At 55.7% G+C, this 70,861-nt stretch overlaps 1 protein-coding gene across 1 annotated transcript; it reads right to left on the minus strand.

Annotated features, from left to right (window-relative positions):
- Positions 1-41,042: 41,042 nt before the first annotated feature.
- Positions 41,043-43,794, minus strand: LOC143349100 (uncharacterized). The gene is made up of 2 exons (XM_076780055.1): positions 43,560-43,794; positions 41,043-42,259 (listed from the first exon to the last, which is right to left on the minus strand). Exons 1-2 carry the CDS (start codon positions 43,792-43,794, stop codon positions 41,043-41,045), a joined length of 1,452 nt encoding a protein of 483 aa, XP_076636170.1.
- Between the last annotated feature and the right edge of the window lie 27,067 nt (positions 43,795-70,861).

Raw genomic sequence — 70,861 nt, forward strand, 5'->3', positions numbered from 1 at the left:
TGCGTGCGTACTTTCATACTTATTGATTGCTTCCTTACAAGCCTGCTGCTTGCTTACTAGCTTCCTGCTTTCTTACTAGTATACCGCCCTACTATATAACTTATACTAGCTAACTTGTTGCTTACTAGCTTACTGATAGCCTACTCGCTAACTGCTTGCTTACTAACCTGCTGCTAGCTTACTCTCTTACTGGTTGCTTACTAGCTTACTTCTTGCTTACTAGTATACTGCTTTCTTACATGCGAACCGCTTCCATACTAGTCTGCTGCTTGCTTACAAGCCAATTGCATTCTTGCCCGATTACTGCATGCCTGCCAGATTACTGCTTACTTACTAGCTTAGAGCTTGCTTACTAGAATACTGCTTCCTTACAAGCTCCCTGCTCGCCTACTAGCCCATTGCTGGCTTTCAAGATTACTGCTTGCTTACTAGTCAGCTGCTCGCTTACTAGCTTACTGGTTGCTTACTAACTTACTGCTTGCTTACTAGCTCACTACTGCCTCACTAGCTAACTGCTTGATTACTAGCATACTGCTTGCTCACTTGTTTACAGCTGGCTTACTAGCACACTGCATCCTCACCAGGTTACTGCTTGCATACTAGCTTACAGGTTGCTTACGCCCATACTGCTTCCTTACTAGCTTTCTCCTCGCTTACTAGCTTGCTGCTTGCTTTCTAGCTTACTGCTTGCTTGCTATCATACAACTTTATTACTAACTTACTGCTTCCCTTCTAGCCTATTGCATACTTCCATATTGCTTTCTTACCAGCTTACTGCATATTAACAAGCTTACAGCTTGATTACTTCCTTACCGCCTACTTACTTTTTTTTTTTTTTTTTTTTTTTAGTCGTGGGGAAAATCTTCGAAAGACTCCCTCCCACCTCTTTGGGGAGAGGCGGGAGGGTTGTGTGGGATTCCCCGCGCCCGTAGAATGACGGGCGCGGGACCTACCCACTAAAAACCCCACGGTGACCCTTCCGCACGATTTGGGAGGATACCGGGAATCGCTCGAAGCATTCTTCCGGTATCCTCCCCGTGCCCGCGCTTTGCGCCCATCCCCGGAGGGGACAAACGGACCCCCGGTAGACACACCGTCTCATAGCGGCAGGACGGTGTCACTCCATCCCGCCGCCATCCGTCCCGGGGCCGCATTTAGTGGCGGGCTGCGAGCCCCAACTCGCAACCGCCTGCGACCCCGTTTCTACCCCTCGGCGGCTGGGAGCTGATGGCCGCTCCAGGCCACCGAGGGTGCCTCCCCGTGGGCCGGACCCACCCGGTCCGACCCATCGCCGCCTGGCGGGAGGAGGCTCCCCTCAGGGCCCCCCTCCCAGCCAGGGTCATCCGCCGCGCAAAGGCTGCCGCCCGCCGGGAGCTCAGAGGGCGGAACGCCCGTCTGCAGCTCCTGCTGGAGGAGGAGCGACAGGGGAGGAGGAGGGCAGAGGCGCTGTGGAACAGCGCGGCCCTCCCTCCCATCCTCCCTCCTCCTCCACCGCCGCGTCCCTCGGCGGAGGTAAATAAGCGGAGTGCGGCGGCAGTGGTGCGGGGCACCGCGGGCCCCTCCACCCGCACTCCGCCCGTGAAGAAGTCCCCGTCCTCCTCAGAAGACGATCTTCTGAGGAGAATTGGGGACATGATTGATGGCAAGCTGGCCGCCTTCCGGGAGGAGCTCCTCGCCGGAAGAGCGGTCAGCAGGAAGGCGGTGCCTCCCCGACCTGTTCCGGTACAGTCGGGGAAGGCAAAGAAGGGCGGAGTGAAGGCTCCGCCCAGCGTTGCGGCACCAGGGCCCCGGGTCGCGACCCCCAAGGGGGGTGGTGTACCCGTGGTCGCGGTGGTCGCGTCTTCCACAGCACCCTCCCAAGGGGGGGTGGCGTGGAGTGAGGTGGTGGGGCGGAAGGCGAAGCGGGCGGCGAGGAAGGCCTCGCAACCGCAGCTTCCGCCTCCGCCGCCGGCGGCCGAGGTAAAGGCCGCGAAGGTCGGGAAGGCACGACCAGGTCGTCCCCCAAAAACGGCAGCGGTGACGCTGACCGTTGCGCAGGGGGGCGACCTGACCCTCGCGGAGGCGATGCGGCTCGCCAGGGAGAATATCTCCCTGGACGAGCTGGGCATCGCCTCCGTGAGGGCGAAGAGGGCCGTGACCGGGGGTCTCTTGCTGGAGATCCCCGGTGCAGAAAGCGGCGCGAAGGCGGATCGTCTCGCCCAGAGGCTCCGGGAGCAGCTGGGCGAGCGAGGTGTCCGGGTCGCCCGGCCCACGAAGCGCACGGAGATGCGCGTTTGTGGGCTAGACGACTCGGTCAGCGCACAGGATGTGTCCCGTGCCCTTGCGAGGGCGGGGGACTGTCCTGTGGAGGACCTGCGGATCGGAGAGATCCGCAGGTCGCCCTCCGGCCTCGGGTCGGTGTGGGCCCGGTGCCCCCTCTCCGCCGCCCGTAAGGTGGCGGAATCCGGGAGGGTGTTGGTGGGGTGGGTTTCGGCGCGAGTGGAAATCCTCGCGCCGCGCCCGCTCCAGTGTCACCGCTGCCTCGAATTGGGGCACGTGAGGCAGTGGTGCACCTCGCCGGTGGACCGCAGCGGTCAGTGTTACCGCTGCGGTGCCAAAGAGCACCGTGCGAGCCAGTGCTCGGCGGCCCCCCACTGCCCGCTGTGTGCGGACATGGGGAGGCCAGCCGATCACAGGGTGGGGAGCAAGAAGTGCTCCCCCCCCTCCCGGAAGGAGAGGAAGAGGCGGGCTGCACCGGCTCCGGTGCCGAGGGCGGTGGCATCGTCCTCCATGGAGGTGGACGGTGCTACGGGGACGGACGGCCGGGAGGAGGCTGGCGCGGCCATTAATTAATGCCGCCCCGCCTCCTCCTCCAGGCCAACCTCAACCACTGCCGCGCGGCACAGGACTTGATGTCCCAAGTCCTCGCGGAGTGGGGGGTTGGCCTGGCGGTCGCCGCCGAGCCGTACCGCGTCCCTGATCACCCTCATTGGGTGGGCGACGCGGACGGCTTGGTGGCGACGGTATGGGGAGGGGGCGACGGGTCCCCACCGTTCTCCTTGTTGGAGCGCGGTCGGGGATTCGTCGCCGTGGACTGGGAGGGAGTCGCTGTGGTGGGGTGCTACATTTCGCCCCGTAGCGGTCACGCTGCGTTCGAGCTGTACTTGGCCGAGGTCGCGGCATGCGTGCAGCGCTACGCGGCCCGGCCGGTGCTGGTCCTGGGGGATTTTAATGCCAAGTCGGTGGCTTGGGGATCCCCCAGGACCTCCGTTCGCGGCGGGATCCTGGGCGATTGGGCGGCGGGGCTCGACCTCCGGGTATTGAACCGGGGGTCGGAGCACACATGCGTGCGGCGATATGGGGGGTCCATCGTGGATGTTGGATTCGCGACCCCCAACGCCGTGCGCAAGGTGTCGGGTTGGCACGTGGTCGCGGGGGCAGAGACACTCTCCGATCACCGGTACATTCGGATGGAGATCTCTGCCGCCGCGAGTGCATCCCGACACGGCCGCCTGCGTGGCACCCCACCACGCCGCTGGGCGCTCCGGCGCCTGGACAAGCACGCCCTGATGGCAGCTGCCCTCGCTGCAACTTGGCCGCAGGGAGCGGCCGAGTTGCCAAGCATAGAGGAGGAGGTCGCCCGGCTCGGAGCATTGGTCGCGGGTATTTGCGACGCGGCGATGCCTCGGGTCGGGCGGGCTTCTCCTCGCCGGGCGGTGTACTGGTGGTCGGACGCGATCGCGGAGTTGCGAGTCGCGACTGTCCGCGCCCGACGCCAGTACACCCGCGCGCGCCGTCGTCAACGTACAGGCGACGGCGTGGCGCGAGCGAGGGCAGCTGATGACCTGTATGGAGCATACCGCGTGGCGCGGGTTGCTCTGCAGGTCGCCATCAAACGGGCCAAGACCCAGGCATGGAAGGAGCTCCTCCAGACCCTTGATGACGATCCATGGGGGCGCCCATATAAGGTGGTGCTGAATAAGCTCCGCCCGTGGGCGCCCCTCGTCACCGAGGGTCTTGACCCCCGGCTGCTGGAGGACGTGGTCAATACACTCTTCCCAATTGGGGAGAGGGGACCGCGTCCTCCGGCGGCGGCGGCTGTCCCAGTGGAGTGGACGGCCGAGCTGGGGGTCACGCAGGAGGAGCTGGCAGCGGCCATCAGACGGCTCGGGGTTCGTAACACGGCTCCGGGTCCGGATGGTGTGCCCGGCCGGGTTTGGGTCTTGACCCAGGGCGTCCTTGGGGCCGACCTCAGGCGGTTGTTCGACCGCTGCCTGAGGGACGGGCGATTCCCCCCCAGTTGGAAGGTGGCGAGGATGGTCCTCCTCCGGAAGGAGGGTCGGCCCGCGGAGTCTCCCTCCGCATACCGGCCCATTTGTCTCCTCGACGAGGTGGGCAAGCTCTTCGAGCGTGTGATTGCTGCCCGCCTCGTCGAGCACCTGTCGCGGGGTGATCCTGGTCTGGCCGACTGCCAGTTCGGTTTCCGGGGGGGCCGATCGACTATCGACGCGATAGGTCGTGTGAGGGCCCTCTCGGAGGCGGCCGTCTCCCGGGGAGGGGTGGCATTGGCAATATCCTTGGATATTGCCAATGCCTTTAACACCCTCCCCTGGGAAGAGATAAGGAGGGGGGTGGAATATCATCGAGTCCCCCCTTGTCTCAGGGCGGTCGTCGGGGATTATCTCCGCGGCAGGTGGATCGAGTATCCGGGCCGGGATGGTGATATGCGGAGGGAGGTGTACTGCGGTGTTCCGCAGGGGTCGGTCCTCGGGCCACTCCTGTGGAACATCGCGTACGACTCGGTGTTGCGGGCCGGCCTCCCCGACGGCGTCAGCACGGTGTGTTATGCGGATGACACACTGGTGCTGGCCGTCGGGGCGCACTGGGGGAGGGCCATGCGTCGCGCGGAGGAGGGGTCGCAACGCGTCGTCGACCGGATCAGGGGGATGGGGATGACGGTGGCGGTCCATAAGACCGAGGTGATTGCGTTTCATTCACCTCGGCAGGATCCGCCACCCCCTCTGATTCGGGTGGGTGGGGCTGACATCGAGGTGAAGCCCCAGATCAGGTATCTGGGGCTGATCCTCGATAGCCACTGGCGTTTCGAGAAGCATTTCCGCTGCCTGGTCCCCCGGTTGGAAAGGATGGTTGCGGCTCTGGGCCGGATCCTGCCCAACCTGGGGGGCCCGGCGGGTCGAGTTCGTCGCCTCTATGTGGCAATGGTCCAGTCGGTGGCCCTATACGGGGCCCCCGTCTGGGCGGACGACCTGGCTGCCTCCCGGCGCAGCATGACTATGCTGCGTCGGGTGCAGAGGCGCATGGCGCTCAGGGTCGTCCGCGGGTATCGGACCATGTCACATGAGGCGGCGACGGTTCTAGCGGGGATGCCGCCCATGGACCTGCTCGCGCGGTCGCACGCGGTGATGTACCGGCACCGCGTCGACCGTCGCGCGGGGGTGGGGGCGGTCCCGGGCGGGCAGGAACCTGCTTGGGGCGATTTGAAGCGCCAGGCCCGGCAGTCCGTGTTGCTCGCGTGGCAGGAGCGGCTGGCTCTGCCAACCGCGGGGCACCGGACTGTCGGGGCTGTTCGGCCACTCCTGAAGGAGTGGCTGGACAGAGGCCATGGCAGCCTCACCTACCGGCTGGCACAGGTATTTTCCGGGCATGGCAGCTTCGGAAGATACCTCTGCCGGATAGGGAAGGAGCCGACGGCGCGTTGCTGCCACTGCGACGCTGAGCAGGACACGGCGGATCATACCCTGGAGGTATGCCCCGCGTGGGAGGGGGAGCGCCGTGTCCTGGTCGCCGTCGTCGGGCGGGATGTCTCGCTGCCGGGCGTGGTGCGCGCCATGCTCGGCAGCGAGGAGAAGTGGAGGGCCGTGGCCTCCTTCTGCGAGAACGTAATGTTGCAGAAGGAGGCCGCGGGGAGGGAGCGCGAGCTTCAGCGGCGCGCTGAAGCTCGCGCTCGTGCGGTGGCCCGAGGTCGTCGCCCGGTCGCGAGGCGTCGCGGGCGGCCGCCTCGGCGTGGCGGATGACCTAGGCTGGGAGGGGGGTCCTGAGGGGACCCTCCTCCCGCCAGGTGGCGCCGGGTCGGACCGGTTGGGGGTAGGAGTGCCTCCCCCTATCGGTCCGACGCAAGGGGAGGCACCCTCGGCGGTCTGGTGCGGCCATGAACGCCCGGCCGCCGAGGGGTGGAAACGGGGTCGCGGGCGGTTGCGAGTTGGGGCTCGCAGTCGCCACTAAACGCGGCCCCGGGACGGATAGCGGCGGGATGGAGTGGCCCCGTCCCGCCGCTATGAGGCAGTGTGTCTACTGGGGGGACCGATTGTCCCCCCGGGGGATGGGCGCGAAAGCGCGGGCACGGGGAGGATACCGGAAGAATGCTTCGAGCGATTCCCGGTATCCTCCCAAAGCGTGCCGAAGGGTCACCGTGGGGTTTTTAGTGGGTAGGTCCCGCGCCTGTCGTTGTACGGGCGCGGGGAATCCCACACACCCCTCCCACCTCTCTCCAAGGAGGTGGGAGGGAGTCTTTCGAAGATTTTCCCCACGACAAAAAAAAAAAAAAAAAAAAAAAAAAAAAAAAAAAAAAAGGCTGCCGCCGCGACGCCCTCGCGCCACCATACGAACGCGAGCCTCAGCGCGCCGCTGAAGCTCGCGCTCCCTTACCGCGGCCTCCTTCTGCAACATTACGTTCTCGCAGAAGGAGGCCACGGCCCTCCACTTCTCCTCGCTGCCGAGCATGGCGCGCACCACGCCCGGCAGCGAGACATCCCGCCCGATGACGCTGACCAGGTCACGGCGCTCCCCCTCCCACGCAGGGCACACCTCGAGGTTATGTTCAGCCGTGTCCTGCTCAGCGTCACAATGGCAGCAGCGCGCCGTCGGCTCCTGCCACGCGAGCAGCACGAACTGCCGGGCCTGGCGCTTCAAATCGCCCCAAGCAGATTCCTGCACTCCCGGGACTGCCCCCACCCCCGCGCGACGGTCGACGCGGTGACGATACAGCACCGCGTGCGACCGCACGAGGAGGTCCATGGCCGGCATCCCCGCAAGAACCGTCGCCGCCTCATGCGACACGGTGCGGTACCCACGGACGTCCCCCAGCGCCATCCGTCTCTGCACCCGACGCAGCATCGTCATGCTGCGCCATGAGGCCGCCAGGTCGTCCGCCCAGACGGGGGCCCCGTAAAGGTCTACCGACTGCACCATTGCCACATAGAGCCGGCGAACTCGGCCCGCCGGGCCTCCCAGATTGGGTAGGATGTGGCCTAAAGCCGCGACCATCCTCTCCAACCGGGGGGCCAGGCAGCGAAAATGCTCCTCGAAGCGCTAGTGGCTATCGAGGATTAACCACAGACACCTCATGTGGGGCTTCACCTCGATATCAGCCTCACCCACCTGCATAAGGGAGGGGGGAGGTGGCAGATCCTGCCGAGGTAAACGGAACGCTATCACCTCGGTCTTATGAATCGCCACCTTCATCCCCATCTCCCTGATCCGGCCGACGACGCGCTGCGCCCTCAGCTCCGCGAGGCGCTTGGCCCTCCCCCAGTGCGCCCCGACGGCCAGCACCAGTGTGTCATCTGCATAACACACGGCGCTGACGCCTTCTGGGAGTTCGGCCCTCAACACCTTATCGTGCGCGACGTGCCACAGGAGTGGCCCGAGGACCGACCCCTGGGGAACACCGCAGTACACCTCCCTCCGCATATCTCCATCCCGGCCCGGATAATCGATTCACCTCCAGCGGAGATAATCCCCGACGACTGCCCTGAGATAAGGTGGGACCCGATGATCTTCGAGACCCATCCTTATCTCTTCCCAGGGAAGGGTGTTAAAAGCGTTGGCAATATCCAAGGATACTGCCAAAGCCACCCCTCCCCAGGAGACGGCCGACTCCGAGAGGGCCCTGACGCGACCTATCGCGTCGATCGTCGATCGACCCTCCCGGAAACCGTACTGGCAGTCGGCCAGGCCGGGGGCACCCCGCGACAGGTGCTCGACGAGGCGGGCAGCAATCACGTGCTCGAAGAGCTTGCACATCTCGTCGAAGAGATAGATGGGCCGGTATGCGGAGGGAGATTCTGCGGGCCAACCCGCCTTCCGGAGGAGGAACATCCTCGCCACTTTCCAACTAGGGGGGAATCGCCCGTCCCTCAGGCATCGGTCAAACAACCGCCAGAGGTCGGCCCCAAGGACGCACAGGGTCAAAACCCAAACCCGGCCGGGCACACCATCCGGCCCCGGGGACGTCTTACGCGCCCCGTGCCGTTTGATGGCCGTGGCCAGCTCCCACTGCGTGACCTCCAGCACGGCTACCCACTCAATTTGGACGCCGACGCCGCGGGAGGACGTGATCCTCCCTCCCCAATTGGAAAGAGAATATTGACCACGTCCTCCAGCAGCCGGGGATCAAGACCCTCGGTGACGGGCGGCACCCGCGGGCGGAGCTTATTTAGCACCACCTTATACGGGCGCCCCCAAGGATCGTCATCGAGGATCTGGAGGGGCTCCTTCCATGCCCGACGTGCAGAGCAACACGACCCGTACGGTATGACTTATACAGGTCATCTGCCCTCGCTCGCGCCACGCCATCGTCTCTTTGTAGACGACGGCGCGCGCGTGTGTACTGGCGTCGGGTGCGCACACACGCGACGCTTAATTCTGCGATCGCGGCCGACCACCAGTACACCGCCCGGCGAGGAGAAGCCCGCCCGGCACGGAGCATCGTTGCGTCGCAAATATTTGCGACTAATCCCCCTGCGGCCAAGTTGCAGCAAGAGCAGCTGCCATCATAGCGTCCTTGCTCAGACGCCGAAGCGCCCAGCGGCGCGGTGGGGCGCCAACCAGCCGGTGGAGTCGGGATGTACATCCGGGGGCAGAGACATCCATCCGAATATACCGGTGGTTCGGGAGTGTCTCTACCCCCCCCCCCCCAACCATCTGTCATCCCGACACCATGAACATGGCGTTGGGGGTCCCGAATCCAACAACCACGATGGACCCCACATATCGCCGCACGCACGTGTGCTCCGACTCCCGGTTCAGTAACCGAAGGTCGAACCCGGCCGCCCAGTCGCCCAGGATCCCGCCGCGATCAGAGGCTCTGGGGAATCCCCACGCCACCGACTTGGCGTTAAAATCCCCCAGGACCATCACCGGCCGGGCCGCGCAGCGCTGTGCGTATGCCGCGACCTCGGCCAGGTACTTTTTTTTTTTTTTTTTTTTTTTTTTTGTCGTGGGGAAAATCTTCGAAAGACTCCCTCCCACCTCCTTGGGGAGAGGTGGGAGGGGTGTGTGGGATTCCCCGCGCCCGTGCAACGACAGGCGCGGGACCTACCCACTAAAAACCCCACGGTGACCCTTCGGCACGCTTTGGGAGGATACCGGGAATCGCTCGAAGCATTCTTCCGGTATCCTCCCCGTGCCCGCGCTTTCGCGCCCATCCCCCGGGGGGACAATCGGTCCCCCCAGTAGACACACTGCCTCATAGCGGCGGGACGGGGCCACTCCATCCCGCCGCTATCCGTCCCGGGGCCGCGTTTAGTGGCGGCTGCGAGCCCCAACTCGCAACCGCCCGCGACCCCGTTTCCACCCCTCGGCGGCCGGGCGTTCATGGCCGCACCAGACCGCCGAGGGTGCCTCCCCTTGCGTCGGACCGGTAGGGGGAGGCACTCCTACCCCCAACCGGTCCGACCCGGCGCCGCCTGGCGGGAGGAGGGTCCCCTCAGGACCCCCCTCCCAGCCTAGGTCATCCGCCACGCCGAGGCGGCCGCCCGCGACGCCTCGCGACCGGGCGACGACCTCGGGCCACCGCACGAGCGCGAGCTTCAGCGCGCCGCTGAAGCTCGCGCTCCCTCCCCGCGGCCTCCTTCTGCAACATTACGTTCTCGCAGAAGGAGGCCACGGCCCTCCACTTCTCCTCGCTGCCGAGCATGGCGCGCACCACGCCCGGCAGCGAGACATCCCGCCCGACGACGCCGACCAGGACACGGCGCTCCCCCTCCCACGCGGGGCATACCTCCAGGGTATGATCCGCCGTGTCCTGCTCAGCGTCGCAGTGGCAGCAACGCGCCGTCGGCTCCTTCCCTATCCGGCACAGGTATCTTCCGAAGCTACCATGCCCGGAAAATACCTGTGCCAGCCGGTAGGTGAGGCTGCCATGGCCTCTGTTCAGCCACTCCTTCAGGAGTGGCCGAACAGCCCCGACAGTCCGGTGCCCCGCGGTTGGCAGAGCCAGCCGCTCCTGCCACGCGAGCAACACGGACTGCCGGGCCTGGCGCTTCAAATCGCCCCAAGCAGGTTCCTGCCCGCCCGGGACCGCCCCCACCCCCGCGCGACGGTCGACGCGGTGCCGGTACATCACCGCGTGCGACCGCGCGAGCAGGTACCTCGGCCAGGTACTGCTCGAACGCGGCGTGACTGCTGCGGGGCGAGATGTAGCACCCCACCACGGCGACTCCCCCTCAGTCCACGGCGACAAATCCCCGACCGTGCTCCAGGATGGAGGCAGGCGGGGCCCCGTCGCCTCCTACCCATACCGCTGCCACCAAGCCATCCGCGTCCCCCACCCAATGAGGGTGCTTAAAGACGCGGTGCAGCTCGGCGGCGACCGCCAGGCCAACTCCCCACTCCGCGAGGACTTGGGACATCATGTCCTATGCCGCGCGGCAGTGGTTGAGGTTGGCCTGGAGGAGGAGACGGGGCAACATTACTTAGCGGCCGCCACAGCCTCCTCCGGGCTGTCCGTCCTCGTGGCAACGTCCACCTCCATTGTGGACGATGCCACCGACCGCGGTGCCTGAACCGGAGAGGGCCGATTCCCCCTCTTCTTCCGGGAGGGGGGAGAGCACTTTTTTCTTCCCACCCTATGATCGGCCGGCCTCCCCAAGTCCGCACATAGCGGGCATTGGGGGGCCGCCGAGCACTGGCTGGTCCGGTGGTCTTTCGCCCCGCAGCGGGTAACATTGACAGCTGCGGCCCACTGGCCAGATGCACCACTACCTTATGTGCCCCAGCTCGAGGCAGCGGTGACACTGGAGTGGGCGCGGCCCGAGTATCTCCACTCGCGCCGAAACCCAGCCCACCAACACCCTCCCGGATTCCGCCACCTAGCGGGCAGCGAAGAGAGGGCGCCGGGCCCACACAGACCCCAGGTTGGAAGGAGACCTGCGGATCTGCACGACCCACATGTCTCCTTCGGGGCAGTCCCCCGCCCTCGCTAGGGCACGAGACACATCCTGCGCTGTGACCGAATCGTCCAGTCCACAAACGCGCATCTCCGTGCGCTTCGTGGGCTTGGCGACCCGGGCAACCCGCTCGCACAGCTGCTCTCGGAGGCTGAGGGCGAGTCGGTCCGCCTACTCCCAGCCCTCCGGCCCGGGCATCTCCAGCAGGAGGACCCCGGTCGCGGCCCTCTTCTTCCTTACTGGCCTGCTGCTTGCTTTCTAGCCCACTGCTAGCTAACTCGTTTCCTGCTTTCTTACTAGCTCACTACTTGCCTACTAGCTTACTGCTTGCTTACTAGCTCCCTGCTCGCATACTAGCTCACTGCTTGCTTACCAGCTTACTGCTTGCTTACTAGCTTCCTCCTCTCTTACTAGCTCACTGCTAGCATCCTAGATTACTGCTTGCTTGCAAGCTAATTGCTTTCTTGCCAGCTTACTGCTTGCTTGCTAGCATACTGCTCTCTTACAAGCCCACTGCTTGTTTACTAGCTTACTGCTTGCCTACTAGCATTATGCTTTCTTACTAGCACACTGCTTGCTTACGATGTTACTGCATGGTTACTGGCATACTGCTTGCTTACTAGCATGCTGCTTGCATTCCAGCTTACTGCTTGCTTACTAGCATACTGCTTTCTTGCTAGATCACTGCTTGCCTACTAGCTTACTGCTAGCTTACTAGCTTAGTGCTTGCTTACTTGTCTGCTCCATGCTTTCTAGCCTACTGCGTGCTTTCTAGCATATTGCTTCCATACTAGCTTCCTGCTTGCTTACTAGCTTACTGGTTCCTTAGTTGCTTACTGCTAGCTTACTAGCATTCTGCTCTCTTACTATGACCATGCACGCTTACTAGCCTGTGGCTTGCTTACTGGCATAATGCTTCCTTTCATCCTCGCTGCTCGCTCACCAGCTCACTGCTTGCTCACCAGCTTACTGCTTGCACGCATGCTTATAGCCCGCTTACCAGCTTTCAACTTGCTTACAAGCTTACTGGTTGTTTGCTAGCTTACTGCTTGCATACTAGCACACTGCTTCCTTACTAGCTTCCTCCACGTTTACTAGCACACTGCTTTCATACTAGTTAATTGCTTTCTTGTTAGCTGGCAGCTTGCTTACTGGCTTACTGGTTACCTAATAGCTTACTACTTGCTTACTAGCTAACTGCTTTCCTACCAACTTACTGCATGCTTACTAGTTTCCTGCTTGTTTACTATCTAACTGGGTGCTTACTAGCTAACTGCATGCTCACTAGGATCCTGCTCCCTTTTCAGGTCCCTGCTCGCGTACTAGCTCACTGCTTGCCTACCAGCTTACTGCTTGCTCACATTCTTACTGCTTGATTACTAGCCTACTGCTTGCTTATAAGCTTTCTGCTTGCTTACTGGCATACTGCATTCTTACTAGCTAACTGCTTTCACACTGGCTTCCTTCTTTCATACTGGTACCCTGCTTGCTTACTAGCTAACTGCTTCCTTCCTAGGCTAGCTAGCTCACTCGCCTACTACATGCTTACTAGCATGCTGCTTGCTTTCTATCTTACTGCTTGCTTGTTTTTACTAACTTACTACTACCTTAAAAGCATACTGCTTCCTTACTAGCTTCCTGCTCGCTTTCTAGCTCAGTGCATCATTACTAACTTCCTGCTTGCTTACTAGCACACTGCTTTGTTACCCGCTAATTGCATTCTTACTTGGCGGGCACATGCTTCCTAGCTCACTTTTTGCTTACTAGCATACTGCTTGCCTACTAGCATACAGCTTGCTTACTAGCTTACTGCTTGCTTACTAGCATACTACTTTCTTACTAGTTAACTGCTTTCTGACTAGGCTGCTGCTTGCTTACAAGCTTGCTGCTTGCTTACTTGCTTACTGCATGTTTACTAGCTCACTGCTTCCTTACCAGTTTACAGCTTGCTTTCCAGCTTACTGCCTGCTAACTAGCGTACTGCTTCCTTACTAGCTTCGCCCTCGCTTACTAGCTCACTGCTTGCTTACTAGCTTACTGGTAGCTTACTTGCTTACTGCTTGCTTACTAGCATACAGCTTTTTTACTAGTTAACTGTTTCTGGATAGCCAGCTGCTTCCTCACAAGCTGACTGCTTGCTTACTAGCTTACTGCTTACTTACTTGCTTACTGATTACTTAGTGCCTAACAGCTTCCTTACTACATTCTTGCTTTCTTCGTAAGTTACTGCTTTCCTACTGCCTTACTGCTCTTTTACTATCCGAATACTACCCTACTCGTTTCCTGCTTGCTTACTATGTAACTGCTTTGTTAGTAACTTACTGCTTTGTCACTAGCTTACTGCTTGCTTTCTAGCTCACCGCTTGCTTACTGGCTTACTACTTCCTTACTTGCTTCTTCCGCGCTTACTAACTCACTGCTTTCTTACTAGCTTACTGCATGCTTACTAGCATACTGCTTCCATACTAGCTTCCCCCTCGCTTACAGGCGAGGGAAAGACAGGCGTTTTGCAGAGGATGAAGTGTCGACGCCCGCACTTCGTGTTCAAAAGACGTCCCTGCACTACGCAAAGAAAAAGAAACGCTCCAAGAAGGATATCGAGGAGCTGAAAAAACGAACGCGGTGTGGAGTCTGCAAAGGAAAAGGCCACTGGGCACGTGAATGTCCAAAAAATCAAGCTGGAAAATCATCGGACAGTTCAGCGAGAAATGCGCTAGCGTTGGTGTGTGACATTGTTGCAACATATAAATGCACCAGTGAAAGTGACAGTGCCGTGTGGATTGCGGATTCGGGTACCGGAATGCATATGACTTTCCGCAAAGACTATTCTTCGGCATTGCAGCCGAATTCAAATTGGTCATACGGTTAAAGTAGCGGATGATCGCATCATCTTAGCGGCTGGCATCGGAACAATTAAAATCCAAGAAGTGCTTGAGGGTGTGCTATACAAACGCGAATTACAAGATGTGCTCTATGTACCTGAACTAAAGTGTAGATTGTTTCCTATAGGCTCAGTGAACAGAAAACGGTACTCTTTTCATTCGTTTGAAAACAAATGTGAAGTTCGCGATAGTAAAGGAAAACTCGCCGCACATGGAATACCGCACGGAAAACTATTTAAAATGTGTTTCAAAGAGAAAGTGCCCATTGACTGTAAAGCGCTGAAATTAGCAGATGGCCAGGAAAAATTAAAACTTTTGCATGAGCGAATGGGACACGTAAATGAGCGCACAAAAAACACACGTGTGAACAACTCGGCATCCATGGAATTGAAAAGGACAATTTGACAAAGTTTTTTTGTGAAGGATACATTATGGGCAAGCAGTCCCGAAGGCCGCATCCAAGCATCGGGATTGAAGACAATTACGGGCCAGGGGAGAAAATTCATATCGATGTCTGTGGCCCTGTAAACATAAACTCACCGAACAACACACGGTTCTTTTTACTGTTTAAGGACGAGAGTACCAGCTATCGGAAGGTATACTTCATGAGCCATAAATCAAAAGTATTCAGCAAATTTAAGGAGTTCGAGGCATTCCTATCGATGCAGACAGGAACGAAAATCAAAGTCCTGCGCTCGGACAATGGGACAGAGTACACCTGCAGCCAGCTCCAGACCTTTTTAGAGGAAAAAAGTATAATCCACGAATGCTCGTCACCATACATTCATGAGCAGAATGGTCGCGCTGAACGCGAAATTCGTATGTTCATTGAAAGTGCACGTTCTATGATTCACGCAAAGAACATGGATCAAAAATTATGGGCAGAAGCATTAAACACCGCGTGCTACCTGCTGAATCGGACCATCCTAGAGCCAGGGGAGACGATTACTCCGTTCGAGAAGTGGTTTAAACGCAAACTTGATATAAAACATTTAAAGGTGTTTGGATCCGTAGCTTACCTGAACGTGCCGAAGGAAAGACGGCAAAAATTCGACCCAAAAAGCAGACAGGTCATATTCGTCGGTTACGATGGGGAGTCTACTAATTATAGACTCTGGGATAATAAATTGAAGAAAATTTCAATAAGCAGAGACGTAACCTTCAACGAAAATGCCCTGCCGAGTGCCGAAACGCGTGCCGAAACCGATACAATAATCAAGTTCGGAATTGAAGACGAAAGAGAGACGATTCCTACTCCAGAAGGTGCAACCGAACACCAAGCTCCAGTTGTGGAAGATGTCGCCGAAACACGAGAACTGGAAAACAATGGAAATGAAGAAAACGCAGCTTTACCAGAGATAGAGCAGGTAGCCGCCAATGAAAATGCTCGGGAAGGAAGACAACTGCGCAATAGAAGAACCTTACAAGCACCTGACCGATATGGCGTACCTATTGCTTTTTTGGCTGATACGGTGCCTATGACCTACACTGAGGCAATATCCAGTGACGACACCAGAAAATGGAAGAAAGCCATGGACGAAGAGATGCTGGCGCTTGAAAAAAATCGCACATGGACCATATGTGCACTGCCGCAAGGAAAACGTGCAATCGTTTGCAAATGGGTTTTCTCAATCAAAAATGATGCAGCTGGAAATCTGAAGAGATACAAGGCGAGACTCGTAGCGAAAGGATTCCGACAACCAGAAGGAATCGATTATTTTGACACATTCGCACCTGTCGTTCGCTACGGGTCCATTAGAACTCTTCTTGCAATAGCTGCGAAAGGTGATTATGAAATAATGAAGTTCGACGTGAAACCCGCTTTTCTATATGGCGATCTTCAAGAAGAAATTTATTTGGAGCAGCCTCCAGAATACACAATTTAGAGCCAACCGGATGCAGTCTTCTCGCTACATCGCAGCCTGTATGGATTGAAGCAGTCACCCAAATGCTGGAACGAGAAGTTCACGAGGTTTCTGAACGGATTTAATCTCGTGAACATCGCAAGTGATAAGTGCGTGCTTGTCGGTGTAGTGGAAAGTTCAAAAATGTATTTAGCCCTGTATGTGGATGATGGTTTGATTATGAGCAAAAGCGAGAATGCAATTAAGAGTGTCTTAGATTATTTAGAAGGTAATTTTAAAATCTCGGTAGATCGGGCCGATGAATTTCTCGGTTTCGAGATTAAACGCGATCGCGAACGACGACTCTTAAAAATTTCTCAACCGGGCTATATTAAGAAAATATTAAAGACCTTCAATATGCTTGAAGCAAATCCGTCAAGTGTACCTGCGGAGCCAGGTATGCCCATGCAAAAACAAACACCTGCGACTGACAGTAAAATGCCGTTTCGTGAGGCAATAGGCTCTTTATTATTCGCTGCACGAGTTTGTCGCCCGGATATCGAATTTGCGGTCAATTACGCAAGTTAATTTTTGAGTTCTTACGACGACACTCATTGGCAATCGGTAAAGAAAATAATGCGTTATTTAAATGGAACACGTGATCACGGAATAGTTTACGGAAATAGTGGGAGTTCGCTTGATATTTCGGGATTCACGGATGCTCATTATGCCGGATGCTCAGAGACTCGAAGATCTAGGAGTGGATTTGTCAATATTTTGAATAGCGGACCAATTTCGTGGTCCAGTCAATTGCAAAAGGTCGTTGCCCTTTCGACCGCTGAGTCGGAATATATCGCGTTAGCCCACGGCGTGAAAGAAGCGGTTTGGTTACGTCGTATGTTGAATGAATTGGATGTTGTGTGCAATATCGTCCCTGCTTTTGTTGATAACCAAGCGGCCATAAAAATTGCTAATAGTTCCGAAAACCATAAGCGCTCGTAACACATCGGTATAAAGTACCATTTTACTCGTGATGCCGTTAATCGCGGAGAAGTAGAAATTAGATATGTTCAATCGAAAGAACAATTAGCTGATATCTCTGCTAAGCCTTTGCAAAAGCAGCCGTTTTGCTATCCGAGAGAAAAATTAAATATTAGCGGACATTCAAAATAAGTGGGAGTGTTGAGAATAGATATATTTTGTATTTCCGAATCTTCGCGATTTTTCTCTGTTCCACGTCGGCCCAGGTCATGTCATAAAACCAATAGGTCTACCGACCATTCGACGACGCATATATAGCCGGAATTTTAACCAATTTGAAGTAAGTCGTGCGACAACCCAGACCGCGGAGAAAAGTCTTCCACATATTTTGTCGCCTCCGTGTCTTACACATTATACCGCTACAACAAATTATTCCTTCTTCTTTCTGCGTTAAGCGATTGAGGAAATCTATCACAAAGATCCTCAATACTAGCATACTGCTTTCTTAGTAGCTAAGAGCTTCTTTCTAACCTGTTGCTTCCTTACAAGCTTACTGGTTGCTTACTGTCTTACTGCTAGCGTACTCGCTTACAGCTTGCTTACTGACCAGCAGCTTGCTTTCTAGCTTAGTGCTTCCTTACTAGCATGCAGCTTGGTTACTAGATAACTGCTTTCTTACAATCCTGCTCCTTGCTTTCTAGCTCACTGCATGCTTACTAGCTTACTGCATGCTTACTAGTTTGCTGCTTGTACAATTGCCTACTGCTTTCATACTAGCTAACTGCTTCCTTAATAGCCTACAGCTTGCTTACTTGCATACTGCTACCATACTAGCTTCCTGCTCGCTTACTAGCTTTCTGGTTGCTTACCACCTTATTGCTTCCTTACTATCCAGCTGCTTGCTTACTTGCTTACTTGTTGCTTACGAGCTTACCGCTTGCTTACTGGCTCACTGCATGCTTACAAGCTTACTGCTAGCTTACAAGCTGATTGCATGCTTACTAGCTTACTGGTAGCTTACAAGCTTACTGATTGCTTACTAGCTTACTGCTAGCTTGCTCGCTTACTGCATGCTCACAAGCCTGCTGCTTGCTTTCTAGCCTTCAACTTGCATACTAGCTTGCTGCTTGCTTCCTAGCTTACAGCTTGCTTACTAGCATACGGCTTTCTTACTAGATAGTAGCTTTCTTACTAGCCTGCTGCTTGCTTACTAGCTTACTGCTTGCTGACTAATTAACTGCAATATTAATACACTGCTGCATTCTCCATAACTTACTGCTTTTTTACTAGATTACAGAGTGCTTACTACCATACTGCTTCCTTAGTAGCTTCCTGCTCGCTTACTAGCTTACTGCTTGCTTACTAGCCCGCTGCTTGCTTTCTAGCATACTGCTTCCTTATTAGCTTCCTGCTTGCTTGCTAGCTTACTGGTTGTTTGCTAGCCTACAGCTTGCTTACTTGCATACTGCTACCATACTAGCTTCCTGCTCGCTTACTAGCTTTCTGGTTGCTTACCACCTTATTGCTTCCTTACTATCCAGCTGCTTGCTTACTTGCTTACTTGTTGCTTACGAGCTTACCGCTTGCTTACTGGCTCACTGCATGCTTACAAGCTTACTGCTTGCTTACAAGCTGATTGCATGCTTACTAGCTTACTGGTAGCTTACAAGCTTACTGATTGCTTACTAGCTCACTGCTAGCATACCCGCTTACTGCATGCTTACTAGCCTGCTGCATCCTTTCTAGCTTAGTGCTTCCTTACTAGCATTCAGCTTGCTTACTAGTTTACTGGTTACTTACTAGCTCACGGCAAGCTTACTATCTTACTGCTTGCTCACTATCATGCTGCTTTCTTACTAGCATCCTCCTCGCTTACCAGCTCACTGCTTACTTACTAGCTTACTGCTAGCATGCTCGCTCACTGCATGCTTGCTATCCTGACGCTTGCCTTCTAGCTTACTGCTTGCTTACTAGCTTGCTGCTTGCTTTCTAGCTTACTGCTTGCTTACTAGAATACTGCTTTCTTACTAGCTCACTGCTAGCATACTCGCTTACTGCAAGCTTACTTGCCTGCTGCATCCTTTCTACCTTTGTGCTTCCTTACTAGCATACCGCTTGCTTACTAGTTTACAGGTTGCTTACTAGCTTACGGCATGTTTACTATCTTACTGCTTGCTCACAATCATGCTGCTTTTTTACTAGCTTCCTCCTCGCAAACTAGATCACTGCTTGCTTACTTGTTTACTGCTAGTATGCTGGCTCACTGCATGCTAACTATCCTGCTGCTTGCTTTCTAACTTACTGCTTGCTCACTAGCTTGCTGCTTGCTTACTAGCTAACTACTTTCTTACCAGTATACCGCTTGCTTACTAGATTACTGCTTCGTTACTAGCCTGCTGCTCGCTCAGCAGCGTACTTGTTTCTTACTAGATTACTGCTTGCTTAGTAGCTTACTGCTTCCTTACTAGCCCGTTGCTTGGTTACGAGCTTGCTGCTTGCTAACTAGATTTCTGCTTGCATACTAGCATACTGCTTGCTTACTAGCTTGCTGCTCGCTTACTCGCTTACTGCTTGTTACTAGCCACCTGCTTGCTTTCTAGCTTAGTGCTTCCTTACTAGCTTACTGCTTGCTCACTAGCTTCCTGCTTGCTTACTAGATCACTGCTTGCTTACTAGCATACCGCTTCCTTACTGGCTAACTCCCCGCTTGCTAGCTAACAGCTTGCACACTAAGTTACTGCTTGCATACTAGCTGATTGCTTTCTTACTAGCTCACTGCTCGTTTACTATATAATTGCTATCATACTAGCTCACTGCTTGTTTGCATGCTTACTGCTCACTTACTAGGTTGCTGTTACATTACTCGCCTACAGCTTGCTTACTAGCCCGCTGCATGCTTTTTAGCATAGTGCTTCCTTACAAAGCTTACTGCTTGCATACTAGATAACTGCTTTCTTACAGGCCTGCTCCTTGTATTCTAGCTTACTGTATGCTTACTAGCTAACTGCATACTTTCCAGTGACCTCCTTGCTTTCTCGCTTACTGCTTGCTTTCTAGCTTAGTGCTCGCTTAATAACTTACTGGCTGTGTTCTAGCTTACAGCTTGCCCACTATCACACAGATTTCTTACTAGCTAACTGCTATCTGACTAGCTAGCTGCTTGCTTACAATCTTGCTGCATGCATAGTAGCTTATTGCTTGCATTCTAGCTTAGTGCTTGCTTACTAGCTTACTGGTTCTTTACCTGCTTACTGCTAGCTTACTCGCTTACTCGCTGCTTACTAGCTCACTGTTTGCTTACTAGATTACTGGATGCCTACTAGCTTACTGCTGGCTTACTTGCTTCCCGCATGCTTGCTAGCTTGCTGCATGCTTTCGAGCTTACCGCTGGCTTACTATCATACTGCTTTCATACTAGCTAATAGCTTTGTTACTATCCAGCTGCTTCCTTAGTAGCTTACTCACTTCCTGGTAGCTCACTAGCCTGCTGCTTGCTTTCTAGCATAGTGCTTCCTTACTTGCTTTCCCCTTGCTTACTAGTAAACTGCTTTCTTACTAGCCTGCTGCTTGCTTTCTAGCTTACTGCTTGCTTACACTCTTACTGGTTGCTTACTACCGTACTGCTACCTTACTCGCTTACTGCTACCTGACTAGCCTGCAGCTTGCTTTCTAGCTTACTTGTAGCTTACTAGCTCACTGCTTGCATCCTAGCTTACTGCTTGCGTACTAGCTAATTGCTTTCTTGCCAGCTTACTGCTTGCTTACCACCTTACTTGTTGCTTACTAGATTATTGCTTGCTTACTGGCATACTGCTCTCATAGTAGGACCATGCTTGCATACTAGCTTGCTGCATGCTTACTAGCAAAATGCTTCCTTACTAGCACCCTGCTTGCTTTCTAGCTTACTGCTTGCTTACTAGCATACTGCTCTCTTACTAGCCCCCTGCTTACTTTCTACCATACTGCTTCCTTAGTAGCTTCCTGCTTGCTTACTAGCATACCGGATCCTTAATAGCTTACTAGCATTCTGCTCTCATACTAGTGCCATGCTTGCTTACTAGCTTGCTGCTTGCTTACTAGCATAATGCTTCCTTGCCAGCACCCTGCTTGCCTACTAGCTTACAGGATCCTTAATAGCTTACTGCTAGCTTACTAGCATTCTGCTCTCACACTATTACCATGCTCGCTTACTAGTTTGCTGCTTGCTTACCTTCATAATGCTTCCTTACTAGCTCCCTGCTCGCTTACTTTTTTTTTTTTTTTTTTTTTTTTTTTTTTTTTTTGTCGTGGGGAAAATCTTCGAAAGACTCCCTCCCACCTCCTTGGGGAGAGATGGGAGGGGTGTGTGGGATTCCCCGCGCCCGTACAACGACAGGCGCGGGACCTACCCACTAAAAACCCCACGGTGACCCTTCGGCACGCTTTGGGAGGATACCGGGAATCGCTCGAAGCATTCTTCCGGTATCCTCCCCGTGCCCGCGCTTTCGCGCCCATCCCCCGGGGGGACAATCGGTCCCCCCAGTAGACACACTGCCTCATAGCGGCGGGACGGGGCCACTCCATCCCGCCGCTATCCGTCCCGGGGCCGCGTTTAGTGGCGGCTGCGAGCCCCAACTCGCAACCGCCCGCGACCCCGTTTCCACCCCTCGGTGGCCGGGCGTTCATGGCCGCACCAGACCGCCGAGGGTGCCTCCCCTTGCGTCGGACCGGTAGGGGGAGGCACTCCTACCCCCAACCGGTCCGACCCGGCGCCGCCTGGCGGGAGGAGGGTCCCCTCAGGACCCCCCTCCCAGCCTAGGTCATCCGCCACGCCGAGGGGGCCGCCCGCGACGCCTCGCGACCGGGCGACGACCTCGGGCCACCGCACGAGCGCGAGCTTCAGCGCGCCGCTGAAGCTCGCGCTCCCTCCCCGCGGCCTCCTTCTGCAACATTACGTTCTCGCAGAAGGAGGCCACGGCCCTCCACTTCTCCTCGCTGCCGAGCATGGCGCGCACCACGCCCGGCAGCGAGACATCCCGCCCGACGACGCCGACCAGGACACGGCGCTCCCCCTCCCACGCGGGGCATACCTCCAGGGTATGATCCGCCGTGTCCTGCTCAGCGTCGCAGTGGCAGCAACGCGCCGTCGGCTCCTTCCCTATCCGGCACAGGAATCTTCCGAAGCTGCCATGCCCGGAAAATACCTGCGCCAGTCGGTAGGTGAGGCTGCCATGGCCTCTGTCCAGCCACTCCTTCAGGAGTGGCCGAACAGCCCCGACAGTCCGGTGCCCCGCGGTTGGCAGAGCCAGCCGCTCCTGCCACGCGAGCAACACGGACTGTCGGGCCTGGCGCTTCAAATCGCCCCAAGCAGGTTCCTGCCCGCCCGGGACCGCCCCCACCCCCGCGCGACGGTCGACGCGGTGCCGGTACATCACCGCGTGCGACCGCGCGAGCAGGTCCATGGGCGGCATCCCCGCTAGAACCGTCGCCGCCTCATGTGACATGGTCCGATACCCGCGGACGACCCTGAGCGCCATACGCCTCTGTACCCGACGCAGCATAGTCATGCTGCGCCGGGAGGCAGCCAGGTCGTCCGCCCAGACGGGGGCCCCGTATAGGGCCACCGACTGGACCATTGCCACATAGAGGCGACGAACTCGGCCCGCCGGGCCCCCCAGGTTGGGCAGGATCCGGCCCAGAGCCGCAACCATCCTTTCCAAACGGGGGACCAGGCAGCGGAAATGCTTCTCGAAACGCCAGTGGCTATCGAGGATCAGCCCTAGATACCTGATCTGGGGCTTCACCTCGATGTCAGCCCCACCCACCCGGATCAGAGGGGGTGGCGGATCCTGCCGAGGTGAATGAAACGCAATCACCTCGGTCTTATGGACCGCCACCGTCATCCCCATCCCCCTGATCCGGTCGACGACGCGTTGCGACCCCTCCTCCGCGCGACGCATGGCCCTCCCCCAGTGCGCCCCGACGGCCAGCACCAGTATGTCATCCGCATAACACACCGCGCTGACGCCGTCGGGGAGGCCGGCCCGCAACACCGAGTCGTACGCGATGTTCCACAGGAGTGGTCCGAGGACCGACCCCTGCGGAACACCGCAGTACACCTCCCTCCGCATATCACCATCCCGGCCCGGATACTCGATCCACCTGCCGCGGAGATAATCCCAGACGTCCGCCCTGAGACAAGGGGGGACTCGATGATATTCGAGTCCCCTCCTTATCTCTTCCCAGGGGAGGGTGTTAAAGGCATTGGCAATATCCAAGGATATTGCCAATGCCACCCCTCCCCGGGAGACGGCCGCCCCCGAGAGGGCCCTCACACGACCTATCGCGTCGATAGTCGATCGGCCCCCCCGGAAACCGAACTGGCAGTCGGCCAGACCGGGATCACCCCGCGACAGGTGCTCGACGAGGCGGGCAGCAATCACCCGCTCGAAGAGCTTTCCCACTTCGTCGAGGAGACAAATGGGCCGGTATGCGGAGGGAGACTCCGCGGGCCGACCCTCCTTCCGGAGGAGGACCATCCTCGCCACCTTCCAACTGGGGGGGAATCGCCCGTCCCTCAGGCAGCGGTCGAACAACCGCCTGAGGTCGGCCCCAAGGACGCCCTGGGTCAAGACCCAAACCCGGCCGGGCACACCATCCGGACCCGGGGCCGTGTTACGAACCCCGAGCCGTCTGATGGCCGCTGCCAGCTCCTCCTGCGTGACCCCCAGCTCGGCCGTCCACTCCACTGGGACAGCCGCCGCCGCCGGAGGACGCGGTCCCCTCTCCCCAATTGGGAAGAGTGTATTGACCACGTCCTCCAGCAGCCGGGGGTCAAGACCCTCGGTGACGGGGGGCGCCCACGGGCGGAGCTTATTCAGCACCACCTTATATGGGCGCCCCCATGGATCGTCATCAAGGGTCTGGAGGAGCTCCTTCCATGCCCGGGTCTTGGCCCGTTTGATGGCGACCTGCAGAGCAACCCGCGCCACGCGGTATGCTCCATACAGGTCATCAGCTGCCCTCGCTCGCGCCACGCCGTCGCCTGTACGTTGACGACGGCGCGCGCGGGTGTACTGGCGTCGGGCGCGGACAGTCGCGACTCGCAACTCCGCGATCGCGTCCGACCACCAGTACACCGCCCGGCGAGGAGAAGCCCGCCCGACCCGAGGCATCCCCGCGTCGCAAATACCCGCGACCAATGCTCCGAGCCGGGCGACCTCCTCCTCTATGCTCGGCAACTCGGCCGCTCCCTGCGGCCAAGTTGCAGCGAGGGCAGCTGCCATCAGGGCGTCCTTGTCCAGGCGCCGAAGCGCCCAGCGGCGTGGTGGGGCGCCACGCAGGCGGCCGTGTCGGGATGCACTCGCGGCGGCAGAGACCTCCATCCGGAGGTACCGGTGATCGGTGAGTGACTCTGCCCCCGCGACCACGTGCCAACCCGACACCATGCGCACGGCGTTGGGGGTCGCGAATCCAACATCCACGATGGACCCCCCATATCGCCGCACGCATGTGTGCTCCGACCCCCGGTTCAATACCCGGAGGTCGAGCCCTGCCGCCCAATCGCCCAGGATCCCGCCGCGAACGGAGGTCCTGGGGGATCCCCAAGCCACCGACTTGGCATTAAAATCTCCCAGGACCAGCACCGGCCGGGCCGCGTAGCGCTGCACGCATGCCGCGACCTCGGCCAAGTACAGCTCGAACGCAGCGTGACCGCTACGGGGCGAAATGTAACACCCCACCACAGCGACTCCCCCCCAGTCCACGGCGACGAATACCCGACCGCGCTCCAACAAGGAGAACGGTGGGGACCCGTCGCCCCCTCCCCATACCGTCGCCACCAAGCCGTCCGCGTCGCCCACCCAATGAGGGTGATCAGGGACGCGGTACGGCTCGGCGGCGACCGCCAGGCCAACCCCCCACTCCGCGAGGACTTGGGACATCAAGTCCTGTGCCGCGCGGCAGTGGTTGAGGTTGGCCTGGAGGAGGAGGCGGGGCGGCATTAATTAATGGCCGCGCCAGCCTCCTCCCGGCCGTCCGTCCCCGTAGCACCGTCCACCTCCATGGAGGACGATGCCACCGCCCTCGGCACCGGAGCCGGTGCAGCCCGCCTCTTCCTCTCCTTCCGGGAGGGGGGGGGAGCACTTCTTGCTCCCCACCCTGTGATCGGCTGGCCTCCCCATGTCCGCACACAGCGGGCAGTGGGGGGCCGCCGAGCACTGGCTCGCACGGTGCTCTTTGGCACCGCAGCGGTAACACTGACCGCTGCGGTCCACCGGCGAGGTGCACCACTGCCTCACGTGCCCCAATTCGAGGCAGCGGTGACACTGGAGCGGGCGCGGCGCGAGGATTTCCACTCGCGCCGAAACCCACCCCACCAACACCCTCCCGGATTCCGCCACCTTACGGGCGGCGGAGAGGGGGCACCGGGCCCACACCGACCCGAGGCCGGAGGGCGACCTGCGGATCTCTCCGATCCGCAGGTCCTCCACAGGACAGTCCCCCGCCCTCGCAAGGGCACGGGGCACATCCTGTGCGCTGACCGAGCCGTCCAGCCCACAAACGCGCATCTCCGTGCGCTTCGTGGGCCGGGCGACCCGGACACCTCGCTCGCCCAGCTGCTCCCGGAGCCTCTGGGCGAGACGATCCGCCTTCGCGCCGCCTTCTGCACCGGGGATCTCCAGCAAGAGACCCCCGGTCACGGCCCTCTTCGCCCTCACGGAGGCGATGCCCAGCTCTTCCAGGGAGATATTCCCCCTGGCGAGCCGCATCGCCTCCGCGAGGGTCAGGTCGCCCCCCTGCGCAACGGTCAGCGTCACCGCTGCCGTTTTTGGGGGACGACCTGGTCGTGCCTTCCCGACCTTCGCGGCCTTTACCTTGGCCGCCGGCGGCGGAGGCGGAGGCTGCGGTTGCGAGGCGTTCCTCGCCGCCCGCTTCGCCTTCCGCCCCACCACCTCACTCCACGCCACCCCCCCTTGGGAGGGTGCCGTGGAGGACGCGACCACCGCGACCACGGGTACACCACCCCCCTTGGGGGTCGCGACCCGGGGCCCTGGTGCCGCAACGCTGGGCGGAGCCTTCACTCCGCCCTTCTTTGCCTTCCCCGACTGTACCGGAACAGGTCGGGGAGGCACCGCATTCCTGCTGACCGCTTTTCCGGCGAGGAGCTCCTCCCGGAAGGCGGCCAGCTTGCCATCAATCATGTCCCCAATCCTCCTCAGAAGATCGTCTTCTGAGGAGGACGGGGACTTCTTCACGGGCGGAGTGCGGGTGGAGGGGCCCGCGGTGCCCCGCACCACTGCCGCCGCACTCCGCTTATTTACCTCCGCCGAGGGACGCGGCGGTGGAGGAGGAGGGAGGATGGGAGGGAGGGCCGCGCTGTTCCACAGCGCCTCTGCCCTCCTCCTCCCCTGTCGCTCCTCCTCCAACAGGAGCTGCAGACGGGCGTTCCGCCCTCTGAGCTCCCGCGCCGCCTCCCTCATTTCCTCCTCCGCGGCCTTCAGGGCCTCCGCGCCACCGCTTTTCTGCCCCTTAAAGGCGCAGGCAGCGGCGACTATCTCCACCCGCCTCAGGGACGAGGAGATCCTCTCCGATATCTCCTCGGTCACCTCGTCCCTGAGGCAACTCAGCCTCACCGACGGGCTCATCGCCCCGCCCACCTCGACGACGGCCTGCCCCGTCCTCTTCCTCTTAGAGCCTATGTGGCTCGTGCTGGAGGAGAAGGACGAGACCGACGCCGTCTCGTCGTCCTCCTCCACCCTCCACGAAGCCGGACCCGGCGCTGAGTGGGGCGCGAGCGCCGCCACCCTAACCCCAGCCCCGTCTCCGTCCTCCCCAACCGACAAATCCCGCCCCATCCCCATTTTATTTTCTGTGTCCATAATAATCCCACGAGATGGTCGGAAATAAAGGTCCACCCGGGCAGAGCCGCCTTACCCGGGTAAGCCTAATACTCCGGGGGTTCGGCAGGTTCCCCGGAGGTGGTCGCTTGGGATTGGGCCTTCTCCCCCAACCATGCATCCCATCGCCGCGCACCATAGCTTAGGATTGGAGGGCGATTTTATAGAGTCGCCATACTCGTGGCCCAGGCGGTTAAGCCAAGACCCCCGTTCCTCCTGCCGTCACGTACCATTCACAAAACCAATCGGGAATTGTGAATGGGTCGTTGTGACGACCAACAGGAGGCTTACGGTGTGTGTATGACTCGGGTACCCCGGGTTCGTTAAGCCCGTACTGCAGCTGAAAGGCTGGCAGCCCCCGAGGGGTCCCTTGCTAGCTTACTGTTTTCATACTAGCTTACTGGCTGCTTAGTAGCTTACTGCTATGTTACAAACTTACTGCTTTCTTACCAGCTAACTGCATGCTCACAAGACTCCTGCTTTGTTACGAACTTACAGCTTTCTTGCCAGCTTACACCTCCCTTACTAGCTTACTGCTTTCTTAGTAACCTAATGCTTTCTTACTAGCTTACAGCTCCCTTAATAGCTTACTGCTTTCTTACTGGCTTACTGCTTGCTCACTAGTTTACTGCTTTCTTACTGGACAGGTGCTTTCATACTAGCTTACTGCTTCCTTAATAGCTTACCTCGTCCCTACTAGCTTACTGCCTGCTTGCGCGTTCACTTCTTGCTTACAAGCTCACTGCTTGCTTGCTAGTTTACTGCTTGCTTACTAGCTTACAGCTTGCTTGCTAGGTTACTACTTGCTTACTAGATTACTGCTTGCTTTCAACCTTACTGCTTGCTTACTAGCTCACTGGTTCCTTACTAACCTGCTCCCTGCATTCTAGCTTACTGCTTGCTTACTAGCTGGCTGGTTGCTTACAAGCATACTGCTTGCTTACTAGCTTACTGCTTGTATACTACCTTACTGCATGCATACTAGCTTACTACTTCCTCACTATCTTCCAGATTTGTGAATAGCTCACTGCTTACTTACTAGATTACTGCCTGCTTACTAGCATCCTGCTTTCGTACTAGCTCACAACTTGCCTACAAGCTTACTGGTTGCTTACACGCTTACTGCTTGCTTACTAGCTTACTGCATGCTTATTAGCTTACTGCTTGCTTAGTGGCATACAACTTTCTTACTAGCTTACTGCTTTCTTACTAGTTAACTGCTTTCTGACTAGGCTGCTGCTTGCTTATATGCTTACTGCTTGCTTGCTGGCTTGCTGCTTGCTTACTAGCATCCCCTCGCATACTAGCTCACTGCTTGCATACCAGCTTACAGCTAGCTTGCTCGCTTACTGCATGCTCACTGGCCTGCTGCTTGCTTTCTAGCTTAGTGCTTCCTTAATAGCATCCTGCTCGCTTTCGAGCTCACTTCTTGCTTTCCAGCTTACTGCTAGCATACTCGCTTACTGCTTACTCACTAGCTTACTGCCTGTTTTCTACCTAACTGCTTTCCTACTGCATTCCCGCATTCTTCCAAACTTTCTTCATTCATACTAACTTCCTGCTCCCTTATTAGCTTTCTTCTCGCTTACTAGCTCACTGCTTGCATACTAGCATACCGCTAGCATGCTCGCTTACTCCATGATTACTATCCTGGAGCTTGCTTTCTAGCATACTGCTTGTTGGTTGGCATACCGCTTTCCAACAAGCTAACTGCTTTCTTACTAGCTTATTGCTTCCTAACTAGCACACTGCAACATTACCAGCTTCCTGCTCGCTTACTAGCTCAATGCTTGTCTACTAGCTTACTGCTTGCTTACACGCTTACTGCTTGCTTTCTAGCCAGCAGCTTGCTTTCTAGCATATTGCTTCCATAATAGGTTCCTGCTTGCTTACTACCTTACAGGTTCCTTCATAGCTTATACAGCGGGCTTACTAGCATTCTGCTCCCTTTATAGGTCCCTGCTCGCTCACTAGCTTACAGCTTGCTTACACGCATAATGCTTCCATACTAGGTCATGCTCGCTTACTAGCTTACTGCTTGCTTACAACCGTAATGCTTCCTTATTAGGTCCCTGCTCGCTTAATAGCTTATTGCTTGCATACTAGCCCGCTGCTTGCTTTCTAACATACTGCTTCATTACTAGCTTGCTGCTTCCTTACTAGCTTACTGGTTGCTAACTTGGTTACTGCATGCTTACTAGCATACTGCTTTCTTACTAGCTCAATGCGTGCCTACTAGCTTACTGCTTGCTTACTAGCTTTCTGGCTGCCGACTAGGTTACTGCATGCTTACTAGCGTACTGCTTTCTTACTAGCTCACTGCGTGCCTACTAGCTTACTGTTTGCTTACCAGCTTACAGGTAGCTTACTGCTTGCTTACTAGCTCACTGCTTATTTACTAGCTTACTGATTTCTTACTACATTGCCTGCTTTCTTCCTAACATGCCTCCTTCCTACCAGCCAGCTGCTGGCTTGCTAGCTTACTGTTATCTTTCTAGCATACTGCTTGCTTACTAGCTTAGTGCTTCCTTAATAGCATCCTGCTCGCTTTCGAGCTCACTTCTTGCTTACTAGCTTACTGCTAGCATACACGCTTACTGCTTGCTTAGTAGCCTCTGGCCCGCTTTCTAGTTTAGTGCTTCCTTACTAGCTTACACCTTGCTTACTGGATAACAGCTTGCTCACTAGCTCACTGCGTGCTTACTAGCACGCTGCTAGCTTATTCGCTTACTGCTTTCTTACTAGCCCGCTGCCTGCGTTCTAGCTTGCTGCTTCCTTACTAGCTTCCAGCTTGCTTACTAGCTCACTGCTTGCTTACTAGCCTCTTGCTTGCTTACTAGCTACAACCTGCTTACTAGCATCCTCCTCGCATTCTAGCTCACAGCATGCTTACTAGCGTACTGCTTTCTTACTAGCTTCCTGCTTGCTTTCTAGCACACTGCTTGCCTACTAGATTACTGCTTGCTTAACAGCTTACTGCTAGCTTATGCTCTTACTGCTTGCTTACTAGATTGCTGCCAGCTTCCTAGCTTACTGCTTGCTTCCTAACTTACTGCTTCGTTACTAGCTTTCTGCTTCCTAACTAGCTCACTGCTTGCTTACTAGATTACTGCCTACTTAGTAGCTTATTGCTACCATACTATCCTGCTGCGTGCTTACCTGCTTTCTGGTTGCCTACTAGCTTACTGCTGGCTTGCTAGCTTACTACTTGCTTACTAGCTAACTGCTTTATAACTAGCTAATTGCTTCCTTAATAGCATGCTGCTTTCTTAGTAGCTTACTTGTTGCTTACTAGCTTACTGCTTGCTTAGTAGCTAACTGTTTTGTTACTAGCTTACTGCTTGCGTACTAGCCTACTGCTGCCTCACTAGATTTCTCCGTGCTTACATGGTCACTGCTTGCTTAATAACTTAATGCCAGCTTACTCGCCTGCTGCTTGCTTACTAGCTTGCTGCTTGCTTACTAGCTTGTTACTTGATCACTAGCATACTGCTTCCTTACTAGCTTCCTGCTCACATACCAGCTTACTGCTAGCTTTATAACTTACTGCCTGCTAGCTAGCTTGCTGCTTGCATTCTAGATTACAGTTTGCTTACTAGCATTCTGCTCCCTTACTGGGTCCCTGCTCACTTACTAGCTTGCCGCTTGCTTAGTAGTTTGCTGCTTGCTTTTGTAGCTTGCTGCTTGCTTTCTAGCTTACTGCTTGTTCACTAGCTTACTGCTTTCTTACTAGGTAATTGCTTGCTTACTAGCCAGCTGCTTGTTCACTAACTTACCTGTTTCTTACGAGCTTAAGGCTTGCTTAAGAGCAGGCTGCTTCCTTACTAGATTCCTGCTAGCTTACTAGCTCGCTGCTTGCTTACTAGCTTATTGCTTGTTCACTAGCTTACTGCTTGCTACTAGCTTCTGCTCACTTACTAGCCTTCTCCTTGCATTCTAGCTTATTGTATGCTTACAAGATTGCCGCTAGCTTTCTAGCGTACTTGTTCTGTTTGGAATGAGAGCTGATTCGCCCTTTTTTGTTAAAGCCTGGACGGCGAGGTTTGGAGAATGAAGAATGAACTCATAACAAGTTGTAACTTTATAAAGCACGGAACTTCACCAGATTAACAGAAGCAATATATTGAGGCGTAAATGGTTTTAGTTGATAAATCCCGTCACGAAGAACTGTGAGAGTTCCGTAAATCAAGCGATTTGAAATTAATTTTGAAATTCACACCGTTCGCACTTAATTGTTTGCTATTGGTGTTGTATCTGAACGGCGATCGCGCACCGCGATTCGGCTCGGTCGAGCGTGATCCGAAAATTTCCGACTTTTGCCGAATCGCGAGCACGATCGGTCGTGAGCTCGCGCGCATGCTCGCTACCGTCAGTGGAACTTTCCGTTCGTTGAAACGGAACACACCGCCCCCCTGTTGAATGAACTAATTTAACAATCGTAGTGTGCAGTAAGATCGTAGTGAGTGACAACATGTACTGGTGTGGACAGGAGTGTGCACGTGACGACGCAGTAAATACGTGTAGATTACAATCTAACTTAAATCTATATAGCCTTACATCTAAAGTACAGAACCATTACGCTTAATTTAGAGCCGTTTCGTTCGCCTTGTCCGCGTGTATCGAAACGGGAAGAAAGCACACTTTCGCGAGTGGTCGTTTATACGTGGATTGTGCGGTTTTAATAGTGACGACGCGGACGAGACCGTCGCTTCCCGGATGGCAGTCGACGATGCGACCGAGTTCCCATTTACACGGCGGGAGGTTCGAATTGCGGAGCAGGACAAGCTGGCGAGGTTTTGGACTGTGCGCGATTTCGGGCGCTGGGAAAGCGTGAGTAAGTAGTCCTGCTGCCACGATTTCCACAATTTTTCCGTGAGTCTCTGTAGAGGTTGCCAGCGAGATAATCGGTTTTCTTGTATGTTAAGGACGCTGGGCTCAGGTGGAGCCACGAGAGGGGACCCGATCAGGACATGGCCCGGGGTTAAGACCGAGTACTCCTCGAGGCTGTCCCACGTGCTTCCAAGAGGCCTGGAGTTATGACACGCTTCGACCCGACAGAGCAGCGTTGCTAGTTCCTCGAAGGTTAGAGTGTGGGACCCGATAGTACGTTTCAGGTGATATTTGAGGCTTTTCTCAGCAGCTTCCCAGGGTCCTCCAAAGTGCGGTGCATTGGGAGGTAAGAAATGCCATGAAATTCCTTTTGACGCTAGGAAATTGTTAAAATTTGGTTCTCTCGTGACGGATTGGTGGGCTAAAGCTAATTCGCGGTTCGCGCCATGAAATGTAGTGCCGTTATCGGAGTACATAGCGGTTGGGAGGCCGCGTCGAGATACAAACCGATGGAAAGCTGCTATGAAGGCCTGTGAACTATAATCACTTACGAGCTCAATATAGACCGCCTTAATTGTCAAGCAAACAAAGATCGCAATGTATGCTTTGGCAGACTTATGACCCCGGCCTGGTCTTGTCCGGGCTTGAATCGGCCCTGCATAGTCGACCCCGGTGTGAGTGAATGGCCGTTCTACTTGTTCGACCCGCGGAGCCGGCAAGGACCCTATGAGCTCCTGCGGAATGGCAGCCCTTTCACCAGTGCATGCTACACACCGATAAAGGACAGCTCGGATGATCCAGTAATGGTTCCGAAGGTAGGCGAGAGTGAGTTGGAGGCCGGCGTGAAGGAGTTGACGATGAGTGCTTGTAATTACGAGTGTTAGGAGTGGATGAGCTTTTAAAATAATCGGTGTCTTGGCTTTTACAGGTAATCGTGCGTTTGACAGGCCGCCTCTTGCGCGAATCAAGCCGTCCGAATCGAGGAAGGGGTTCAAGGATTTGAGAGGGCTCGATTTCGACACCGGATGAGTTTTGCGGAGAGCATTCATTTCTACCGGGAATACCTCCGATTGGATGCGCCGCACCCAAAACATTTCGGCCCAGTGAATCTCATTGGAACTCAAAATTGGGAGAGACGCCTTGGGTGACGGAATGGGTTGGGTGAGTGGATCCCGAATGTCTCGCTTGCGTTCGGAGATTGTCGATGAAACGCTTGACATATGCGGTGACTTGGAGAAGTTTTGCCCACGAGGAATATCGTTGTTCTAATTCCCAGGGAGCTGCGGTAGCGGTTAGGATTTTGATGGTTTGGCCCCTTTCCTCCTCGGAAGCATCCGGAGCAGTGACGTAACCTGAATGGGGCCACTCCTGGGGATTCTTTCGAAGCCACTGTGGTCCTGACCACCATAATCGGTGAGATTTTAACTCGTGTAACGCGCATATCCGACACGGGACCGCGAACCGAGCACCGTCGCGGCCGAGTCCCCGCGACCGGTGGTTTCCCGCGCGGCCGCTAGGCGTCCGCGACTTCTCGCCGCTAATTACGCGCCGCGCGAGTATTAATACCGGGCCACCGGCCGGATTCGGCGGACTCGTGTCTTGCTCGTCGATGCCTGTTGAAGTGACGAGAGATTACGTACGAACCGTACGGGTCTACACGAGCTCCGACTTTTTGCAAACACGAGAGTGCGAGGGGCTCTCTCGCGACTAATCCGCCGAACCACCCGTAACCCTGGATACTGGGTCGAACTGCTCCTTCTGTCCTACCCTGGCCTTACCGACATCGCGGCCTCGTAGCAGCGTAGGTAGGGTATTGCCTGACTCCGCACCCACTGTGGCCTCCGACCGACACCGCACCTCCAATAACCCTGGATACTGGGTCGAACCTCTTCCCCATTTCCTACCCTGGCCCTACCGACATCGCGGCCTCGTAGCAGCGTAGGTAGGGTACTGTATGCCCTCTCACCTCCGCTGAGCGCCCGAACGCTCATTGCGCCGCTCTCTTCGAGCGACCGACCGCTCGCTGCTCTCGTCGAGCGACCGACCGCTCGCCGCGCCGTCCTCCGTAGCCCTAAGTATACGTAGACTAAGTTTTGTAAGCAGGTTAAGATAGCAATAAATACGCTTAGGCATCAAACATCCACCTACGTCACTCACCGCTGCGAACCCTCGACCGCCGATTGAGTCGACACCGCCCACCTCCGCGTCCCCCTCAAATCGGACCGTCCAAGGGGGAACGGTCACAAGCCATTGAACGAGTAGTAAACTAGTAAGCAAGCAGTGAGCTAGAAAGAAAGCAGTATGCTAATAAGCAAGCAGTAAGCTAGGGAGCAAGCAGTGAGCTTGAAAGGAAGCAGTGAGGTAGTAAGCAGGCAGTGAGCTAGTAAGCAAGCAGTAGGTGAGTTAGCTTGCAGTAAGCTAGTAAGCAAGCAGTAATCTAGTAAGCGAGCAGTGAGCTAGTAAGCAAGTAGGAGGCAAGAAAGCAACAGCAAGATAGTAAGCAAACAGCAAGCTAGTAATCAAGCAGTAATCTAGAATGGAAGTAGCAGGCTAGTAAGAAAGCAGTTATCTAGTAAGCATGCAGTAAGCAAGTAAGGAAGCACTAACCTAGAAAGCAAGCAGCGGTCTAGTAACCAAGCAGAAAGAGAGTAAGCTAGCACTAAGCTAGACAGCAAGCAGGAGGCTAGTAAGCAAGCAGTAACCGAGTAAGCTATCAGCAACAAGTATACATGCAGTAAGCTAGAAAGCAAGCAACAAGCCAGTAAGCAAGCAGAGAGCTAGTAAGCAACAAGTAAGCTAGTAAGGAAGCAGCTGACTAGTAAGCAAGCAGTAAGCTCTTGAGCAAGAAGTGAGCTAGCAAGGAAGCAGTATGCTAGTAACCAAGCAGTATGCTAGAACGCAAGCAGCAAGCTGGTAAGCAAGCAGTAAGTTAGTAGGCAAGCAGTGAGCTAGCAAGAAAGCAGTATGCTAGTAAGCAAGCAGTAAGCTAGTAAGCAAGCAGCAAGCTAGTACGCTAGCAGAAAGCTAGAAAGCAAGCAGCACGCTGCTAAGAATGCAGTTTGCTATAGAGCATGCAGTAAGCTAGTAAGCAAGCAGTAAGCTAGTAAGCAAGCAGTGAGCTAGGAAGCAAGCAGGGCGCTAGTAAGGAAGCATTCTGCTAGAAAGCAAGCTGTAAGCTAGTAAGCAAGCAGTAAGCCCGTAAGCAAGCAGTGAGCTAGTAAGCAAGCAGTAAGCTGGTCAGCGAGCAGTTAACTAGAATGCAAGCAGTAAGCTAGTAAACAAGCTCTAAGCCTGCACGCAAGGGGTAAGTTGGAAAGCAAGCATTGGGCTAGTAAGCGAGCAGGGAGCTAGTAAGGAAGCAGTGTGCTGCTAAGCATGCTGTAAGCTAGTAAACAAGCAGTGCGCTAGTAAGCGAGCAGTTAGCTGGCATGGATGCAGTGAGCTGGTAAGCGTGCAGTTAGCTAGAAAGCAAGCAGTAAGCTAGTAAGCAAGCAGCTGGCTAGTAAGAAAGCAGTACGCCAGTATGCAAGCAGTAAGCTAATAAGCAAGCAGTAAGCTTGTAAGCAACCTGTGAGCTAGTATGCAAGCTGGAAGCTAGTATGGAAGCACTAATCTAGAAAGCAAGCAGTATGCGAGTAACCTAGCTGTAAGCAAGTAAGCAAGCAGTAAGCTAGTGGGCAAGCAGTGTGCTAGTATGAAAGCAGTACGCTAGTAAGCAAGCAGTAAGCTAGGTTCGTAACACGGCCCCGGGTCCGGATGGTGTGCCCGGCCGGGTTTGGGTCTTGACCCAGGGCGTCCTTGGGGCCGACCTCAGGCGGTTGTTCGACCGCTGCCTGAGGGACGGGCGATTCCCCCCCAGTTGGAAGGTGGCGAGGATGGTCCTCCTCCGGAAGGAGGGTCGGCCCGCGGAGTCTCCCTCCGCATACCGGCCCATTTGTCTCCTCGACGAGGTGGGTAAGCTCTTCGAGCGTGTGATTGCTGCCCGCCTCGTCGAGCACCTGTCGCGGGGTGATCCCGGTCTGGCCGACTGCCAGTTCGGTTTCCGGGGGGGCCGATCGACTATCGACGCGATACGTCGTGTGAGGGCCCTCTCGGAGGCGGCCGTCTCCCGGGGAGGGGTGGCATTGGCAATATCCTTGGATATTGCCAATGCCTTTAACACCCTCCCCTGGGAAGAGATAAGGAGGGGACTCGAATATCATCGAGTCCCCCCTTGTCTCAGGGCGGTCGTCGGGGATTATCTCCGCGGCAGGTGGATCGAGTATCCGGGCCGGGATGGTGATATGCGGAGGGAGGTGTACTGCGGTGTTCCGCAGGGGTCGGTCCTCGGGCCACTCCTGTGGAACATCGCGTACGACTCGGTGTTGCGGGCCGGCCTCCCCGACGGCGTCAGCACGGTGTGTTATGCGGATGACACACTGGTGCTGGCCGTCGGGGCGCACTGGGGGAGGGCCATGCGTCGCGCGGAGGAGGGGTCGCAACGCGTCGTCGACCGGATCAGGGGGATGGGGATGACGGTGGCGGTCCATAAGACCGAGGTGATTGCGTTTCATTCACGTCGGCAGGATCCGCCACCCCCTCTGATCCGGGTGGGTGGGGCTGACATCGAGGTGAAGCCCCAGATCAGGTATCTAGGGCTGATCCTCGATAGCCACTGGCGTTTCGAGGAGCATTTCCGCTGCCTGGTCCCCCGGTTGGAAAGGATGGTTGCGGCTCTGGGCCGGATCCTGCCCAACCTGGGGGGCCCGGCGGGCCGAGTTCGTCGCCTCTATGTGGCAATGGTCCAGTCGGTGGCCCTATACGGGGCCCCCGTCTGGGCGGACGACCTGGCTGCCTCCCGGCGCAGCATGACTATGCTGCGTCGGGTGCAGAGGCGCATGGCGCTCAGGGTCGTCCGCGGGTATCGCACCATGTCACATGAGGCGGCGACGGTTCTAGCGGGGATGCCGCCCATGGACCTGCTCGCGCGGTCGCATGCGGTGATGTACCGGCACCGCGTCGACCGTCGCGCGGGGGTGGGGGCGGTCCCGGGCGGGCAGGAACCTGCTTGGGGCGATTTGAAGCGCCAGGCCCGGCAGTCCGTGTTGCTCGCGTGGCAGGAGCGGCTGGCTCTGCCAACCGCGGGGCACCGGACTGTCGGGGCTGTTCGGCCACTCCTGAAGGAGTGGCTGGACAGAGGCCATGGCAGCCTCACCTACCGGCTGGCACAGGTATTTTCCGGGCATGGCAGCTTCGGAAGATACCTGTGCCGGATAGGGAAGGAGCCGACGGCGCGTTGCTGCCACTGCGACGCTGAGCAGGACACGGCGGATCATACCCTGGAGGTATGCCCCGCGTGGGAGGGGGAGCGCCGTGTCCTGGTCGGCGTCGTCGGGCGGGATGTCTCGCTGCCGGGCGTGGTGCGCGCCATGCTCGGCAGCGAGGAGAAGTGGAGGGCCGTGGCCTCCTTCTGCGAGAACGTAATGTTGCAGAAGGAGGCCGCGGGGAGGGAGCGCGAGCTTCAGCGGCGCGCTGAAGCTCGCGCTCGTGCGGTGGCCCGAGGTCGTCGCCCGGTCGCGAGGCGTCGCGGGCGGCCGCCTCGGCGTGGCGGATGACCTAGGCTGGGAGGGGGGTCCTGAGGGGACCCTCCTCCCGCCAGGCGGCGCCGGGTCGGACCGGTTGGGGGTAGGAGTGCCTCCCCCTACCGGTCCGACGCAAGGGGAGGCACCCTCGGCGGTCTGGTGCGGCCATGAACGCCCGGCCGCCGAGGGGTGGAAACGGGGTCGCGAGCGGTTGCGAGTTGGGGCTCGCAGCCGCCACTAAACGCGGCCCCGGGACGGATAGCGGCGGGATGGAGTGGCCCCGTCTCGCCGCTATGAGGCAGTGTGTCTACTGGGGGGACCGATTGTCCCCCCGGGGGATGGGCGCGAAAGCGCGGGCACGGGGAGGATACCGGAAGAATGCTTCGAGCGATTCCCGGTATCCTCCCAAAGCGTGCCGTAGGGTCACCGTGGGGTTTTTAGTGGGTAGGTCTCGCGCCTGTCGTTGTACGGGCGCGGGGAATCCCACACACCCCTCCCACCTCTCCTCAAGGAGGTGGGAGGGAGTCTTTCGAAGATTTTCCCCACGACAAAAAAAAAAAAAAAAAAAAAAAAAAAAGCAGTAAGCTAGTAAGTAAGCAGCAAGCTTGTAAGCGAGCAATGAAGCAAGCAAGGTGTAAGCTAGTAAGCACTCAGTGAGCTAGTAAGCTAGCACGAAGCCAGTAAGCAAGCAGTAAGCTGGTAAGCAAACAATGAGCCAGGAAGCGTGCAGGAATACACTAAGGAACCAGTATGCCAGGGAGAAAGCAATTAGCGTGTAAGGAAGCTGTAGCCTAGTAAGCAAACAGTGAGCTACTAAGCAAGCATTGAGCTGGTAAGCGAGCAGGGAGATAGCGACAAAGCAGTAATCTAGTAGGCAAGCAATATGGGGTCAGGAAAGCAAATAGCTAGAAAGGAAGCTGTATGCAAGTAAGGAAGCAGAGTGCTAGCAAACAAGCTGTGAGCTAGTAAGCGTGGAAGAAGCTAGTAAGCAAGCAGTGAGCTAATGAGCAAGCAGTCAGCTAGAAAGCATGCAGTGAGCTAGTATGCAAGCATTGAGTAAGTAAGCGAGGGGGAAGCTAGTAATGAAGCAGTATGCTATTAAGCAAGCTCTAAGCTGCTAAGTATGCGGTGAGCTAGTAACCCAGCAGGGCGCTGGTAAGGAAGCAGGATGATAGTAAGCAAGCACTAAACTAGTAAGCAAGCAGTAAGCTAGTAAGCAATCAGTAAGCTTGTAACAATGCAGTAAGTTACTAACAAAGCAGTAAGATAGTAAGCATGCAGGAATCTAGTAGGGAAGCATTCGACTGGTAAGAGAGCATAAGTTGGTAGGAAAGCAGTAAGTTAGGAAGACAGTAGGTGTGTAGTAAGAAAGCAGGTAGGCAGTAAGTAAGGATCAAGCTAGTAAGCAAGCAGTGAGCTAGGAAGCTAGCAGTCAGCTTTTATGGAAACAGCTGGCTATTCAGAAAGCAATTTCCTGGTAAGAAAGCTGTATGCTAGTAAGCAAGCATTATGCTAGAAAGCAAGCAGGAAGCCATTATTGCAATCAGTAAGCTAGCAAGCAAGCAGTATGCCAGTAGGCAAGCAGTAAGCTTGTAAGTAACCAGCAAGCTAGTCAGCAAGCAGTAAGCAGGCAAGCAAGCAGCAAGGTTCTAAGCAAGCGGTGAGCAAGCAAGAGAGCAGGAAGCTACTAAGGAAGGAGTAAACTAGAAAGCATGTAGCGGGCTAGTAAGAAGGCATTAAGATCGTAACAAAGCGGCAAGCTAGTATGCCAGCAGTAAGGAGGTAAGCTTGCTGTAAGCTTGTAAGCAAGCAGTAATCTAGTAAGAAAGCAGCAAGCTAGGAAGCAAGTAGCGGGCTAGCATGCTAGCACTAGGCGAGTAAGCTAGCAGTAAGCTAGTAAGCAACCTGTAAACTAGTATGCAAGCAGTGGGCTAGTAAGCGAGGAGAAAGCTAGTAAGGATAGAGTATGCTAGTAATCAAGGTGTAAGCTAGAAAGCATGCAGAAAGCTATTAAGCAAGTACTAAGCTAGAAACCAAGCAGCAGGCGAGAATGAGAGCAGTTAGATATTTAGCAAGCAGTAAGCTAGCAAGCAAGCAGCAGGCTAGTAAGCATGCGGTAGGCGAGTAACATAGCTGTAAGCTAGTAAGCTAGCTGTAAGCTACTAAGCAAGCAGTTATCCAGTAAGAAAGCAGTCAGCTAGTAAGCCATCAGTAAGCTGGAAATCAAACAGCAGGCTAGTAAGGGAGCAGTTAGCTTGTAACGCGCATATCCCACACGGGACCGCGACCCGAGCACCGTCGCGGCCGAGTCCCCGCGCCCGGTGGTTTCCCGCGCGGCCGCTAGGCGTCCGCGACTTCTCACCGCTAATTACGCGCCGCGCGAGTATTAATACCGGGCCACCGGCCGAATTCGGCGGACTCGTGTCTTGCTCGTCGAAGCCTGTTCAAGTGGCGAGAGATACGTACGAACCATACGGGTCTACACGAGTTCCGACATTTTGCAAACACGAGAGTGCGAGGGGCACTCTCGCGACCAATCCGCCGAACCTCCCGTAACCCTGGATACTGCGTCGAACCGTTCCTTCTTTCCTACCCTGACCCTACCGACATCGCGGCCTCGTAGCAGCGTAGGTAGGGTATTGCCTGACTCCGCACCCACTGTGGCCTCCGACCGACACCGCACCTCCAATAACCCTGGATACTGGGTCGAACCTCTTCCCCATTTCCTACCCTGGCCCTACCGACATCGCGGCCTCGTAGCAGCGTAGGTAGGGTATTGCATTACCGTCCTGTACCGACCCCTCGGCCACATCCCGCCGCCCACCGAACCTCCAATAACCCTGGATACTGGGTCGAACCTCTTCCTTTTTTCCTACCCTGGCCCTACCGACATCGCGGCCTCGTAGCAGCGTAGGTAGGGTACTGTATGCCCTCTCCCCTCCGCTGAGCTCCTGAACGCTCATTGCGCCGCTCTCTTTGAGCGACCGACCGCTCGCTGCTCTCGTCGAGCGACCGACCGCTCACCGCGCCGTCCTCCGTAGCCCTAAGTGTACATAGACTAAGTGTTGTAAGATTAAGGTAGAAATAAGTACGCCTGAAACAGTAACCCGGCCTTCGTCACTCACCGCAGCGAACCCTCGACCGCCGACTGAGTCGGCACCGCCCACCTTCCTCCGCGTCCCCCTCGAATCGGACCGTCCACGGGGGAACGATCACACTCGGATAATGAGATTCCACGGGAAGCACAGTCCGCTGGATTGTCATCTGTCGGGACGTGATGCCAGCTTGATTGGGGCACAAGTGTTTGAATCTTGGCAACGCGGTTCGCCACAAACGTTTTCCACCGCGAAGGTGATTGATTCACCCACGTTAACGTGATTTAAGAATCCGTCCAACAGTGACAATCCATTGGCCTGTTCATCAGGGACGTCTGAATGAACTTGATCAGTCGAGCAAGGAGTAGGGCAGCGCATAGCTCCAATCGAGGGACGCTGGCCGTTTTTATCGGAGCATCGCGAGTTTTCGCCATTAGAAGGGCCGAACTGACTGTCCCATCCTCGAGTACACTTCGGAGATAGACCACCGCAGCATATGCCTTTGTTGAAGCGTCCGAAAAGCCGTGAAGGCTTTGAGTGGTGAAGACTCTTGGCGAGGTTTTCCGAGGAATGGTGAGTGAATGGAACTCGGCAAATTCGGAACAAAATAAGCGCCATTCTTGAAGATAGTCTGGCGGAACTGTATCATCCCAGTCGCACTTCAAGGACCAGAGTTGTTGGAGGTGAATTTAGGCTAGTACGACAAATGGAGCGACCCAGCCCATAGGATCAAATAATTTGGCGATTGAAGAAAGCATTTCGCGCTTGGTGGTGATTTGATTGCGTGAAGTCAATGCATGGAACTAAAACTGATCTGTGACAGAGTTCCACCTTAGGCCCAGCACTGAAATATTTCCGTCGACTTGAAGGAATGCACTGACGGCTAAACCGTGATTGGCCTCGTCGATGTCGGATAACAGCCGGCTGTCGTTGTTCGCCCATTTGCGTAACGAAAAGCCTCCCTTTTGAACCAATAGGATCGTCTGGTTGCGGATCAGGCGCAGTGACGTGAGGTCGTCACTTCCGAAGAGGAAGTCGTCAACGTACGCTTGGTAGCTTAAAACTTGCACTGCGTCCGGGTAGGAGGAACCTTCGTCCTCGATTAATTGTCTCAACACTCTGAGAGCGAGATATGGCGCTGGAGTTGTACCATATGTTACCGTGAGCAGCTGGTATTCGTCAATCGGAGCAGAAGGAGACTCGCGCCAAAGGATGCGCTGAAAATCGATCTCGTGAGGGTGAGCGAGGATCTGCCGATACATTTTTTCGATGTCGGCCGCGTAGACATATTGGAATTGACGACAGCGAATCAGGATTGCGATCAGGTCCTGTTGGAGTTTTGGCCCACTGTGCAAATGTTGATTAAGGGATTTGCCATTTGAAGTGCGACTGGAAGCGTTGAAAACAATGCGAAGACGCGTCGTTTGACTAGTTTGGCGAATAACAGGATGGTGCGGAATGTAATAAGCATTTGGAGGTGCTATGGGCGACGGTGGATCCACCTTTCGCATATGCCCAAGAAACTGGTATTCCAAAAGAAATTCCTGATATTCGCGTTGGGAATTGGGGTCTCGTTTTAGGAGATTCTCTTGAGATCGCAAACTGCTAAGCGCTCTCGATCTGGAATCTCCGAGGTGAATCGGTTGGTCGTCTCGAAACGGCAATCGGACAATGTAAGGGCCTTCTGAGGTTCGCGAATTTGTTTCAGCGAAATGACGTTCGCAATTTTGTTCGTCAGGTGTCAAAATCGCGGGAGTTGGGAGCTCCTCGACTTCCCAGAAGCGGCGCAGATTGTGGTCAAGGTGTTCGAGGACGGACAAATGGTGGATGTGGACGTCATCGGAACCAGGAGTTTGGATGGGACCGGACAGGATCCAGCCCAAGGCCGTGCTTTGCGCGGTCGGGACACACCCTGAGCCTCGAATGACGCCTTGGAGTAATAGCTGCCCGTATAAATCCGCTCCAATAATAATGTCAATAGGGTCGGAGCTCATAGGATCCTTGTCCGTCAGATTTAGCCCTGCAAGGTAAGGCCATGTAACGTTTTGTTTCTGGCGAGATGGGACACCTGGTCAATGTTTGCATTATAATCGCGGTCGTCGAATATGCAGGCTCGTTCTGGTCCGCAGGTGTAATTGATATAGACGCTACTTGATGTGCGAAAGAGTCTTTCTCGCCAATTCCACTAATTCGTATGTAGTGCGATGTTCGTTTTAAGCGGAGCAGTTGCGCTAAATTTTCGGTAATGAGGGTCGCTGCTGACCCTTGGTCGAGAAGGGCTCTTGCAGTAACGCACCTGTCTTGAGGAGAATGCACCTGAACCCGCGCTGTTGAAAGGAGAACAGTTATCTTCAACGGTAAATTCGACGCTAAATTTGAACTAATTTCGATTTGGTCGTTAGATATCGAAGAACCAGCCCTTGACGCTGTGACCGAGGAATTTTTGTTTACCGGGAAATGCAACAACGTGTGATGCCTTTGATGGTACTCCTTACAACAGTGCGGATTCTTACACAATGCAGTGGAATGGCCGACGGAAATGCAATTGACGCACCGGTTTTGCTGCTTGATTAATTGATAGCGCTTGGAAGGGGATTTTCCCAAAAACTCGGAACATTGATAAATGGGATGATTTTGTTTACACAATGCGCACGAAATTTTGCTAGTAGCGGTTGAATGCGCGTGGAAGGTTTTCGGCAAAATCGATTTTGGTTTCTCTGGTTCGCTCGGTTTGTCGCGTTTAGTGACCGGCATCGCTTCTAATGCGCGAATTCTTTTTTCTAAAAACGCGTCGAATTCGCGGTACGTGCGAAACACGGTCGTGTCACCCAGATTAAACTCCCACGCCTTCCGCGTCGCGCGATCTAGCTTTTGTGTACCGAGAAAAACGAAAATGCTGCAATGGTCGACTGGCCTGTCAAGGTTTCGTAGCATTTCGATCGACATATTAAGTTTGTCACGCAACGCCCGCAGTTCAAATTGAGTCTCGGACACAACGGTCGGTAATGTAAACAACACATTCAAATGGGTGGATATAAGTCGGTGTTTGTTTTCGTAACGAGACGTTGTTATTTTCCACGCGACTTCAAAATTATGGTTTGCGACCGGTAGGTGACTCACCGCGAGGCTCGCTTCGCCCTTCAACGACGCGTGCAAGAAATGGAGGCGTTCCACGTTGGACAAGGACTGGTTGTCGATGACCATGTGGGTGAAGCGGTCACGAAAACTTTCCCAATGTTCAAATGCGCCCTCGAACGTGGGAAGGTTAATCCTGGGTAGATGGGCCGTCGGATGTTGCGGAGCAACGTTCAAATTCTAACCGTTGGCTGCTGCTGGATCCGGTGGAGGAGACACCCCCATGAGGACTTCCGCCAAGAAGTCCAATGCCTCCTGATATTTCTCTTCGCATGTGGCCAATGGGTCTTCCACGAAGTAGGTGTAGGTGGCCTTTATTTTATGGTCGGCCGTGGCTGAGATTTTTGCGTCCAAATCCTGGCATTGTGCGAAGGTTTCCTCGGTCATCGCCATGCGGTTTTGCGTAACGGCGACCGTCATTTTTGCCTGACCCAGTTTTTTTAAATTGGTAAGAGCGCGTTCGATCGAACGCATCCCTTGCGATAGCTTATGTAGCAATTCTTCAATTGAGGTCATTTTCGTTTTAGATCGGCTTCTTCCTCGACTCTTATCCGGCTCGAAGGACCAAAATGTTCTGTTTGGAATGAGAGCTGATTCGCCCGTTTTTCTTAAGGACTGGACGGCGAGGTTTGGAGAATGAAGAATGAACTCTTAACAAGTTGTAACTTTATAAAGCAGAAAACTTCACCGGATTAACAGAAACAATAAATTGAGGCGTAAATGGATATAGTTGATAAATCCCGTAACAAAGAACTGTGAGAGTTCGGTAAAACAAGCGATTTGAAATTAATTTGGAAGGTCACTCCGCTCGCACTTAATTGTTTGGTATTGGCATTAAATCTGAACGGCGATCGCGTACCACGATCCGGCTCGGTCAAGCCTGACCCTAAAATTTCCGAATTTTGCCGAATCGCGAGCACGATCGCCCGTGAGCTCGCGCGCATGCCCGCTACCGTCAGTGGAACTTTCCGTTCGTCGAAACGGAACAATACTGCTCCCTTACTAGCTTCCTCCTCCATTACTAGCTCACTGCTTGCACAAAAGCTTACTGCTTTCTTACTACTTAATTGCTTTCTTACCAGCTTAATGCTTGCTTACTAGCTTACTGGTTACTTGCTACCTTACTTCTTGCTTACTAGCATACTGCTCCCTTACTAGCTCCCTGCTGGCTTACTAGCTTATAGATAGCTTACAAGCTTATTGATTGCTTACAAGCTTACTGCTTGCTTACTAGCTTAGTGCTTGCTTACTAGCTTACTGGTTGCTTACTAGCTCACTGCTTCCTAACAAGCTTATTTATTGCTTACAAGCTTACAGCTAACTATTATAGTGCTTCCATATTAGCTTACTGCTTGCTCACTAGAAAACTGCTTTCCTACTAGCCTGCTCCTTGCTTTCTAGCTTACTGCTTGCTTGCTAGCTTGCTGCTTGCTTACAATCTGACTGCTCGCATGATAGCTTACTGCTTGCTTACTAGGTAATTGCTTTCTGACCAGCTTACTGCTTGCTTAGTAGCTCACTGGTTGCTCACTAACTTAGTGCTTGCTCACTGGCATACCGCTTCCTTACGAACTCCCTGCTCGCTTACTAGCTAACTGCTTTCTTACTAGCCCGCTCCTTGCTTTCTAGCATACTGCTTGCCTAGTTACATACAGCTTGCGTTCTAGCTAACTGCCTGCTTACTAGCTTACTGATTGCTTACTAGTTTACTGCTTGCTTTCTAGCTTACTGCTTGCTCACTAGCTTACTGGTTGCTTACTGGCTTACTTCTTGCTTACTAGCTTACTGCTTGCTTACTAGCTTACTGCTTGCTTACTATATTACTGCTAGCTTACTAGCTTGCTGCTTGCTTGCTAGCTTACACCTTGCTTAATAGCTAACTGCTTCCTTACTAGCCTGCAGCTTGCTTTCTAGCTTTGTGCTTACTTACAAACTTGCTGCTTGTATTCTAGCTTACTACTTGCTCACTAGCTTGCTGCATGCTTTCTAGTTTACTGCATGCTCATGAGCTAACTGCATTCTTACAAGCCTGGCCCTTGTATTCTAGCTAACTGTTTCAACACTAGATTGATGCTTGCTTACTAGCACACTGCTTCCATACTAGCTGCCTTCTCGCTTATTAGCTCCCTGCTTACTAACTAGTTCACTGCTTTTTTTTTTTTTTTTTTTTTTTGTCGTGGGGAAAATCTTCGAAAGACTCCCTCCCACCTCTTTGGGGAGAGGTGGGAGGGGTGTGTGGGATTCCCCGCGCCCGTAGAATGACGGGCGCGGGACCTACCCACTAAAAACCCCACGGTGACCCTTCCGCACGATTTGGGAGGATACCGGGCATCGCTCGAAGCATTCTTCCGGTATCCTCCCCGTGCCCGCGCTTTGCGCCCATCCCCGGGAGGGACAAACGGTCCCCCCGGTAGACACACTGTCTCATAGCGGCAGGACGTGGCCACTCCGTCCCGCCGCCATCCGATCCGGGGCCGCATTTAGTGGCGGGCTGCGAGCCCCAACTCGCAACCGCCTGCGACCCCGTTTCTACCCCTCGGCGGCCGGGAGCTGATGGCCGCTCCAGGCCACCGAGGGTGCCTCCCCGTGGGCCGGACCCACCCGGTCCGACCCATCGCCGCCTGGCGGGAGGAGGCTCCCCACAGGGCCCCCCTCCCAGCCAGGGTCATCCGCCGCGCAAAGGCCGCCGCCCGCGACGCCTGACGCCCGGGCGACGCCCTCGCGCTACCATACGAGCGCGAGCCTCAGCGCGCCGCTGAAGCTCGCGCTCCCTTCCCGCGGCCTCCTTCTGCAGCATTACGGTCTCGCAGAAGGAGGCCACGGCCCTCCACTTCCTCTCGCTGCTGAGCATGGCGCGCACCACACCCGGTAGCGAGACATCCCGCCCTATGACGCCGACCTGGACACGGCGCTCCCCCTCCCACGCTGGGCATACCTGGAGGGTATGATCAGCCGTGTCCTGCTCGGCGTCACAATGGCAGCAACGCGCCGTCGGCTCCTTCCCTATCCGGCACAGGTATCTTCCGAAGCTACCATGCCCGGAAAATACCTGTGCCATCCGGTAAGTAAGGCTTCCATGGCCACTGTCCAGCCACTCACACAGGAGCGGCCGAACAGCCCCGACTGTCCGGTGCCCCGCAGTTGGCAGGGCCAACCGCTCCTGCCACGCGAGCACCACGAACTGCCGGGCCTGGCGCTTCAAATCGCCCCAAGCAGGTTCCTGCTCTCCCGGGACCGCCCCCACACCCGCGCGACGGTCGACACGATGACGATACATCATTGCGTGCGACCGCGCGAGGAGATCCATGGGCGGCATCCCCGCAAGAACCGTCGCCGCCTCATGCGACACGGTCCGGTAGGCGCGGACGACCCTCAGCGCCATCCGCCTCTGCACCCGACGCAGCATCGTCATGCTGCGCCGGGAGGAACTAGTTCACTGCTTGCTTACTAGATTACTGGATACTTTCTATCCTACTGCTTGCTTACTAGCATACTGCTTCCTTACTAGCCTGCTGCGGGCCTTCCAGCTCACTGCTAGCTTCCTAGATTACTGCTTGCTTACTAGCTTACCGCTTGCTTACTTCCTTGCTGCTTGCCTTCTAGCTATGTGCTTGCCTACTACACTATTGCTGCCTTGCTAGCAAAATGTTACCTTACTAGCCTGCCCCTTGCCTACTAGCTAACTGCTTTCTTACCAGCGTACTGCTTGCTTACTTGCTCACTGGTTACTAACTAGCTAACTCCATGCTTACTAGCTTACTGGTTTCTTACTATGTTGCTGCTTGCTTCCTAGCTTACTGCTTGCTTACTAGCACACAGCTTTCTTACTGGCTAATAGATTTCACGCTAGCTTGCTGCTCGCTTATTAGCTTCCTGCTTGCATTCTAGCTTACTGCTTGCCTACTAACCTATTGCTTCCTTACCATCATCCACCTCGCTTACTAGCTCACTGCTTGCTTAGTAGTTTACTGCCTGCTCACTAGCATTCCGCTTGCATTCTAGCTGACTGCTTGCTTACTGGCATACTGCTTTTTTACTAGCTCACTGCTTCTTTACTAGCTCACCGCCTGACGAGTAGCTTACTACTTGCTTACTAACTAACTGCTTTCTAACCAGCATAGTGCTTCCTTAATAGCTTACTTGTTGCTTACAAGCTTACTGCTTGCTTACCAGCATAATTCTTACGTACTAGCTTCCTGCTCGCTTACTAGCTCACTGCTTGATTACTAGCTTATTGTTTGCTTGCTAGCCCACAGCTTGCTTACTAGCATTCTGCTACCTTACTAGCTCCCACCTCGCTTACTAGCACACTGCATGCTTACAAGCTTACTGCTTGCTTACTAGCTCACTGCCTGCTTTGTAGCTTACTACTTGCTTACTAGCTATCTGCTTTCTTACCAGCGTACTGCTTCCCTAATTGCTTACTAGTTGCTTACCAGCTTCCTGCTTGCTCACTAGCTTCCTGCTAGCTTACTAGCTTGCTGCTTGCTTTCTAGGTTAGTGCTTGCTTACTAACTTACTGGTTGCATGCAGGCCTACTGCTTGCTAACTAGCCTACAGGTTGCTTGTTAGCCTGTTGCTGGCTTACTAGCATTCTGCTCCCTTACTAGCTCCCTGCTCGCTTACTGGCTTACTGCTTGCATACTAACTTACTTGAAGCTTACTAGCTTACTACTCCCTTGCTAGCTACCTGCTTTCTTACCATCCTACTGCTTGCGTACTAGATTTCTGGTTGCTTAGTAGCTTAATGCTTCCTTACTTGTTTACTGCATGCTGAAAAGCTAACAGCTTCCCTACTAGCTCCCTGCTTGCTTACTAGCTTACCTCTTGCTTACTACCTTACTGCTAGCTTACTCGCTTACTGTTTGCTTACTAGCCTGCTGCTTGCTTTCTAGCTTAGTGCTTCATTACTAACTTTCCCCTTGCTTACTAGATAACTGCTTCCTTACTAGCTCAATGCGTGCTTACTAGCATGCCGCTAGCTTATTCGCTTACAGCTTTCTTACTAGCCTGCTGCTCGCTTTCTAGCTTATTGCTCGCTTAATTGCTATCAGCTTTCTTGATAGCCTCCTCCTTGCTATCTCGCTTCCTGCTTGCCTACTTGCACACAGCATTCCTACTAGCTAACTGCTTTCTGACTAGCCTGCTGCTTTCTTATTAGCCTGCTGCTTCCTTACTAGCTTACTGCTAGCTTACTCGCTTGCTGCTTGCATTCTAGCATACTGCTTGCCTACCAGCTTCCTCCTCGCTCACTAGCTCACTGCATGATTACTAGCTTACTGCTAGCTTACTCGTTTCCTGCTTGAATACTAGCTTGCTGGCTGCGTCCTATCTAACTGCTTGCTTACTAGCATTTTGCTTTCATACTAGCTGATTGGTTCCTTAGGTGCCTGCAGCATGCCTACAAGCTTACTGCTTGCTTATTACCATACTGCTTGCTAACCAGCCACCTGCTTCCTTGCTACCCCGCTGCTTGATTTCCGACTTACTGCTTGTTTACTAGTTTCCTGCTTGCTTACTAACTTACAGCAAGCATACTCGCCTGCAGCTTGATTACTAGCCTGCTGCTTGCTTTCTATCTTAGGGCTTCCTTACTAGCTTCCTGCTAGCTTACTAGCTCACTGAATGCCTACTAGCTTACTGCTCGCTTACTAGCATGCTGCTTGTTTACTAGCTTACTGGTAGCTTACTAGCTTGCTGCTTGTTTACTATGATACTGCTTCCTTACTAGCATCCTCCTCGCTTACTAGCTCACATCTTGCTTACTAGCTTACAGCTAGCGTACTCGCTTGCTTGTTGGCTGCTAGCCAGGCTGCCTGCTTTCGGGCTTTCTGCTAGCTTACAATCCTGCAGCTTGCTTTCTAGCTTACTGCTTGCTTACTAGCATGCTGCTTGCTTACAAGATTACTGCATGCTCAATAGCGAACTGCTTTCTTCCCATGCTGCTGCTTGCTTTACATCATAGTGCTTGCTTTTAGCATACTGCTTGCTTACTAGCTAAATGGTTTCTTACCAGCTAACTGCTTTCATACTAGCATGCTGCTTGCTTACTAGCTAAATCCTTGCTTAGTATCTTACCGCTTGCTTACTACTTTACTGCTCCCTCACTAGCTTCCTGCCCGCTGCACTTCGCTTTCTACCACACTGCTTCCTTACTAGCTTGCTCCTCGCTTACTGGCTCACTGTCTGCTTACTAGCTTCCTGCTAGCATGCTCGGCCATTGCATGCTTACTATCCTGCTGCTTGTTTTCTAGCTTACTGCTTGCTTACTAGCTTGCTGCTTGTTTTCTAGCCTACTGCTTGCTAAGTAGCGTACTGCTACCATAGTAGCTTACTGCGTGCTTTCAAGCTGACTGCTTGCTTTCTAGCATACTGATTTGTTACTAGCTAACCGCTTTCATACTAGCCAGCTTCTTGCTTACTAGTTCACTGCTTGCATACTAGATTACTGCATGCTGAATAGCCAAATATTTTCCTGCTGGGCTGCTGCTTGCTTTCTTGCTTACTGCACGCATAATCGCTCGCTGCTTGCTTTCTAGCTTAATGCTATCTTACTATCTCACTTCTTGCTTACTAGATTACTGCTTGCTTACTATCTTACTGCTAGCTTTCTCGTTCCCTGCTTGCTTGCTAGATTGCAGCTTGCTTTCGTGCTTACTACTGATATACTGGCTTACTGCTTGCTTACTAGGATACTGCTTTCTTGCTGCCTCACTGCTTGCCTACTAGCTTACTGCTTGCTTGCAAGATTACAGTTAGCTTACTCGTTTACTGCGTCCTTACGAGCTTCCTCCTCGCTTACTAGGGCACTGCTTGCATACTAGCTTACTGCTTGCATACAAGCTAATTGCATTCATGCCAGCTTACTGCTTGCTTACTAGCACACTGCTTGCATACCAGCGTACTGCTTGCTTACAAGCTATTTGTTTTCATGCCAGCTTACTGCTTGCTTACTAGCTAACTGGTTACTTACTAGCATACAGCTTGCTTTCAAGCTTACTGCACGCTTAATAGCGTACTGCTTCCTTACTAGATTCCTGCTTGCTTACTAGCTTGCTGCTACGTTACTAGATCCCTGCTCGCTTACTAGCTCACTGCCTGCTTACTAGCTTACTGCTTGCTTGCTAGCATACTGCCTGCTTCCAAGCTTGCTGCTTTCTCACTAGCCTACTGCTTGCTTACTGGCTTACAGGTTGCTTACTAGCTTACTGCTTGCTTACTAGCATACTGCTTCCTTACTAGCTTCCACTTCGCTTATGAGCTCACTCCTTGCTTACTAGCTTACTGGTTGCTTACTAGCTTACTGCTTGTTTACTAGCATACTGCTTCGTTACTAGCTACCTGCTCGCTTACTAGCTCACTTCATGCTTACTAGCTTTCTGCTAGCTTTCTCGCTTAGTCTGTGCTTGCTAGCCTGCTGCTTGCATGCTAGCTTCCTGCTAGCTTACTCGCTTCCCGCTTGCTTGCTAGCTTGCATGCTTGCTTTCGATCTTAATGCTGGCTTTCTGGCATACTGCTTCCTTACTAGCTAATTGCTATCTTACTAGACAGCTACTTGCTTACTAGCATACATGTTGCTTGCTAGCTTGCTGCATGTTTACTAGCATACGGGTTTCTTACTAGCTAATTGTATTCGTTATAGCTTAATGCTTGCGTACTAGCATAGCGCTCCCTTACTAGGTTCCTGTTCGCGTACTAGCTAACTGCTTGCCTTGTATCTTACTGCTTGCTTACTAGCATACTTGTTTAACTATCGCGTTCGTCCGAGGGGAAAAAACTCGGTCGCGATTCCTAATGCTAGTTCTGCGTACGCATTGTCTAGATGGTCGGGCTGACGCCGAATTCCTTCGGTCTACAGACAATCAAAATCGCGGCTGTTTACGGGTTTTTGCTTGCTATCTTCGTTCACACATTACATTCGAACACCTGTTTCCAAAGGTATTGTGTCGTTAGCACCGAGAGAGAGAGAAACGACCTATTAATTGAAGAAAGAGGTCTGTAGCCGAAATCGTAGCCGCATCGCGCCTGCGCGGCGCGGCACGGTCTTCGCCTGGCGATCCTCGCTGATTTTCACACGGCTTTATCGATCCTCTCCGCCACAAGTATGCGCTCCAAAGAACTTGTATTACGCACGTTCGATTAAAGATTTTAGGACAATTTGAAATTAGGAAATCTTGTCTCACGACAACAGATACTTCCGAGAAAATCTGCCTGACGTTGTATCAGTTCGCATCTCACGCCGCGCGTGAAGCGACTGCTGATGCAGGAAGGTGATTTAACGTTGCAGACGTTGCCGCGACCGCTACGTTAGGGACTCAGTACTGAGTACATTGAGTCCTTTAAAGCTAAAGGTTGAAGTCACTGGGGAGTAGATACCGATATACCGGTATCGCCTAGTGGTGACCTCACCGAGCTAAACGGGATCAGAGAACCCACTCCGAAACCCGTCGGTTGTACCAGTGTAGTGTGCACCGATCGGTGGAGTTAAGGTTTCGACGACCCACCCTTTGCTATACAGCGACGGAGCAACCGGAAGGTAGATACCGATATACTGGTATCGCCTCGTGGTGCTCGCCGTGCAACGGGCTCCACAGAACCCCCTCCAGAGACCCGACGCTTGTGCCAGTGTAGAGTACAGCGTACGGTGGAGTAAAGGGTTCGAAGGGCCTCCCTTCCACCTCTCCACCCACTACCCGTAACTGTGTAGTGTCCGAAGGGTGGTTGGAATTGCTTGAAACGCCCCCCCCCCCTATTCCGGCAGGCCGCAGGCTGCTCCTGTGGAGCCGCCGTCGAGGTAGCCGGACTAGGCAGGGAGTTTTCTTGCGTCAGCGTCCCACGCCACCCGCACGGTGAGCGTGCTCGCGGGAAATAGTCCTCTTGGAGCCTTACAACCTCCATTTGGGGCCCGTCCGTTGCAACGCTTAGCTGACTCGACAGAAACGAAGAAAACTTCGTCTGTCCGGTTGCACGCGTCGGTGATATCATTTAATTCAAATATCACCGACCAAAAAACAAATTAATACTGTCCATTAATTACTACGCGAATCAGCAGTTAGCTTCTCCATCCAAGCACAACATATTGTCGCTTGGAACGCGAGGTAAGCAGCTGATAAGCGTCTAAACGTGACAACGTGTCCGAATTTAAGATATTTACACTTTCCGTAAACTTTTGTTACAGACAGCCACAACAGTAACGCCAAAGGGGACGTGAAAGGGCTGAAACGAGCCGACGTCAAAACTGCGTTTAATTTCCTTATTTCGTTCTCCATAAAATTGTATTTTATAGTTTTGATACGTTTTTGTTTGTAATAAAAATAAGAAAACCTAATTGATACCTGTAACTATATCTCTACCAGTCTATTCCTTCGTACGGACCCACGTTAGAAACCTTAGTATTCTAACAATACTACTTTCTTAATAGCTAACTGAATTCCTACTAGCTTACTGCTTGCTTACTAGCATACTGCTTCGTTACTAGCTAATTGCTCACTTACTAGCCACCTGCATGCTTACTAGCCAACTGCTTGCTTACTAGCTTACCTGTTGCTTGCCAGCTTGCTGCTTGCATACTAGCTCCCTGCACGCTTACTCGCTCACTGCTTGCTTACTAGCTTACTGCCTGCGTACTAGCTAACTGCTTCCTTACCAGCTTACTTGTTGCTTACTAGCTTTCTGCTCGCTAACTAGCTCACTTCTAGCTTACTGGCTTACTGCATGCTTACTAGCTTACTGCTTGCTTACTAGCTTACTTGTTGCTTACTAGCTTACTTCTTGCTTACTACCACACTGCTTCCTTACTAGCTTGCTCCTCGCTTACTGGCTCACTGTCTGCTTACTAGCTTCCTGCCCGCTTACTAGCTCACTGCATACATACTAACTTACTGCATGCTTACTCGCTTACTTCATACTTACTAGCCTGCTGCTTGCTTGCTAGCTTACTGCTTCCTTAATATCTAATTGCTTTCATTCAAGCCTGCTGCTTGGTTTCTAACTTATTGCTTCCTTACTAGCTTCTTGCTCGCCTACTAACTCACTGCTTTCTTACTAGCCTGCTGCTTGCTTTCTAGTTTGCAGCTTGCATACTAGCAAACCGTTTTCTTACTAGCTAAATGCTTGCTTACTAGCATACTGCTTCCTAACTAGACTCCTGCTCGCTTACTAGCTCGCTGCTCGCGAACTAGCTTACGGCTAGCTTACACGCTTACAGCCTGCATACTAGCCTACTGCTTCCTTGCTAGCTTCCTGCTTGCTTACTAACTTACCGCTAGCTTGCTAGCTTGTTGCTTGCATTCTAGCTTACTGCTTGCTTGCCTACTTACTGCTTGCTTACCTGTTTACTGCTTGCTTACAAGCTTGTTGCTTTGGCATTACCTTAATGCTTCCGTACCAGCTCACTGCCTGCTTACTACCTCACTGCTTCCTTACAAGCTCACTGCTTGCTCCCTAGCTTACTGATGGCTCACTAGCTTGCTCAATACTCCTTCTTCCTAGCTTGTTGCTTGCCCTCTAGCTTACTCCTTGATTACTAACATACAGCTCCCTTACTAGCTTCCTCCTCGCTTACTAGCTCACTGCTTGCCTGCTAGCTTACTGCTTGATTACTAGCATACTGCTTCGTTACTAGCTCCCCGCTCGCTTACACTGTCACTGCTTGCTTACTAGCTCACAGCTTCCTTACCAGCATACTTCGAGCTTAAAAGCCTCCTGGTTGCTTTCTAGCTCACTGCTTGCTTACTAGCTCACTGATTGCTTACTAGCTTACTGCTTGCTTTCTAGCATACTGCTTCCTTACTAGCCTCTTGCTTGCTTACTAGCTTGCTGGTTCCATAATAGCTTACAGCAAGTATACTACCATTCTGCTCTCTTACTAGGTCCATGCTCTCTTACTAGCTAACTACTTGCCTACTAGCATGCTGCTTGCTTACTAGCTTCCTGCTTCCTTACTACCTTGCTGCTAGCTTACTCGCTTACAGCTTGCTTACTAGCAATCTGCTTGCTCACTAGCTAACTGGTTTCATAGTAGCCTGCTCCTTGCTTTCTATCTTACTGCTTGCATGCTTGTTTACTGCATGCTCAATAGCTACCTGCTTTCTTACCAGCTTCGTGCTTGCTTACTAGCGCACTGCTTGCATACTAGCTGACTGCTTGCTTACTATCCTACTGCTAGCTTGCTCGCGTAATGCTTGCTTTGTAGCTTACTGCTTGCTGACTAGCTTACTGTTTCCTTAGTAGCTCCCAGAACGCTTACTTGCTCACTGCTTCCATACTAATTTAGTGCTTGCTTTCTAGCTCTCTACTTCCTTCCTAGCCTACAGCTTTCTTACTAGCTAGAAGTTTTCTGACTAGCCTGCTCCTTGCTTACAAGCTTACTGCTTGCTTATCATCATGCTGCTTCCTTTCAAGATTCTTCCTCTCTTACTAGCTCACTGCTTGCTTCCTAGCTTACTGCTAGCATACTCGCTTACTGCATGCTTACAAGCCTGCTGCTTGCTTACCAGCTTACTGCTTTGCTACAAACTTACTGATTCCCTACTAGATAACTGCATCCATACTAGCCTGCTGCTTGCTTACCAGCACACTGCTTGCTTACTATCTTACTGCTAGCTTACTCGCTTACTGCTTGCTCACTGGCTAGCTGTTTTCCTACCAGCTTACTGCTTGCCAGCTAGCATGCAGCTTGCTTAGAATCATGCTGCTTCCATACTTGATTCTTCTTCGCTTACTAGCTCACTGCTTGCTTACTAGCTTAGTACTATCATTTTCGCTTACTGCAAGTTTACAAGCCTGCTGCTTGCGTTCTAGCTTACTGCTTGCTTGCTAGCTTACTACTTGCTTACTAACTTACTGCATGCATACTCGCTTACTGGATGCTTACTAGCCTGCTGCTTGCTTTCTAGCTTACTGCTTGCTTGCTAGCTTGGTGCTTGCCTTCTAGCTTACAGCTTGGTAATTAGCCTGCTGCTTCCTTACTAGCTTACTGCTTGCTTACAACCTTATTGCTAGCTTACTCGCTAACTGTATGCTTACCATCCCACTGCTTGCTTACTAGCTAACTGCTTTCTTACCAGCTTACTGCTTGCTTACTAGCTTACTTGTTGCTTACTAGCCTATTACATGCTTGCTATCATAATGTTTCCTTTCTAGCTACGTCCTCGCTCACTAGCTCTCTGCTTGTTTACTAGCTTACTGTTTGCTTACTAGCAAACTGCTTCCTTACTAGCTTCCTGCGAGCTTACTGGCTCACAGCATTCTAACTAGCTTACTGGTAGCTTACTAGCTTACTGCTTGCTTACTAGCATGCTGCTTCCTTACTAGCTTCCCCCTAGCTTATTTGCTCACTGCATGCTTACTAGCTTACTGGTAGCTTACTGGCTTACTACTTGCTTACTAGCATACTGCTTCCTTACTAGCTTCGTGCTGTCTTACTGGCACACTTCATGCTTACTAGCTTACTGCTCGCTTACTAGCTTGCTGCTTGCTCAATAGCGAACTGCTTTCTTGCTTGCCTGCTGCTTGCATTCCAGCTTCCTGCCTGCTTTCTAGCTTACCGCTTGCTTACTAGCATACTGCTGCCTTGCTAGCTTTCTGCACGCTTGCTAGCTCACAGCTTGCTTACTAGCCTACTGTTTCTTGCTAGCTAATTGCTTCCTTACTAGCCTGCTTTTTGCCTTCCAGCTTACTTATTGCTTACTATCTTACTGCTTGATTGCATGCATGCTGCTTCCTTACTAGCTACCTGCTTGCTTACTAGCTCCTTCTCGCATACTATCTCACAGCATGCTTACTAGCTATCTACTTGCCTACTATCTTGCTGCTTGATTTCTACTTCCCTGCTTGCTTCCTAAATTGCTGCTTCCTTACTAGCCGAATGATTCCTCACTAGCTTTCTGCTTGGTTTCTAGCTTACAGCTTGCTAACTGGCTAATTGCTTTCTTCCTAGCCTGGTGCTTGCTTACTAGCTTGCTGGTTGCTTACTAGCTTCCTGCTTGCTTACTAGCTAACTGCTTGCGTACTGGCATACCGTATTGCTTCTAGCTTACCGTTTGCATACTAGCTTACTGCATGCTTGCTTGCTTACTACTAGCTTACTATCTAACTTCTTTCTCACCAGCATACTGCATGCTTACTAGCTTACTGGGTGCTTACTAGCTTACTTGTTGCTTACTACTGCTGCGACGGTATGAAGATGCCGCGCAATACCGCGAAATTACATCGTCGCAATGGTGTGAAGAGGCTTCGCGATGAGGTGAAGCTGCCACACAAAACGAGTGGATGCGAGATCCCGTGCCTTCTGGTTGCCGAGAAACCAGAAACGATTTGAAGAAGAGAACTACGATAGATCTCGTGACGAACGGACGTATTAAAAGCATCCTTGTCAATAAAGTTCTTAGTTTGCGTTACAGTTGTGTTATGTTGTGCTATTTTTGATGTGTTAATTTTGCCGTATTATAATATGCGGCGTTCGACGAGTAATACTCCCCGGCGCAGCAGTGGTGTCAAGAGTGGGATGTCGACCCGATCTGCCGCCGGGGAGGGAGAGGCCGTTCCTTCCTTGGATCTGTTGTTCGAGGACTTGCAGAGGAGCCTCGCGGCGCAGTTCCGGGAACAGCAGAGAACTTTCGAGTCCAGGTGGGAAGAGGATCGGAAGCGGACCGAAGAGAGGCAGGCCGCGAAGGAGGCTGCCTCTTCGGCGAAGGAGGCTGCTGTGGAAGGGAGGATAAGGGCCATTGAAGACCGTTATCAGGTGCTGTCGGAGAATTGTAAGAGTGTGATCAATAACCTGTCGGCCGCGGCGTTCCGTAGCGAGGATCGCGAGTCCAGCCGTGTTAATAATGTTGTTAGGGATAATCCTGTTGTTGCTGGACTCGCGATGCCTTCCACTTCGCAGTCGGCTCCTCCGTTGGAAGCGACTGGTGGATTTCTGGGGTACGTCCTGAAACCACCAGCGTTTGATGGGAGAGCTTGTTGGGAGGAGTACCGGGTGCAATTCGAGGCGATTGCGAAGGCGAATGGATGGGATGCACCAAGGAAGGCTTTGGCCTTGGTCGCATGTCTGGAGGGGCCCGCTCGGGGTGTTTGACTACCCTTTCCGAGGAGTCGCGTTGTAATTTTGGTGTCTTAGTTTCCGCTTTGGAGTTCCGTTTCGGAACCAAGAACTTTGCTAATCTAAATTACGTGAAGTTCCAAAATTGTACTCAACGGAAGGGGGAGTCGATTTCTGATTTGGCTTCGGAGATTGAGAGGTTGGCACAGGCTTCCTTTTGTGATTGCCCGATGGAAGTCAGGGATAAGCTGGCCGCCTCTCAGTTCGTCTCCGCCCTGGCCAATGAGGAAATGAGGAGGACGCTGAGGCTGGGCGGTTTCACTACTCTTAGGGCGGCTGTGATCAGAGCTCTGGAGATTGAGGCCGTCGAGTCTGTGGCCCCTGGTCCTTGCCGTGTTAAGGACTGTATTCAGGGTGTCACTTGTTTTCCCGAGGGAAAGTTGGAGAAGAGGACTGCTGAGAAGCTGGTCTTGGAGTGCTGGAACTGCGGGCAGAAGGGACATTTGCAGCGGAACTGCCCCAAAAAAACCAGAAGAAGGCGGCATAGAAGGAGAATTGTTCAGCGTTGAAGGAATCGCCAAGGTGATCTGGAAAATGAATCGTCGTCATGGTTGGCTGTCTGCGATGGAAGGACATTTTAAGAAGGGAAGAGGAGCACCCTTTGGAGGGATAGGGCTTGCCAGAGCACCTTCTGGAGGGATAGCGCTCGTCGGGGCATCTTTCGGAAGGATAGGGCTTATGGGAGCACCTTCTGAAGGGAAAGCGCTATATGTTATGGGTTCCCTGCCAAGATCTGTGCTGAAGGTGACGACAAGAAGGCGATGTGAAGAATCGGCTGGATGAGTTGAGTTTCCGTATAGTCCGCTTCCAGAAGTCCAAACCAAGGGTTGTGCATGTGAATCGACTGGCTCGGTACGATTCACGAGAGGCCGCCTGCGAAGATATTGCGAGGTGAGGATCGGGGAAGATGGCCGACATCTTCGCCCAAGAAGAGGACGTTTCAACGCGGAAGGCGAGGATCGAGCCAACCTCAACCACTGCCGCGCGGCACAGGACTTGATGTCCCAAGTCCTCGCGGAGTGGGGGGTTGGCCTGGCGGTCGCCGCCGAGCCGTACCGCGTCCCTGATCACCCTCATTGGGTGGGCGACGCGGACGGCTTGGTGGCGACGGTATGGGGAGGGGGCGACGGGTCCCCACCGTTCTCCTTGTTGGAGCGCGGTCGGGGATTCGTCGCCGTGGACTGGGGGGGAGTCGCTGTGGTGGGGTGCTACATTTCGCCCCGTAGCGGTCACGCTGCGTTCGAGCTGTACTTGGCCGAGGTCGCGGCATGCGTGCAGCGCTACGCGGCCCGGCCGGTGCTGGTCCTGGGGGATTTTAATGCCAAGTCGGTGGCTTGGGGATCCCCCAGGACCTCCGTTCGCGGCGGGATCCTGGGCGATTGGGCGGCGGGGCTCGACCTCCGGGTATTGAACCGGGGGTCGGAGCACACATGCGTGCGGCGATATGGGGGGTCCATCGTGGATGTTGGATTCGCGACCCCCAACGCCGTGCGCATGGTGTCGGGTTGGCACGTGGTCGCGGGGGCAGAGACACTCTCCGATCACCGGTACATCCGGATGGAGGTCTCTGCCGCCGCGAGTGCATCCCGACACGGCCGCCTGCGTGGCGCCCCACCACGCCGCTGGGCGCTCCGGCGCCTGGACAAGGACGCCCTGATGGCAGCTGCCCTCGCTGCAACTTGGCCGCAGGGAGCGGCCGAGTTGCCAAGCATAGAGGAGGAGGTCGCCCGGCTCGGAGCATTGGTCGCGGGTATTTGCGACGCGGCGATGCCTCGGGTCGGGCGGGCTTCTCCTCGCCGGGCGGTGTACTGGTGGTCGGACGCGATCGCGGAGTTGCGAGTCGCGACTGTCCGCGCCCGACGCCAGTACACCCGCGCGCGCCGTCGTCAACGTACAGGCGACGGCGTGGCGCGAGCGAGGGCAGCTGATGACCTGTATGGAGCATACCGCGTGGCGCGGGTTGCTCTGCAGGTCGCCATCAAACGGGCCAAGACCCAGGCATGGAAGGAGCTCCTCCAGACCCTTGATGACGATCCATGGGGGCGCCCATATAAGGTGGTGCTGAATAAGCTCCGCCCGTGGGCGCCCCCCGTCACCGAGGGTCTTGACCCCCGGCTGCTGGAGGACGTGGTCAATACACTCTTCCCAATTGGGGAGAGGGGACCGCGTCCTCCGGCGGCGGCGGCTGTCCCAGTGGAGTGGACGGCCGAGCTGGGGGTCACGCAGGAGGAGCTGGCAGCGGCCATCAGACGGCTCGGGGTTCGTAACACGGCCCCGGGTCCGGATGGTGTGCCCGGCCGGGTTTGGGTCTTGACCCAGGGCGTCCTTGGGGCCGACCTCAGGCGGTTGTTCGACCGCTGCCTGAGGGACGGGCGATTCCCCCCCAGTTGGAAGGTGGCGAGGATGGTCCTCCTCCGGAAGGAGGGCCGGCCCGCGGAGTCTCCCTCCGCATACCGGCCCATTTGTCTCCTCGACGAGGTGGGCAAGCTCTTCGAGCGTGTGATTGCTGCCCGCCTCGTCGAGCACCTGTCGCGGGGTGATCCCGGTCTGGCCGACTGCCAGTTCGGTTTCCGGGGGGGCCGATCGACTATCGACGCGATAGGTCGTGTGAGGGCCCTCTCGGAGGCGGCCGTCTCCCGGGGAGGGGTGGCATTGGCAATATCCTTGGATATTGCCAATGCCTTTAACACCCTCCCCTGGGAAGAGATAAGGAGGGGACTCGAATATCATCGAGTCCCCCCTTGTCTCAGGGCGGTCGTCGGGGATTATCTCCGCGGCAGGTGGATCGAGTATCCGGGCCGGGATGGTGATATGCGGAGGGAGGTGTACTGCGGTGTTCCGCAGGGGTCGGTCCTCGGGCCACTCCTGTGGAACATCGCGTACGACTCGGTGTTGCGGGCCGGCCTCCCCGACGGCGTCAGCACGGTGTGTTATGCGGATGACACACTGGTGCTGGCCGTCGGGGCGCACTGGGGGAGGGCCATGCGTCGCGCGGAGGAGGGGTCGCAACGCGTCGTCGACCGGATCAGGGGGATGGGGATGACGGTGGCGGTCCATAAGACCGAGGTGATTGCGTTTCATTCACCTCGGCAGGATCCGCCACCCCCTCTGATCCGGGTGGGTGGGGCTGACATCGAGGTGAAGCCCCAGATCAGGTATCTGGGGCTGATCCTCGATAGCCACTGGCGTTTCGTGGAGCATTTCCGCTGCCTGGTCCCCCGGTTGGAAAGGATGGTTGCGGCTCTGGGCCGGATCCTGCCCAACCTGGGGGGCCCGGCGGGCCGAGTTCGTCGCCTCTATGTGGCAATGGTCCAGTCGGTGGCCCTATACGGGGCCCCCGTCTGGGCGGACGACCTGGCTGCCTCCCGGCGCAGCATGACTATGCTGCGTCGGGTGCAGAGGCGCATGGCGCTCAGGGTCGTCCGCGGGTATCGGACCGTGTCACATGAGGCGGCGACGGTGCTAGCGGGGATGCCGCCCATGGACCTGCTCGCGCGGTCGCACGCGGTGATGTACCGGCACCGCGTCGACCGTCGCGCGGGGGTGGGGGCGGTCCCTGGCGGGCAGGAACCTGCTTGGGGCGATTTGAAGCGCCAGGCCCGGCAGTCCGTGTTGCTCGCGTGGCAGGAGCGGCTGGCTCTGCCAACCGCGGGGCACCGGACTGTCGGGGCTGCTCGGCCACTCCTGAAGGAGTGGCTGGACAGAGGCCATGGCAGCTTCACCTACCGGCTGGCACAGGTGTTTTCCGGGCATGGGAGCTTCGGAAGATACCTGTGCCGGATAGGGAAGGAGCCGACGGCGCGTTGCTGCCACTGCGACGCTGAGGAGGACACGGCGGATCATACCCTGGAGGTATGCCCCGCGTGGGAGGGGGAGCGCCGTGTCCTGGTCGGCGTCGTCGGGCGGGATGTCTCGCTGCCGGGCGTGGTGCGCGCCATGCTCGGCAGCGAGGAGAAGTGGAGGGCCGTGGCCTCCTTCTGCGAGAACGTAATGTTGCAGAAGGAGGGCGCGGGGAGGGAGCGCGAGCTTCAGCGGCGCGCTGAAGCTAGCGCTCGTGCGGTGGCCCGAGGTCGTCGCCCGGTCGCGAGGCGTCGCGGGCGGCCGCCTCGGCGTGGCGGATGACCTAGGCTGGGAGGGGGGTCCTGAGGGGACCCTCCTCCCGCCAGGCGGCGCCGGGTCGGACCGGTTGGGGGTAGGAGTGCCTCCCCCTACCGGTCCGACGCAAGGGGAGGCACCCTCGGCGGTCTGGTGCGGCCAAGAACGCCCGGCCGCCGAGGAGTGGAAACGGGGTCGCGGGCGGTTGCGAGTTGGGGCTCGCAGCCGCCACTAAACGCGGCCCCGGGACGGATAGCGGCGGGATGGAGTGGCCCCGTCCCGCCGCTATGAGGCAGTGTGTCTACTGGGGGGACCGATTGTCCCCCCGGGGGATGGGCGCGAAAGCGCGGGCACGGGGAGGATACCGGAAGAATGCTTCGAGCGATTCCCGGTATCCTCCCAAAGCGTGCCGAAGGGTCACCGTGGGGTTTTTAGTGGGTAGGTCCCGCGCCTGTCGTTGTACGGGCGCGGGGAATCCCACACACCCCTCCCACCTCTCCCCAAGGAGGTGGGAGGGAGTCTTTCGAAGATTTTCCCCACGACAAAAAAAAAAAAAAGAAAAAAAAAAAAAAAAAAAAAGGCGAGGATCGAGTTTTCTTACCGGCCGCGGAGGACTCTCCATTTCCACAGTTCAGAACGGCCGGGGAAGTGCGATTCTCCCCGCGGAGGGTCGCCCCCCAGTTATGCTCGACTCTAATAGCGGAGTGGGGCACAGACAGTCGTACGGCGGAATTGTGGTATGTTCCACAACCGATCTTCGAGGAAATTCTCCTTGGAGATTGGGGAACATCCCATGGGAAGTCCTCTCGTGAGGCTGGGGGGAATCCGCATCCGGGAAGCCCTCAAGAAAGAAGCGCGCAAGCCGCAAGAGTCAAGGGGAAGGGCAAGGAGCAGTCGGGATTTCCTCATCCTCGAAGAAGTCTGAGTTCAGACGAAGTATTCCGAAGGTTACACCGGCGCCTTGCTCCAGGTTTTTGAGTGGTTTTCCTTGGGACGAAGGACGAATGTCAAGGCGCTGACTGTCTGATAAAGGCCACTCAGGTAAATGTTCGACCTATAAGTTTATCTATTTTACAGACAGAGGTGTACAGGTTCGACGCGGCTTCGCGACAACACGGAAGTTAGGAGACTACGGGTGAAGTTGGCTGTTCGAACGAAATTTGCAGCGGTCGGAACGACCGCTCTGAAGGAAGACGGCAGTGTTGCGACGGTATGAAGATGCCGCGCAATACCGCGAAATTACATCGTCGCAATGGTGTGAAGAGGCTTCGCGATGAGGTGAAGCTGCCACACAAAACGAGTGGATGCGAGATCCCGTGCCTTCTGGTTGCCGAGAAACCAGAAACGATTTGAAGAAGAGAACTACGATAGATCTCGTGACGAACGGACGTATTAAAAGCATCCTTGTCAATAAAGTTCTTAGTTTGCGTTACAGTTGTGTTACGTTGTGCTATTTCTGTTGTGTTAATTTTCACGTATTATAATATGCGGCGTTCGACGAGTAATACTCCCCGGCGTAACACTACCTTACTGCTTTCTTACTAGCCTACTTGTTGCTTACTTGCTTACTGCTTGCTTCCTAGCATACTGCTGCCTTGCTGGCTACCTGCTCGCTTAATAGCTCACTGCTTGCTTAGTAGCACACTGCTTCCTTACTAGCTAATTGCATTCTTACTAGCCAGCTGCTTACTCACTAGCTTACTTCTTGCTTACTCGCTTACTGCTTGGTTGCTAGCATGCTGCTTGCGTTCTAGCTTACTGCATGCTTGCAAGCATACAGCTTCCTTACTAGGTTCCTGCTCGCTGACAAGCTCGCTGCTAGCTTACTAGATTACAGCTTGCTTACTTGCTTTCTGCGAGCCTACTCGCTTACCGCTTGCATGCTGGCTTGCTGCTTGCTCTCTAGTATACAGCTTCCAAACTAGCATCCTGCTTGCTTACTAACTCACTGATTGCATGCTAGATTACTGCTTGCTGACTACCTTAATGCATGCTTTCTGTCTTACTGCGTGCATACTAACACACTGATTTCTTTCTAGCTAACCGCTTTCACACTAGCCAGCTGCTTGCTTACTAGCTTTCTTTTTGCGTACTAGCTTACTACTAGCTTACTCGTCTGCTGCTTGCATACTAGCATACTGCTTCCCTACCAGCTTCCTCCTCGCCCACTAGCTCACTGCATGCTTGCTAACTTACAGCTTGCTTACTGGTTCACTGCTTGCATACTAGCCTTCTGCCAGCTTACTCGCTTACTGCTTGCTGACTAGCTCCCTGCTTGCTTACTAGCTTCCTGCTTGCCTACTAGATCACTGCCTGCTTACTAGCTTATTGCTAGCTTACTCGTTTACTGCTTGCTGACTAGCTTCCTGCTTGCATTCTTACTTACTGCTAGCTTACTAGCTCACTGCTTGCTGACCAGCTTCCTGCTTGCTTACTAGATCACTGCTTGCTTACTAGCTTACTACTTGCTTACTAGCTGACTGGTTTCATACCAGCTTACTGCTATCTAACCAGCTTACTGCTTGCGTACTAGATTACTGGCTGCTTACTAGCATAGAGCTTGCTAACTAACAAACTTCTTCCTTACTAGCTTGCTGCTTGCTTATTATCTCACTACTTGCTTACCAACTTACTGCTTGCTTACATGCTTACTGGTTGCTTACTAGCTTACTGCTTGCTTATTAGCTTACAACTTGCTTACTGCCATACTGCTTTCCAAATAGCCAGCTGCTTGCCTACCAGCTTACTGCTGGCTTACTAGCTTACAGCTCGCTTACTCGCTTACTGCTTGCTTACTAGGATAATGCTTCTTTACTAACTCCCTGCTCGCGTACTAGTTCACTGCTTGCTTACCAGCATTTTGCTTGCTTACATGCTAACTCCTATCTTACTAGACTGCAGCGTGCTTTCGAGCTTACTGCTTGAGGACTCGCATACTGCTTCCCCTCAGGGGCTGTGTCCGGCAATCTCGGCCGCTGTACGAGGCGTACCGACTCCGAGGTACCTGATGCTTATCACACCGTAAGCCTCCTGTTGGTCGTCACAAAGACCCATTCACAATTCCTTTTTTGGTTTTGTGAATGGTACGTGACGGCAGGAGGAACGGGGGCCTTGGCTTAACCGCCCGGAACCGCGAGTATGGCGACTCTATAAAATCGCCCTCCAATCCTAAGTTATGGTGCGCGGCGATGGGATGCATGGTTGGAGGAGAAGGCCCAATCCCAAGCGACCACCTCCGGGGCACCTGCCGAACCCCCGGAGTATATAGGCTTACCCGGGTAAGGCGGCTCTGCCCGGGCGGACCTTTTCTTCCGACCTGCTCGTGGGAAAGCTACGGACTTTAAAATTAAAACGGTGATGGGACGGGGTAAGTCAGAGGGGGAGGACGAAGGCGGTGTTGCGACTGGAGTGACGGCGCTCGTGCCGCCTCCAGCGCCTGGCCCGGCTTCGTGGAGGGTGGAGGAGGACGACGAGTCTGCGTCAGTCTCGACCTTCTCCTCCACCAGGAGCCTCATAGGCTCCAAGAGAAAGATGACGGGGCAGACCGTCAATGGAGTGGCAGGGCGATGAGCCCGGTTGTCCGGATGAGTTGCTTCAGGGATGGGGTGACCGAGGAGATATCGGAGAGGATCTCCTCGTCCCTGAGACGAGTGGAGAAAGTGGCCGCTGCCTGCTCTCTTAAGGGGCAGAAGAGCGGCGGGGCAGAGGCTCTGAGCGAGGCTGCCCAAATAATGAGGGACGCGGCGCGGGAGCTAAGCGGGTGGAACGCCCGTCTGCAGCTCCTGTTGGAGGAGGAGCGACGGGGGAGGATGAGGGCAGAGGCGCGCTGGAACAGCGCGACCCTCCCTCCTGTCCTCCCTCCTCCTACGCCGCGCCCTCCTGCGGTCGTTAGGAAGCGGAGTGCGGCGGAGGTGGTGCGGGCCTCCACGGGCCCTTCCACACGCACTTCGCCCGCGCAGAGGTCCCCGTCCTCCTCAGAGGACGATCTCCTGAGGAGGATAGGGGACATGATCGATATGAAGCTGGCCGCCTTCCGGGAGGAGCTCCTCCCCGGAAGAGCATTCGGTGGGAGGGTGGTGCCACCCCGACCAGTGCCAGCACGGCCGGGGAAGGCGAAGGTGGGGGGAGCGAAGGCTCCGCCCACCGTGACTCCGGGGCCGCGGGTCGTGACCCCCAAGGGGGGAAGCGTACCCGTGGTCCCGGTTCCCGCGTCCTCCGCGGCACCGCCCCAAGGGGGGGTGTCGTGGAGCGAGGTGGTGGGGCGGAGAGCGGGGAGGGCGGCGAGGAAGGCCTCGCAGGCGCAGCCTCCGCCCCCGCCGCCCGCGGCCAAAGGAATGGCCGCGAAGGCGCGACTTGGCCGCACCCCTAAAACGGCAGCGGTAGCGCTGACCGTTGCGCAGGGGGGCGACCTGACCCTCGCGGAGGCGATGCGGCTCGCCAGGGACAATGTGTCCCTGGAAGAGCTTGGCATCGCTTCCGTCAGGGCGAAGCGGGCAGTACCTGGGGGTCTCCTGCTGGAGATCCCCGGTCCAGACGGCGGCGTGAAGGCCGACCGACTCGCCCAGAGGCTCCGGGAGCAGCTGGGCGAGCGGGGTGTCCGGGTCGCCCTTTTTTTTTTTTTTTTTTTTTTTTTTTTTTTTGTCGTGGGGAAAATCTTCGAAAGACTCCCTCCCACCTCCTTGGGGAGAGGTGGGAGGGGTGTGTGGGATTCCCCGCGCCCGTACAACGACAGGCGCGGAACCTACCCACTAAAAACCCCACGGTGACCCTTCGGCACGCTTTGGGAGGATACCGGGAATCGCTCGAAGCATTCTTCCGGTATCCTCCCCGTGCCCGCGCCTTCGCGCCCATCCCCCGCGGGGACAATCGGTCCCCCCAGTAGACACACTGCCTCATAGCGGCGGGACGGGGCCACTCCATCCCGCCGCTATCCGTCCCGGGGCCGCGTTTAGTGGCGGCTGCGAGCCCCAACTCGCAACCGCTCGCGACCCCGTTTCCACCCCTCGGCGGCCGGGCGTTCATGGCCGCACCAGACCGCCGAGGGTGCCTCCCCTTGCGTCGGACCGGTAGGGGGAGGCACTCCTACCCCCAACCGGTCCGACCCGGCGCCACCTGGCGGAAGGAGGGTCCCCTCAGGACCCCCCTCCCAGCCTAGGTCATCCGCCACGCCGAGGCGGCCGCCCGCGACGCCTCGCGACCGGGCGACGACCTCGGGCCACCGCACGAGCGCGAGCTTCAGCTCGCCGCTGAAGCTCGCGTTCCCTCCCCGCGCCCCCCTTCTGCAACATTACGTTCTCGCAGAAGGAGGCCACGGCCCTCCACTTCTCCTCGCTGCCGAGCATGGCGCGCACCACGCCCGGCAGCGAGACATCCCGCCCGACGACGCCGACCAGGACACGGCGCTCCCCCTCCCACGCGGGGCATACCTCCAGGGTATGATCCGCCGTGTCCTGCTCAGCGTCGCAGTGGCAGCAACGCGCCGTCGGCTCCTTCCCTATCCGGCACAGGTATCTTCCGAAGCTGCCATGGCCGGAAAATACCTGTGCCAGCCGGTAGGTGAGGCTGCCATGGCCTCTGTCCAGCCACTCCTTCAGGAGTGGCCGAACAGCCCCGACAGTCCGGTGCCCCGCGGTTGGCAGAGCCAGCCGCTCCTGCCACGCGAGCAACACGGACTGCCGGGCCTGGCGCTTCAAATCGCCCCAAGCAGGTTCCTGCCCGCCCGGGACCGCCCCCACCCCCGCGCGACGGTCGACGCGGTGCCGGTACATCACCGCGTGCGACCGCGCGAGCAGGTCCATGGGCGGCATCCCCGCTAGAACCGTCGCCGCCTCATGTGACATGGTCCGATACCCGCGGACGACCCTGAGCGCCATGCGCCTCTGCACCCGACGCAGCATAGTCATGCTGCGCCGGGAGGCAGCCAGGTCGTCCGCCCAGACGGGGGCCCCGTATAGGGCCACCGACTGGACCATTGCCACATAGAGGCGACGAACTCGGCCCGCCGGGCCCCCCAGGTTGGGCAGGATCCGGCCCAGAGCCGCAACCATCCTTTCCAACCGGGGGACCAGGCAGCGGAAATGCTTCTCGAAACGCCAGTGGCTATCGAGGATCAGCCCTAGATACCTGATCTGGGGCTTCACCTCGATGTCAGCCCCACCCACCCGAATCAGAGGGGGTGGCGGATCCTGCCGAGGTGAATGAAACGCAATCACCTCGGTCTTATGGACCGCCACCGTCATCCCCATCCCCCTGATCCGGTCGACGACGCGTTGCGACCCCTCCTCCGCGCGACGCATGGCCCTCCCCCAGTGCGCCCCGACGGCCAGCACCAGTGTGTCATCCGCATAACACACCGTGCTGACGCCGTCGGGGAGGCCGGCCCGCAACACCGAGTCGTACGCGATGTTCCACAGGAGTGGCCCGAGGACCGACCCCTGCGGAACACCGCAGTACACCTCCCTCCGCATATCACCATCCCGGCCCGGATACTCGATCCACCTGCCGCGGAGATAATCGCCGACGACCGCCCTGAGACAAGGGGGGACTCGATGATATTCGAGTCCCCTCCTTATCTCTTCCCAGGGGAAGGTGTTAAAGGCATTGGCAATATCCAAGGATATTGCCAATGCCACCCCTCCCCGGGAGACGGCCGCCTCCGAGAGGGCCCTCACACGACCTATCGCGTCGATAGTCGATCGGCCCCCCCGGAAACCGAACTGGCAGTCGGCCAGACCGGGATCACCCCGCGACAGGTGCTCGACGAGGCGGGCAGCAATCACACGCTCGAAGAGCTTGCCCACCTCGTCGAGGAGACAAATGGCCCGGTATGCGGAGGGAGACTCCGCGGGCCGACCCTCCTTCCGGAGGAGGACCATCCTCGCCACCTTCCAACTGGGGGGGAATCGCCCGTCCCTCAGGCAGCGGTCGAACAACCGCCTGATGTCGGCCCCAAGGACGCCCTGGGTCAAGACCCAAACCCGGCCGGGCACACCATCCGGACCCGGGGCCGTGTTACGAACCCCGAGCCGTCTGATGGCCGCTGCCAGCTCCTCCTGCGTGACCCCCAGCTCGGCCGTCCACTCCACTGGGACAGCCGCCGCCGCCGGAGGACGCGGTCCCCTCTCCCCAATTGGGAAGAGTGTATTGACCACGTCCTCCAGCAGCCGGGGGTCAAGACCCTCGGTGACGGGGGGCGCCCACGGGCGGAGCTTATTCAGCACCACCTTATATGGGCGCCCCCATGGATCGTCATCAAGGGTCTGGAGGAGCTCCTTCCATGCCTGGGTCTTGGCCCGTTTGATGGCGACCTGCAGAGCAACCCGCGCCACGCGGTATGCTCCATACAGGTCATCAGCTGCCCTCGCTCGCGCCACGCCGTCGCCTGTACGTTGACGACGGCGCGCGCGGGTGTACTGGCGTCGGGCGCGGACAGTCGCGACTCGCAACTCCGCGATCGCGTCCGACCACCAGTACACCGCCCGGCGAGGAGAAGCCCGCCCGACCCGAGGCATCGCCGCGTCGCAAATACCCGCGACCAATGCTCCGAGCCGGGCGACCTCCTCCTCTATGCTTGGCAACTCGGCCGCTCCCTGCGGCCAAGTTGCAGCGAGGGCAGCTGCCATCAGGGCGTCCTTGTCCAGGCGCCGGAGCGCCCAGCGGCGTGGTGGGGTGCCACGCAGGCGGCCGTGTCGGGATGCACTCGCGGCGGCAGAGATCTCCATCCGGATGTACCGGTGATCGGAGAGTGTCTCTGCCCCCGCGACCACGTGCCAACCCGACACCATGCGCACGGCGTTGGGGGTCGCGAATCCAACATCCACGATGGACCCCCCATATCGCCGCACGCATGTGTGCTCCGACCCCCGGTTCAATACCCGGAGGTCGAGCCCCGCCGCCCAATCGCCCAGGATCCCGCCGCGAACGGAGGTCCTGGGGGATCCCCAAGCCACCGACTTGGCATTAAAATCCCCCAGGACCAGCACCGGCCGGGCCGCGTAGCGCTGCACGCATGCCGCGACCTCGGCCAAGTACAGCTCGAACGCAGCGTGACCGCTACGGGGCGAAATGTAGCACCCCACCACAGCGACTCCCCCCCAGTCCACGGCGACGAATCCCCGACCGCGCTCCAACAAGGAGAACGGTGGGGACCCGTCGCCCCCTCCCCATACCGTCGCCACCAAGCCGTCCGCGTCGCCCACCCAATGAGGGTGATCAGGGACGCGGTACGGCTCGGCGGCGACCGCCAGGCCAACCCCCCACTCCGCGAGGACTTGGGACATCAAGTCCTGTGCCGCGCGGCAGTGGTTGAGGTTGGCCTGGAGGAGGAGGCGGGGCGGCATTAATTAATGGCCGCGCCAGCCTCCTCCCGGCCGTCCGTCCCCGTAGCACCGTCCACCTCCATGGAGGACGATGCCACCGCCCTCGGCACCGGAGCCGGTGCAGCCCGCCTCTTCCTCTCCTTCCGGGAGGGGAGGGGGGGAGCACTTCTTGCTCCCCACCCTGTGATCGGCTGGCCTCCCCATGTCCGCACACAGCGGGCAGTGGGGGGCCGCCGAGCACTGGCTCGCACGGTGCTCTTTGGCACCGCAGCGGTAACACTGACCGCTGCGGTCCACCGGCGAGGTGCACCACTGCCTCACGTGCCCCAATTCGAGGCAGCGGTGACACTGGAGCGGGCGCGGCGCAAGGATTTCCACTCGCGCCGAAACCCACCCCACCAACACCCTCCCGGATTCCGCCACCTTACGGGCGGCGGAGAGGGGGCACCGGGCCCACACCGACCCGAGGCCGGAGGGCGACCTGCGGATCTCTCCGATCCGCAGGTCCTCCACAGGACAGTCCCCCACCCTCGCAAGGGCACGGGACACATCCTGTGTGCTGACCGAGTCGTCCAGCCCACAAACGCGCATCTCCGTGCGCTTCGTGGGCCGGGCGACCCGGACACCTCGCTCGCCCAGCTGCTCCCGGAGCCTCTGGGCGAGACGATCTGCCTTCGCGCCGCCTTCTGCACCGGGGATCTCCAGCAAGAGACCCCCGGTCACGGCCCTCTTCGCCCTCACGGAGGCGATGCCCAGCTCTTCCAGGGAGATATTCTCCCTGGCGAGCCGCATCGCCTCCGCGAGGGTCAGGTCGCCCCCCTGCGCAACGGTCAGCGTCACCGCTGCCGTTTTTGGGGGACGACCTGGTCGTGCCTTCCCGACCTTCGCGGCCTTTACCTTGGCCGCCGGCGGCGGAGGCGGAGGCTGCGGTTGCGAGGCCTTCCTCGCCGCCCGCTTCGCCTTCCGCCCC

This window comes from Colletes latitarsis, chromosome 12 (genome assembly GCF_051014445.1).
Source record: "Colletes latitarsis isolate SP2378_abdomen chromosome 12, iyColLati1, whole genome shotgun sequence".
Classification (NCBI taxonomy): Eukaryota; Metazoa; Arthropoda; class Insecta; order Hymenoptera; family Colletidae; genus Colletes; species Colletes latitarsis.

Bases quoted from the DNA above. Each gene is read 5' to 3' on its own strand.
- LOC143349100 (XM_076780055.1), bottom strand. From the start codon at position 43,794: ATGACGGTCGCCGTTACGCAAAACCGCATGGCGATGACCGAGGAAACC. The intron at 42,260-43,559 runs GTTAGAATTTGA...CTTACCTTGCAG, and splicing joins GGATCCAGCAGCAGCCAACG to GGCTAAATCTGACGGACAAG.